This window comes from Nicotiana sylvestris, chromosome 12 (genome assembly GCF_000393655.2).
Source record: "Nicotiana sylvestris chromosome 12, ASM39365v2, whole genome shotgun sequence".
Taxonomy (NCBI): domain Eukaryota; kingdom Viridiplantae; phylum Streptophyta; class Magnoliopsida; order Solanales; family Solanaceae; genus Nicotiana; species Nicotiana sylvestris.
The window spans coordinates 26736167-26808255 of record NC_091068.1 but is presented as its reverse complement, the minus strand read 5'-3'; the positions used below and the strand labels follow the sequence as shown (position 1 = coordinate 26808255).

The 72089-nt window shown below is 38.4% G+C and overlaps 2 protein-coding genes across 2 annotated transcripts; both read right to left on the bottom strand.

The window, feature by feature from the left end:
* Positions 1-32723: 32723 nt before the first annotated feature.
* Positions 32724-33413, bottom strand: LOC138882822 (secreted RxLR effector protein 161-like). The gene has a single exon (XM_070163455.1). It carries the CDS (start codon positions 33411-33413, stop codon positions 32724-32726), a length of 690 nt encoding a protein of 229 aa, XP_070019556.1.
* Positions 33414-43698: 10285 nt separating this feature from the next.
* Positions 43699-44211, bottom strand: LOC138882821 (uncharacterized). The gene is made up of 2 exons (XM_070163454.1): positions 43966-44211; positions 43699-43851 (listed from the first exon to the last, which is right to left on the bottom strand). The coding sequence occupies exons 1-2, from the start codon at positions 44209-44211 to the stop codon at positions 43699-43701; spliced, it is 399 nt and encodes a 132-aa protein (XP_070019555.1).
* Between the last annotated feature and the right edge of the window lie 27878 nt (positions 44212-72089).

The following is a 72089-nucleotide window of genomic DNA, read 5'->3' as shown; positions in this document are numbered from 1 at the left end:
AGCCCTGGGTATGTTCTAAATATCTCAAAACTCGTTTCATTGCCATCCAATGAGATTGACCCGGATTGCTCGTGTATCGACTCAATTTACTTATAGCAAAAGCTATATCTGGTCGTGTACAATTCATGATGTACATTAAGAATCCCAACACACGAGCATAATCCAACTGTGATATGTTTTGGCCTTTGTTCTTTGCTAATGCAAGATTCACATCAATTGGAGTCTTTGCAACTTTAAACCCTAAGTACTTGAACTTTTCAAGCATAGTCTTAATATAATGAGATTGTGACAATGCCAAACCTTGAGAAGTCTTATGGATCTTAATCCTTAGAATTAAATCAGCAACTCCCAAGTCTTTCATATCAAACTTGCTAGTTAGCATACGCTTAGTAGTATTTATGTTGGCAATGTCATTACTCATTATGAGCATATCATCCACATATAAGCAAACAATGACTATGTGATTTGGAATATTTTTAATGTACACACATTTATCACATTCGTTTATCTTAAACCCATTAGACAATGTTGTTTGGTCAAATTTCGCATGCCATTATTTGGGTGCTTGTTTTAGTACGTAAAGGGACTTAATAAGCCTACAGACCTTCTTTTCTTTACCTGGAACCAAAAACCCTTCGGGTTGTTCCATGTAGATTTCTTCCTCCAATGCTCCATTTAAGAAAGTCGTCTTAACATCCATTTGATAAATTTCAAGACCATAAACTGCAGCTAACGCTACTAACGTTCGTATGGACGTAATTCTTGTAACTGGAGAGTATGTATCAAAATAGTCAAGACCATCTCGTTTTCTATACCCTTTGACCACTAGTCTTGCCTTATATTTTTTAATAGTGCCATCATCTTTTATTTTCCTCTTAAAGATCCATTTAGAACCCAACGGTTTATTTCCAGGAGGAAGATCAACCAATTCACATGTATGGTTGTTCAATATGGATTCTATTTCACTATTGACTGCCTTTTTCCATAACAATGATTCCGAAGAAGACATAGCTTCTTTAAATGTTTGAGACTCATTTTCCAATAAGAAAGTCACAAAATCTGGTCCAAATGAAGTAGACGTTCTTTGATGTTTACTACGTCTTGGATCCTCCTGGGTAAGTGTAATTTCTTTTGTTTCTTCTCGAGGTCGTTTAGATCCTTCACCAATCAACTCACATTCCTTTTTATATGGATATATATTTTTAAAGAACTCAGCATTATCTGATTCTATAACCGTATTATTATGAATGTCGGGATTTTCTGATTTATGAACCAGAAATCGATATGCTTTACTATTAGTCGCATATCCTATGAAAACACAATCAATGGTTTTTGGTCCTATTTTTACCCTTTTGGGTTTAGGAACTTGCACTTTTGCCAATACCCCCACACTTTAAAATAATTCAAGTTGGGCTTCCTTCCTTTCTATTTTTCATATGGAATGGATTGTGTTTTGCTATGAGGTACTCGATTTAGTATTCGGCTAGTAGTTAGAACGGCTTCCCCCCACAAGTTCTGTGGCAAACCAGAACTTATCAATAATGAGTTCATCATCTCCTTTATTGAATGATTCTTTCTTTCTACAATCTCATTGGATTGGGGCGTGTAAGGGGATGTTGTTTGATGAATAATTCCATATTCTAAACATATTTGTTCAAAAGGAGATTCATATTCATCACCCCTATCACTTCTTATTATTTTGATTTTCTTGTTAAGTTGCGTTTCAACTTCATTTTGTATTGTTTGAATGCGTCTATTGCTTCATCTTTACTATTAAGTAAGTAAACATAGCAATATCGAGTACTATCGTCATTAAAAGTTATGAAATACTTCTTTCCACCACGAGATGGTATTGACTTCACGTCACAAATATCTGTGTGAATTAAGTCTAAAGGATTTGAATTCCTTTCAACTTACTTATAAGAATGTTTGACATACTTAGATTCCACACATACTTGACATTTTGATTTGTCACATTCAAACTTAGGCAATACTTCCAAATTAATTATTTTCCGTAAGGTTTTATAATTAACATGACCTAAACGTATATATCATAATTCATTTGACTCAAGTAAGTAAGACAAAGCTGAAATTTTATTATTAGTTTCAACAACCATTACATTCAGCTTGAAAAGACCCTCAGTGAGGTAACCTTTTCCTACAAACATATCGTTCTTATTTATTACAACCTTATCGGATACTAATACACATTTAAAATCATTCTTAACAAGAAGTCCAGTAGAGACTAAATTCTTCCTAATCTTGGGAACATGAAGGACGTTGTTCAAAGTCACCACTTTGCCGGAAGTCATTTTGAGAAATATCTTCCCACATCCTTCAATCTTGGCCTTTGCAGCATTTCCCATAGAAATCGTCTCATCGGGTCCAACAGGAGCATAAGTAGAAAAAGCTTCTCTAACAGCACAAACATGGCGAGTGGCTCCAGAATTAATCCACCACTCTTTAGGATTGCCCACCAAGTTGCACTCAGAAAGCATGTCACACAAGTCATCAACATCATCATGCTTTTCAACCATGTTTGCTTGACCCTTCTTCTTGTCTTTCTTCGGAGCACGACACTCCGTAGATTTGTGTCCGGCTTTTTCACAGTTGTAGCAATTTCCACTGAACCGCTTCTTGCTTGGGTTGTATTTCGGTCCAGGAGCCTTCTTTCTCTTTTTGTTCTCTTCAACAATATTTGCTCCCATTATTGTTGAATTTCCACGGCCTCTCTTTTCAGCAGTTTTGTTGTCCCCTTCGATTCTCAACCAAACAATGAGATCTTCAAGGGACATCTCCTTGCATTTATGTTTCAAGTAGTTTTTGAAGTCCTTCCACAAATGAGGCAACTTCTCAATCATCACTACTACTTGGAATGCTTCATTGATGACAAGACCTTCAATGAAATTTTTGTTAGTAAAAATACTAAGATTACTACTTTCAACATCAGTATTAATTTGATTTATACCTTCAGCAAGGAGATCGTGAATAATCACTTGCAATTCCTGAACTTGGGTAATAATAGACTTGTTATCTACCATTTTCAGCAACGAACTTCTTCAATCTGACATCTTCCATTTTGTATTTCTTTTCAAGCGCAGTCCACATTTCTTTTGACGTTTCCACGCCACTGTAGACGTTATACAAAGCATCCTCCAGCCTGCTTAGAATATAATTCTTGCACAAAAAATCTGAATGCTTCCACGCCTCAATCACGAGAAAGCGTTCAGTTTCTGGAGTTTCATCGGACAGCACAAGAACATCTTCCTTGATGAACTTCTGGAGACTTAGAGTAGTCAAGTAGAAGAACATCTTTTGCTGCCAGCGCTTGAAATCAATCCCGAAATTTTTTTCGGGTTTCTCCGTCGGTGCCAATGTTGCCGGCGTCGTTTGGCTTGTTGAGGCATTGACAGTCACCATTGGAACAGCTTGGTTCATATAATCATTAGTCATTTCTGTAAAAAAATGACACAAACGTTAAAATCACGTAGATTTTAATAGAGTACAAAACCACAAAGGTTTTACTCTCCAGAAATAGTGAATACAAATACAGAAAATATATTAAATTCCTTAAGCTTGTTAGTAAACTGTATTTGTAAAATAATTCTGGAAATATAAATGAACACAAACAGAAATGAACAACGAAATAATAGAAAACCAATTCGAGCCAACTGAATTCACAGTGTTTTCTTAAGGAATTTAATCCCCTCCTAGTACCCAAGATTATGGATTATTTTCTCCCAGGATAGAACGAATTACACACTGGTGTAGTGGTACTTCAAACCCCAGTGTTTCAGCGAACACAAAGTTCGGTAGAAAAAATCACACTTACTATTGCTTCGTTTGATGCTAAAAGTATGCAAAAGAAGGATGAGAAAATCAGAAAATCGTATGGAAGTTCTGAGCAGAATAGTGTTGTATTTATAGCCAAAGTTGGGCTGAAATCTGAAGAGGTGCAACTCTTCAGAATGACTGTTTATGCAAAACGGCCACAACATATATGTCATTACATAAATGGCTATTTACTCAACAATAAAGAGGGCAAAATAAAGAGGAAAAATTGAAGAGGGTAATTAATTTTCTGTTACCAAAACAGAAAAATGGATTGGAGGATTTAATATTAATATTCTGTTATTAAAATAAATATTTAATAACATTTCTGTTAATATTTTACTATTAACAAATAAATTTGGTCCAAAAAATTAATCAATCAATCATTTGACCAAATCCGAAACCGAAGGTGAGCAAGCGACGACTGCGCGAGGCTTGCCTTCTTCTCAACTCCTTAAGAGCTAAAAGAAGAACAATTGTTTATATACCCATAAAAAACATCTTCCTCTTACAATATGGGACAATGTCCCTTTGCTAAGGGGGAAAACTTAAAATTTCACTCAAAAATTTCATTTCCCTCCATTTCCCATTCACCCTCTTTTAAGTATTTAATATAATTAAATACATAAAACCCAAGAGAGCTCACTAAGTGCCGATCACCATTCCTAGTTTAAGTGGTGACAGAAAATAAAAAAGTTGGTGTTAGGAAAAAAAAGAATATGCATATTCCTCGTATAACATTGGGACACCATTATCATTCGCACTTCCTCTATCTCATCCTTAATTATTTTTTTTTGAAAAAAATAATGCCACGTGTTCAGTCTAGTTTCCCTTTAGCACAAGTCCTGTCATCTTGGCATTTTGACTCGAAAATTTTGTTTATTTTTCTTTCTTAAGAACCATAACTTTTTATGCTCCATATATTTCAAATTTAGATTCACTCGGAGTTGCTCATATATTTTCTGCTAGGTAAAATGTTTAAATTTTGCCCCAGGCTAAGTATTTGAAATTGCTTTATAATACCTTTTCATTATATTTCTGATCCATTCAATATTTTTACTTTAGTAAATTGTCTGTATTTACTCTTATTATTAATAGAGCTTCAGCGTAAAATAAGTGGGCTTTTAATTGAATTTAGGTACGTTTTAAACTTATCACAGAGTATATTTTATTATTAACTTTTTAATTCCTCTAATTTTCTTTTTATTTATCTTTTCTCTAGAAACTTCTTGCAAATTCTTAAATCAGGGACCACGAAAAAAGAAAAAGAAAAAAAGAGGACACCTCAATCCAAAGAAAAGCTAGCATTTTTTACTTTAGACTCTTGTTGGGAAAAAGCAGATTTAAAAAAAAAAAAAAATCAACAAGACAACTCCATCAATATTGTCTAAGTTCAATGCCAACCTTAAAAAAACAAGTGAAAATTTTCAGAACAGATGGACTACTAATAAATATAACTTTATTATGGAATCCATCATCCTAGGTGTCAAATGGGCGAATTGGACTGATTTTGAACGGGTTATAATGACCCGAGTCAATAAATTATATGGGCTGAGATGAGCTAGTTCAAGATGGGCTTAAATTTGGACCATATCCCAAGCCAACTCTTATCAATTTAATTAATATGTTATTTTCTTATGAATTGTTTAATTATCAAATAAGACTCTTTCTTCTTTTGTGATGGTCATATATAACATTCAAACAAAAAAGAATTATTTTAAAGATATTTAGTAAAGTTACTCATGGATTAATTTGGGCTAAAAATTTGGGACAAAAAGTTCCATAAAATTTCAAAGAATATTAATCAATATCTCAAAATTTAGACAGCAGTCAACAGCTCATTCATTATAGCTATGCGTAACACAACTTTGTCATGCTAAACAATAATTAAGTATATATAGGGCAAAGAATCTAATCTAGGTAAAGATCGCATGATTTGTGATAAGTAATTAGACAATAATTAATATGGAAAGAATCTAATACTTATAATTTGGAATGAGATCTTAGAATTTTGTATCTTGAAAGGATAGATAGCACTTATACTAATATATTTATTTACCAGACAATGAATGTATTAGAAACTTTGGAAAATGTTCAAAAAAGGACAGCTCGGTGCACAATATTTTACGTTCACGCAGGATTTAGGGAAGAGTCGCACCCTAAATAGTATGATGCAGCGGCGAAGCTACAACCTATCAAGAGTAGTCAATTGACAACTCTTTGTTGAAAAATTATATTGTGTATATAAGTAAATATCGGGTTTTGGAGGTATATAATATATATTGAACACCCTTTATCAGAAATTTTTTTTCACTTCTTTCAATTTTGAACACCCTTGGTAAAATTTCTGGTTTCGCCACTGGTATGATGTAAACAACATACTTAATACAAGTACTTGTGGCTGCTTCCATGGCTCCACTTAGGTCACACAGAGACTAATTTAGAAAATGTTCTAAATTTAATAAAATAATTTCAAGACTTCCACAAAGTTAGGAAAAGTCTGGAAAAAGATTGCTACTTTGGCAAGGCCGTTATAAACCACTTGTTGAATTCACGTCTCTCTTTGGTTTTATTTTGAGATTTAGTCGAGAATGTAATTTATTGTGACCACTAGGCCAAAGAGGAATGGAAAAAAAGGATCTCTTTATAAAAGTACATTATACTTATAGGAGTAATTTTAGTGCATAGTTAGGACCACAAATCTAATGATTTAACACTTATGGTTCAAGAAGAACCATTTCCATCTTTTCGAATTCAATCATCTAATCCTGTGAAACTGTTTAGGTTTGAAATAACTTTTCAGAAGTTATATTGATCATTTCATACTTAAAGTACTTTAGGAGTATTAAAAGAAGGGAAAAGAAATAAAATAAAGAACTTCACTTTAATGTAGGAGTTCCAAAGAGTGGGGAAAGTATGATTTTTTTTTTATTTTTTTTATGATTCTAAGCGGAGGCGAACACAGAATTCGACAGTCATGGAACACGTTGTTGGGATTACATGAAGGAAGTTGGGCTGCTCATGTTAGCTTTTTTGTATTTAGGCCTAGCCCATTTTTTATTTATTTATGAGTAGCTTAGTTAAAGAGGCCCAATGTGTATATATATATATATATATATATAGGTAGAGAGACAAAATGTTATGGACTTTTTGGCATTTTATTCGATTACAAAAATATGAGATATCTTCTCTCTAGTTTTCTCTGTTTCTTCAAGCCCTGGATATAATTTTGTCAATTTCTCTTTCAATTTCGTATGTTAACATGGTATCAGAGCGGGAATTCAATGATTCTCGTCATTCTCTATCTAGCGATGTTACCCTCGTTTGATTTCGTTGAGTTTTTTGTCTTCGTCGGAGGTTTCTGATTTCGCCGAAAATTCATGATTTCTTCGATTTCCGTCGGAATTTTAGAGGTTTTGTGCGGTTTTCTTCTCCTCTGTTGCCCGAGTTTTGTTTTCGATGATAAAGCTTTGGTATTCACTCAGTTTCGTCATCTCAATCTCACCGGAGCTAAAGTCGATTTCTGCTGCATTTTTCTTATCAAGGCCTTTGCTTCTTCAGGTTTCGAAGAAGTCTGGTATATTCGTTCTCTATCTAACTTGTTGCATGCGTAGTTGTGTATGTTGTTGTACTGTTGATGGTTTAGACTCTTTCGTTTTTGATCAATTTACTTGCTACCATGGTTAATTCTGTTCCTGAAACATCTTCGTCATCTACGTATACTCCTGAGCCTTCTAGCCCGTTGTTTCTTCTTCCTTCTGATGTCCCTTGCATTTCCCTTGTTCCTGTGCCATTCTCGGGGACTGATTTTGGAAGATGGAGACATAGTATGATTGTGTCGTTATCTGTAAGAAATAAAATAGGGTTCATAGATGGGTCTTGTGCTAAATCTGCCGAGAATTCTCCTCGATATAGGCGGTGGGATAGGTGCAATAACATGGTTATATCATGGTTAACTAGCTCATTATCACCGGATATAACTGAGAGTGTGCAGTATTCTGAGACTTCTAAAAGTATCTGGTTGCAATTGAATAATAGATATGGGAGTGTTAATAGAACCAAAGTTTTTGAAATAAAGAGAGAACTTGCTTCTACTTTCCATTGGACTCTTGATATTGCTTCATATTTTAACAAACTTAAAAAACTATGGGATGAATTGGGGACTATATGCAGTAGTCATGCAAATTCTTGTGTTTGTGCTGCTAAGGTGGATCTCCAAAATAAGAAGGAAGAGGATAAAGTCGATCAATTTTTCATGGGTCTCAATGAGGTTTACATAGGGGTTAGAAGCAACATTTTGATGATGTAGCTAGTTTCATCCCTTGATACTGTCTATAACATCCTGTTGCAAGATGAAAAACAGAGACAGGTTATCCCCAACACTCAGTTCAACTTAGACTCAGCTTCTTTTAATGCAAATTTCAACAAGCCTTCTCCTCAATTTCCACCTCAAAAGCAATATACACGAAGAGTCAATTTTGATCAAAATAGCTAGAAGGTGAACTTTGATCAAATCAAGGTTTCTCCGCCTTGCACGTTTTATAAAAAACATGGTGACACAATTGAAAAATGTTACAAATTACATGGATTTCCTCCAAATTTCAAATTTACAAAGGGGCAGTCTAAAAGATTCGGTACGGCTGCAAGTGTTGAGGGTTAGTCTCCTGGGATATCTGAACCTCCTTCATCATATTCTTCACCTGGGCAAGACTCTTTGGTTCGTGGCCTAGCCAAGGAGCAGTACTCTCAGCTGATGAACCTGCTCCAATTGTCTACACTGGGTGAATCTAGTTCTTAGCCAATTCTCACGGGCTCTGCCAATTCTGCTGATAGTAATTCTTCTTCACTTATATGTTTGAATGGTAGTTCTACTGTGCGCATGTTAACTAGTGTAGCTGGAAGGGTTTGGATAGTGGATTCTGGGGCAACTGACCATATGACTTCTAACAAAAATCTTCTCTTTAACATTACACCTCTTCCTGTTCCCTATCTAGTTTCTTTGCCTAATGGTTACAAGGTTAAGGTTACCTGCACAGGTTCTTTAACTTTGTTGCCATCTTTTACCCTTCATCATGTCTCGTATATTCCTACTTTCCATTATAATTTGATTTCTGTGAGCAAATTGATTATCCAGTTCAATTGTAATGTACTATTCACTTCCTTTTCATGTATACTTCTACAAGCCCATTCTATGAAGAATCTTCTGGAGCTTGGTAGAATGGACAAAGGACTATACAAGCTCTACCTTAATCATTTTGCTCCTTCTGAACTTTGTAATTCCGTTGTCTCTAATACTGATAATTCTGTTTCGGCTTTTAATAATATGGTACAAAGTGTTGATTTTTCATTGTATACAAATCAGCCAGTTATGAATTCAAATTCTGTTGCTCCTTTATCATCTTGTACTGTTCAACAAACTCTGAATAAAAATGAAGTTTTTTGGCATCATAAATTAGGATATGTTCCTTTTGTTGCAAATGAAAAATATACCTTGTATTTCTAATGACCTATCAGCTAAACAATCTTTTACATGTCCTATTTGTCCATTGGCTAGACAACCTAGGTTACCTTTCCCAGATAGCTCTTCTCAGTCTACCTCTTTGTTCCAACTTATTCATGTTGATACTTGGGGACCTTACCACATTCAAACATACTCTGGAGCTAAGTACTTTATTACCATAGTTGATGACTATAACAGAGCAACATGGACACATTTGTTACTCTAAAAGCTATGCATTTTCTGTGCTTAAAGCATTTATAACCATGGTGAAAACTCAATTTCAACTTTCTGTCCAAAAGATTAGAAGTGATAATGCTTTAGAGCTTGGATCTGCTGCCTCATTCACCCAATTTTTTTCTGATAATGGGATAATCCATCAAACCACTTGTCCACTTACACCACAACAGAATGGTGTGGTTGAGAGAAAACATAGACACCTACTTAAAACTTCAAGAGCTCTGTTGTTTCAATTCAATCTTCCTATAAAATTTTAGGGAGATTTTGTGTTGACAACAACTTACCTTATTAATAGGTTTCCATCTTCAGTTTTATCCAAAAGAATCCCTTTTGAATTGTTATATGATCATCCTCCTTCTTATTCTCATTTAAGGCCTGTTGGTTGTCTATGTTATGCTACAGCCCCCAAGTGTCACAGGGATAAGTTTCATCCTAGAGCTTTTCCTTGCGTGTTTATTGGGTATCCTTTTGCCGAAAAGGGGTACAAGTTATACAATTTGCAAACTAAGTCTGTTTTATTTTCAAGAGATGTGTTTCATGAATCTGTGTTTCCTTATAAGATTCCCTCTTCTGCTCCTACTACTTCTTCTTCTCCTTCTCTTTCTTTGTTTTGTGATACTTCTCTCGCTGTTCCTATCCCTCCTTCTGCTACCTCGTCACGTTCTGATGACACTGTGCCTTCTTCTTCCTCAATTGATAATGTGTTACCCCTTCCTTCTGAGCTTAGGAAAAGCACCGGATCACATCAACTTCCTTCCCATCTGCAAGACTATGTTGTTAACCTTCCTCCTTCTATTTCTTGCTCTACCACTACCTCTATTTCTACTACACAACCTGTTCCAGTGGAGCCTTATTCATACACTCAGGCTGCTGCCATTCCTGTTTGGCAAGAGGCAATGAGACAAGAATTTGCGACTTTAGAGGCAAATCAAACTTGGATAATTGTTGAGCTTCATGTTGGTAAGAAGCTCATAGGTAGTAAGTGGGTGTATAAAATAAAATATAAAGTTTATGGTAGTGTAAAAAGATATAAGGCAAGATTAGTGGTTCGAGGTGACACTCAAGTAGAGGGGATTAATTTTAATGAAACATTTTCTCATGTGGTTAAAATGTATACTGTCAGATGTTTAGTTGCTATTGCAGTTAAAAACAATGGCATTTATTTCAATTAGATGTTAATAATGCCTTTTTATATGGGGATTTAGATTGATTCCTCCTCTTTTGGATCTGCTACTTTAGTCTACAAGCTGCAAAATTCTCTTTATAGATAAAGACAAGCCTCTCGATAGTGGTATGCAAAGCTGTCTCAAGCCCTTTGTTCCAGGGGATACTCTCACTCTTTAAATGACTATTCTTTGTTTGTTAAGAGAACTGAGTCTTCTTCTATTTTTCTAGCAGTTTATGTTGATGACATTATATTAACTGGGGATGATTTGTCTGAAATTTCTGCCCTTAAGAATTTTCTTGATGCTCAGTTTAAGATCAAAGACTTAGGTTTGCTTAACTAATTTTTGGGCATTGAAGTATTTGATCACAAGTTTGGAGTTTTGATTTGCTTCTTGAGTTTAATTGCCTTGAAGCTTCTGAAGTGGTCAGTCCTTTGGACACTGCTCACAAGCTGCATTCTGATGTTGGTGAGCTATTACCTAAGCCTGAATCTTATAGGAGTTTGGTTGGAAAGCTCAATTTTTTGACTCATACTCGTCCAAATTTATATTTTGTTGTCCAGCATTTGAGTTAGTTTTTAAAGACACCTCAGGTCCTACATATGGCTGTTGCTTTGCATGTTTTAAGATACTTAAAGGGGACTTCTAATTTTGGAGTGTTTCTCAGTAATTCTCCTGATTTCTCTCTGCTTGCTAGTTGTGATAGTGATTGGGATGCTTGTCATGAATCTAGATGCTCTGTCACTGGTTTTTACATTCATTTGGGTAGTAGTCTCCTTAGCTGAAAATCTAAAAAGCAGAATATAGTCTCTTTGTCTTCAGTTAAAGCAGAATATAGGGCTATGAGTAAAGTGGTGGCTGAACTAGCCTGGTTGTTCCGGTTATTATTTGATTTGGTTCTTTTTATTGATGCTCCAATTCCTGTTTTGTGCGACAGCCAGGCTGCTATTCACATAGCTAAGAATTCGGTATTTCATGAGCGCACTAAACACATCGAAGTCGATTGTCATTTTATTTGCACCAAATTAGCTGATGGCCTCATCTCTTTATCTCATGTTCCTACTTCTTCTCAAATGGTTGACATTTTTACTAAGCCTTTGACAGGTTTGCAACATCGCACTTTGATTGGCAAGTTGGGTGTGTGCCCCCCCTCCAACTTGAGGGGGGTGTTGGGATTACATGAAGGAAGCTGGGCTACTGATGTTAGCTTTTTTATATTTGGGCTTAGCCTAGTTTTTTTTATATTTATGAGTAGCTTAGTTAAAAAGGCTCAATGCATATATATAGGTAGAGAGACAGAATGTTCTGGACTTTTTGGCGTTTTGTTCGATTACAAAAATATGAGATATCTTCTCTCTAGTTTTCTCTATTTCTTCAAGCCCTAGATACAATTTTGTCAATTTCTCTTTCAATTTCGTATGTTAACACATGTTACATTCAATATAAATTTATCACTGTTCATTAAGATTGATAAGGGAGCTCTTGTTATTAACTATTTTTTGAAGAAATTAGCAAGTATATATGGAATATTTATCGAAGTTTGTGGGTGCCGGTGACCACTCTACCTATAATGTAGGTCCACCTCTGATTCTAAGCAGCTAGCTTTATCCATACATATCTTAAATATAACAAAATTTAGTATGCTAGACTATAAAGCCCGTCTGGTCATATTCGAAAATTATCATATAGAAAGAACTGATTACACTGAGACATTTGCTTCGACGGTCAAGATCGTGGTTGTGCGAGCTTTCTTAGTAATGGCAGTAACAAAGAATTGAAAATTGCATCAAATGGACGTCCATAATACTTTCTTGGGTGAAATTCAAAAATAGTCAGATTTACAATTGGTCGTTCAAAAATAGCCCTGTTTCAAAAATAATCGAAATTTAGCCACTTTTCATGTAAAGATAAATCTGAGCGAAAACACTATTCAAAACCCGAAAAATACGCCAGTATATTATGCTGGAGTTCCTGCATAAGTATTCTTGAACTCCAGCATATTATACTGGAGTTCCAAGATAAGTATGCTGGAACTCCAGCATAATATGATGGAGTTCCATCATAAGTACACTAGAACTCCAGCATAATATACTGGAGTTCCAGCAAATATGCCGGTCCAGCATAATATACTAGATTTTGGAGCACCGCTACACCAGTTTCCAGTATCACTACTAAAAATCCAGAAAAAAGCGACCAAAATTTGGCGACCAAAATTGGTCTATCAAGAAAAGCGACCAACGTTGGTCGCTAAATTTGAGAAAATAATTAAATAATTATTTTAAATATATTAGTGACCAAGATTGGTCGCTTTTTGGCCGCTAATTTGGTCAAAATATTGACCGGACTGGTTAGACTTGCTTGGTCAAAGAAATACTGAAATTAGCGACCAACTTTGGTCGCTAAAGTGAGACCCACTTATAAAATTTTAATAATAATATTATTATTTAAAAAAAATTATAAAGTATAAATAAATATAATTCAAAATTAGCGACCAAAGTTGGTCGCTCACGAAAGGGGAAGCAGATAGAGACCAACTTTGGTTGCTAATCTGGGACCCAGTTATAAAATTTTAATAATTATATTATTATTTAAAAAATTTATAAAATATAAATAAATATAATTCAAAGTTAGCGACCAAAGTTGGTCGCTTACTAAAGGGGAAGCAGATAGAGACCAACTTTGATCGCTAATCTGGGACCCAGTTCTAATGTTTAACAATTATATTATTAATTTAAATATTATATAAAATATAAATAAATATATTTAAATTTAGCGATCAACGTTGGTCGCTAATTTTATATTTAGCGACCAACTTTGGTCGCTAATTTGAATTTCTGGATAATTAGCGACCAAAGTTGGTCTCTTTTCAGGTCAACATTGGTCAAAATTAAAAATCACTTTTGTATTTACTATCTAAATAATATAAATGTAATTCGTTAACACTTTTATAATACAAGGGATGAATACACTAAAATATACTCTAACATGCTATATATGTAGTTAAAGTAGTACAACGAAGCGTATTATATATATATATATATATATATATATATATATATATATATATATATATATATATATATATATATATATATATGTAAATTGAATCATCGACTTATAACCTAGTGATGAATGAATGTAATTCATTAACTCTGTTACAGTACAAATAATGAATACAGTATCATGTACTATAACATGCTATATATTTAGTTAAAGTAGCACGAAGTGTGTGTGTTATATATATACACACACTAACATATACTATAACAAGTTATATAAACGTTATAGTATTACAGTGAAGTGTCTATACACACATACAAACACTTCACTGTAATACTATAACATTTATATAACTTGTTATAGTATATGTCTGTGTGTGTATATATATAACACACACACTTCGTGCTACTTTAATAGCATATATAGCATGTTATAGTACATGATACTGTATTCATTATCTGTATTGTAACAGAGTTAATGAATTACATTCATTCATCACTAGGTTATAAGTCGGTGAATCAATTATAACGTATTAATTGATATAAGTCGAGACGTTTTGTTTTTAATCAATACTATATATATATATATATATACACATACACACACACACACACATATATATATATATATATATATACCGACAGACTCTTTTTTGTCGCTTATAATAATTAGTAAGTGTATTAGTTGTAATTAACTTATAGATTGACATTACACTAAGTATTAGTGCATTAACTAATGTTATATCGAATATAGCTTTTATATATATATATATATATATATATATACATACACACACACACACACTATACTATACTATATAGGTACATAATTTTAAATTGTATTGATACACTTGAAAATTGATTCATCGACTTATAACTTACTCAGATGCATCATTGAATATTAAAAACAAAACGTCTCGAGTTATATCAATTAATCTGTTATAATTGATTCATCGACTTATAACCTATTATAATCTATTAAAAGTAATTACTTAGTTAATATAATTTTTGTTAAAGATTATGCTTATAGTTTTTAATTATTTATACTAATTGTAGTTAAATAAAATAAATATTTATAGCTAATAAGATTTTTTTATAGCTTATAATATTTAAAAACCAAAATAGAAAAAAAAGTTATTTTTTTTTAGAAATAGGGACCAACTTTGGTCGCTATTTTGGTCAAACAATCAAAACTTAATTATCTACCAAAATAGCGACCAACGTTGGTCGCTTTTTTGTAAATCCAGACTCAAAAACGGGTTTCCCCCTCCCATTCTCTTATTTTCTTCCCAAAATTTTCTCAAATTCTCTCTCAACACATTCCCCTCCCCTTCTCTATTTTCCTCACACAAATCAATCTCCCCCACCCCGCGCCACCATTATGTCCGCCTGAGCCACCGCCGGAGCCGTCGCTGCCGCCGCTGCCCCTGCCATGTTCTCTCCTTCTCCACCTAAAAAAACCTAGGTTTGAATTATAACCTTGAATCTTTGTTATTTCTAGTTTTTGTTTCAATTATTTCAATATTGTAGTTTAAGGATATGAATTAGTGTTTAAATTCTTTGAACATTATTTTTATTGAGGATTAAGGTTTATGTCTTGTTTTAGTTAGCTTTGTTAATTAATTTTATTAACTAATTAGTTTAATTAGTGTTGAATTTAGTTTAGTTAGATTTAAATTATACTTTGTATTGTCTTGATAGTTTAGTTAGAATCGAGGGTTTAGTTTATAAATTGATAAGAGCTTTGGAAATACAAAATTTTTTCACATATCTGTCCTTAACAGGCGAAGGCGTAACAGTATCTCCTTTTTCAAAGATAATTCAGATAATTGGATTACGGATCGCCAAAAAATATTGAACATACACACCTCTACTTCAAAGACATATTTACCACCAATCATACACTGTCAGAATGAAATCCTATCAATAGTGTCCACAAAAGTTTCTCCAATATAAATCTCTCATCCTTAGATAGACCTCTAACCACTCATGAAATCATTTCTGCAGTATACTCCTTCAAGCCATACAAGGCCCCGGGGCCGGATGGCATGCACCCAATATTCTATTAATGTCACTGGAATATTGTGGGTCCTTCTGTCATACGACTATGTAAAGAAGCTTTCTCCCTATCCAGAATCCCCAGGGAAATAAACCAAACTCTCCTCTGCCTCACTCCCAAATTTAAACATGCAAACAATCTCAATAATTTCAGACCAATAGGCCTTTGCAACATCACTTACAAAATAATCACCAAAATAATTGTCAATAGGATCAAGACTGTTCTTCTTAAACTAATCAGTCCTTGTCAAGCAAGTTTCTTAAAAGGTAGGAGGGCTTGTGATAATGGAATTATTATACAAGAAATGATCAACCAATTCAAAAAAAAAGACAGGAAGAAATGGTCAATTAATGATTAAAATAGACCTTGAAAAAGCTTTTGATTGGTTAGAATGGTCTTTTGTGTACAAGGCCCTCATTTTCTTTAAATTCCCACCAAAAATCACATCCCTGATCATGAACTACATAACCACTAGTCAAATAGCTGTCTTAGTCAATGGGGGGCAAACAAACTACTTTGAACCATCAAAAGGGATCAGACAAGGGGATCCACTATCCCCCTATCTGTTCATCCTTACCATGGAATTGCTATCGGTTTACATACATTACCAAGTCGATATTTCCCTATGGAACCCAATCAAAATTGAACCAAAAGGAACCCTACTATCACATATCTTTTACGCAGATGACTTAACATTCATGGCCCAAGCAAATAGGAAAATAATCAATTCTATTCATCCTTCTCTAACAATTTTTTGCTCCCTCTCAGGCCACAAAATCAATAACAATAAATCAAAAATTCTATTCTCCGGCAATTGCTCCACTACCCTAAAAGACTACACAATCATCCTTTTCAACCTTAAACAGACCACCCAGTTTGAAAAATATTTGGGCTTCCCAATTATCAATAATAGGCCCAAACCATTGGATTTTCAATCTGTAATTGATAACTTGAGAAATAAGCTCTCTAGCTGGAAAACAAACTTTCTGACACTTGCAGGACCAACAACCCTTGCAAAAGCATCCCTCAATGCTATCCCTAACCACAACATGCAATATATATCCCTCCCAAAGAAAACCCTTCACCAAATTGACAAAATCCAGCAGGATTTTATTTGGAGGACAACCGCTACTAAAAGAAAGATCCATTACGTTTCGTGGGATGTTGTAACCCTTCCAAAGGACCTAGGTGGCCTAGGGATACCAAAAGCATGGCATAAAAACCAAGACATCCTAGCAGGTCTGGCTTGGAGACTATTCACCAACCCATCCCCACTGTGGGCAGATACTCTAATCCAGAACAACTGTAACAGGACCAATATCAAGGCCACCTCCTTCATTTGGCAAAATGTCATGAAAGGGTGGGAAACCATCAGCAAGGGACTTGCTTGGGATATTGGAAATAGAAAATCCATAAACTTCTACTACGGTTGCTGGTCCCCAAACAAAACGAACATTCGCTCTATCATTCATGGTCCTCTAACCAAAAATGAGAGCAACCTGACTCTTGATCAAGTCTGGGTAAATCACCAGTGGGACTGGTTAAAAATATCATTTGAACTACCCACCAATATTACCTCAGACATCACTCTCAGCCCCCTCACACAAAACCCTCATGCAGTGGACACACCACTGTAGATGCCAAACACAAATGGCACCTTTACCACCCACTCAGTCTACAAATTACTGCACCAACACATCCCAAAAATAACTGACTATGATTGGACCGGGAAACTACACACCCTAAATAAAATTAAAATTTTCCTATGACAGTGTTTTAAAAATAGGCTGCCCATAAACTCCTACCTTCAGCAAATCGGAGTTACAATGGAGAATACTTGCGCAATTTGTAAGAGAGCAGAAGAAACCATAACTCACATCTTCCTAGAATGTTCCGTAGCCCAGATATTTTGGGAGATTGTAGGCATGAACACTAACAGCATCCCTCGCAACAAATACTGGTTTTTAGCTATTAAAAACCTCCAAATACCGGTTAACCATAGCTTCATAACCTGGGAGGATGTATTTCCTTTTTGCAATATGGCACCTCTGGCTAAATAGAAATAATAACTGCTTTCATAATTCTTCAAACACCATAAACTATCACATGGTTAATACACGAGCCATTGAATTTAAGTTATTAGCATCCAACACAAAGGCACAACACACAAAACTCCGGTACACATCAAGTGGTACCCACCACCATCTCACAAGTACAAACTAAATATTGATGCCTCCATGGATAAACATAACACGGGAGGCATTGGGGGTGTAATTAGAAACATTGGTGGAGACTGGATTATAGGCTTCTTCAACAGGATCAAAGCCCATAACTCCACACATGCAGAATTGCAAGCACTCCAGGAAGGTTTGAATTTGGCATATGAACAATGACTAGCATCACTGGAGATTGACACTGATTCAACAAATATACTTAAACTGCTTCAACACAATATATCCCCCGCCTATACTAACACTATCTTAGAATGTAGGTACTTGTTGAAGAAACTGGGGAATCTAGTGATCCGGCATAGTTTTCGCGAAGGCAACAAGGTGGCACACTTGTTGTGTAAATGGGGTTCCGAGCATCACCTAAGCTCTACAACTACTATTTTGCACTCACCTCCGGATGCAGCAAAGAAGGCAATCCAAGATGACAAAAATGAAGTTTTAACTACTAGACTAGTATCAAGCTCTATATGTAATATATTAGCAGTACTTGGGAACCTTAGTATTAACCCTGCTATTACTAACAGCGATGTAATGCCCCTCTAACCTTTTATGAATGAATCCCTATTTCCAAAAAAAAAGTTTATAAATTAAAGTTTTAGGATATGAATTGAACTTTTGTGGATATGAGTTGAACCTTTAGCATATAAATTGAAATTTTTGTGTATGAATTGAACTTTTAGGATATGAATTGAGCCTTTAGGATATGAATTGGACTTTTAGTTTATGTATTGGAATTTTAGTTTATAAATTGAAATTTTAGGATATGAATTGAACTTTTGTGGATATGAGTTGCACCTTTAGGATATGAATTGAACCTTTAGGATATGAATTGGACTTTTAGTTTATGTATTAGAATTTTAGTTTGTAAATTGAAATTTTAGGATATGAATTGAACTTTTGTAGTTATGAGTTGAACCTTTAGGATATGAATTGAAATTTTAGGATATGAATTGAACCTTTAGGATATGAATTGAACTTTTTGTGTATGAGTTGAAATTTTTAGATATGAATTGAAATTTTTGTGTATGAATTGAACTTTTAGGATATGAATTGAGCCTTTAGGATATGAATTGGACTTTTAGTTTTTGTATTGGAATTTTTGTTTATAAATTGAAATTTTAGGATATGAATTGAACTTTTGTGGATATGAGTTGAACCTTTAGGATATGAATTGAACCTTTAGGATATGAATTGGACTTTTAGTTTATGTATTGAAATTTTAGTTTATAAATTGAAATTTTAGGATATGAATTGAACTTTTGTAGTTATGAGTTGAACCTTTAGGATATGAATTGAAATTTTTGTATATGAATTGAACTTTTAGGATATGAATTGAACCTTTAGGATATGAATTGAACTTTTTGTATATGAGTTGAAATTTTTAGATATGAATTGAAATTTTTGTGTATGAATTGAACTTTCAGGATATGAATTGAAATTTTTGGATTATGTATTGGAATTTTAGTTTATTAATTGAAGTTTTAGGATATGAATTGAACTTTTGTGGATATGAGTTGAACATTTAGGATATGAATTGGACTTTTAGTTTATGTATTGAAATTTTAGTTTATAAATTGAAATTTTAGAATATGAATTGAACTTTTGTGGGTATGAGTTGAACCTTTAGGATATGAATTGAACCTTTAGGATATGAAGTGAAAATTTTGGATTATGTATTGGAATTTTAGTTTATAAATTGAAGTTTTAGGATATGAATTGAACTTTTGTGGATATGAGTTGAACCTTTAGGATATGAATTGAAATTTTTGTGTATGAATTGAACTTTTAGGATATGAATTGAGCCTTTAGGATATTCATTGGACTTTTAGTTTATGTATTGGAATTTTAGTTTATAAATTGAAATTTTAGGATATGAATTGATCTTTTGTGGATATGAGTTGAACCTTTAGGATATGAATTGAACCTTTAGGATATGAACTGGACTTTTAGTTTATGTATTAGAATTTTAGTTTATAAATTGAAATTTTAGGATATGAATTGAACTTTTATGGATATGAATTGGACTTTTGTGGATATGAATTGAAAATTAGGATTGCGGGAGGATTTTGTAGAAGGGGTTGATGACTTTATTAGACAATACTCATTGGCTTTTCTACACTTTGAACTAGACAAATAGAATCGGTTTTCGAATGGGCTTGTAATAAGAGTTAACTTAGTTTGGTTAACTTAATGTGGTAGTTCTATTGAACTTTAAACTTTGTTGGTTTTAATATTATTTTTGTGTTGTTGTTGTTGTTGTTGTTGTTGTTGTTGTGTTGTTGTTGGTATTGTTGTTGTTGTTGCTTGTAATAGGGATTTGGTATGACTGCCAGGTAGTGTAGCTGTCAAAACAGGCAGTTTCTGCCAAAATAATACCCAGAAAATCGACCAACTTTGGTCTCTTTTTGGTCGCTTTTCTATTAAAAAATAATTTTCTGGGCAATAGCGACCAAAGTTGGTCGCTTTTTACCCAGAATGCTCAAAAAGCGACCATCCTTGGTCGCTATTCCATTTAAAAAAATAATTTCTGGAAATATAGCGACCAACTTTGGTCGCTTATATTTTAAAAAAATTAAATTCTTGAAATTAGCGACCAAAGTTGGTCGCTTATTTTTAAAAAAAAATTAAAAAATTAATAAAAAAGCGACCAACCTTGGTCTCTATTTTTCAGATTTTAAAATATAATATTTGGATTAGAGACCAAAGTTGGTCGCTTTTTTATGATTAATAATAAATAAAAAAACGTATTTACATTTAGAGACCAACTTTGGTCGCCAAAATTATATTATTAAAATAATAAAGTGACCAAAGTTGGTCGCTATAGTCTTTACCCGGAATATTTGGTCCTTTTACCTTAGAGACCAAAGTTGGTCACTAATTAGCGACCAACTTTGGTCTCTAAAATAAAGGGACTAGCAATATTGCGACCAGACATGTTTGGTCGCTTTTTGGTCGCTTTTAGGCCTATAGTTAGTCGCTTTTTTACCGGATTTCTAGTAGTGTATAATATACTGGAGCCAGCAAAGTATACCGGTCCAGCATAATATGCTGGAGTTCATACACAGGTGCACCGAACTCCAGTATATTTTGCTGGACCGGTCTCTACTGCAGCAAAATAGTGGCTATTTTTTATTGACTTGGTAAACGCTGGCTATTTTTGAATGACCAGTCCGAAAACTGGCTATACCGTGCTATTTTTACTACTTTCTTGCACGGGGACCTTCAAAAAGAGGTATATAGGAAATTGCCTCTTAAATTTCAAGTTATAAGTCCAGGGAAAGTTTATTTACTTTGAAAATCAGTTTATGGGTTGAAATAGGCACCACGATGTTGGTTTGGCAAATTATCTTATGCCTTGCTTGACTAGGAGTTCAAACATTCCTATTCAAACTATTCCCTCTTTACTCTGAGCCAAGGCAAGGTTCGAATTAACGTTTTTGACACCGTATATTTCACTGTATACATAAGACATACAACAAAAATAATCCAGTATAATTTCACTAGTGGGGTTTGGGGAGGATAGTGTGTACGCAGACCTTATCCCTACCCTAGGATAGAGAGGCTATTTCCAAATAGACCCTCGGCATCCTTCTCTCCACGAACTCCCCACCTTACTCTTGGGGTGACTCGAACTCACAACCTCTTGGATGAAAGTGAAGGTTGCAGAGCAACCCCTCTTGTCAAAGCAACTTATATATGAATCGAAGCAAGTGAAAAATAGTTAAAATAATTATAAAGCAAAAGGACTTGCACCTCACAATGTATTTTCACCATCTAGTATAAAATACTTTACATTAGAAAAAAAATCAATTGCTTTAAACAACTAAAAGTAAAATACTTATGATTTTTTTAAAGAAAATATTTTTTGATAAGTTGCCATGTCATACTTAGGGATGGAGTTAGAATGTGACATATGGATTCGGACATAACTTTTGTTTAGATTGTGTATTTATATTAAAATTTAATAAATTTATATAAATATTTAATTACAAACCAGTAACAAAGACAAGAGGCTCTATGGTAATTTCAAACCTCATATATTTCGAATCTTGGTTCCGTCTCTAGTCATACCAACCAGAGAAAATGTTAGGCTATGTTATATTCAACTAGAGAAGGATATCCTATGTTCGAAAGGCGCGTCTAGCCTTTGACTATGGATTTTATCTGTATTCAGAATTTTCGATACGAAATATAGTTGTATTATGTAAAAATCTACTAAAATGATTAATTTGAAATTAATCATTCTCAAACTCTGTTTTCTCCTTTCCCTCTCACCAACATCACTATATTTTTCACTCCCACAACTTCTGCCAAAGCTCACATCCCTTTGAAGCATTCATAAAACTAGACCACACAACAATTTCCATGGGGCCCATGTTGTGGAAATCTTTAACTTGAAATTTATTTTTTCATGGCTCCTCTTGTGGATAGCTTTAATTCCATTTCAAAAGTCTAAATGAACAAACATGAGTGAAGAATTTTTTTCCTTTCTTTTAAAGTGCCATTCGGCACACGGCACAACTTATACCTATGGTTTACGTCTCTCTATCTCTGCTTATAAGTTATAATGAATAAATATATGCGGAATTGATTATTTGACTTTAGCATTCTATTCTACAAGTAAAATTTTTCGTAAGCGTGATAATATTTAAAGATATAAACAAATGAATAAACGACTTTACGAAGTTATTTTTTTAATATTTATATTCAAATATTCTTATTATATATAAAATTGAAGAAACAGTGTCACGAAGAATTTATGATAATTCGATATTTGATTGTCGTAGAGGAATCTAGTGAGCTTCGAAATGTTGGGTAATTTTCAATTTGTTGTATAGACCTTTATACAAGAATTTTAAAAAAATGTCAAAATAAGTCCCAACTTACCAACCTCTAGCCACTAATTATAGATTTGTTAAAACTAGCCAAGCACACATAAAAATTAAAAACCCAAATAAATAAAGTTTATTTCTCTCCAAAAATCACATGCAAAGATCTCCTTCCATATTTTTAAATGTGATTAGCAATATTAGATGCAAAATAGAAAAGAAATTTTACTGATGAGGTAGTAAATAAGGTGATGATAAAAAACAACATACAAAATTCTAAAATCTAAGCAAAAAAAGGCCTTTTTCAATGGGTATGGTTGAAATTCATTTAAAACATATAGATGAGTCAATATACAAAATTTGAGAAAGATTGGAGGTGATTTGAACTTGTTTGGTATCAAAATTCATAGTTAAAATCGATGTCAAAAAATTCTTCTGCGACACATGTATCACGCATACATCTCACACGTAGGTATACATATTTGATACAAATATGATACATATGTTATATACAATATGATCCACACATTATTTTTTTTCATGTTCATCTTCCACCTCAAATTTTCAATTCCAACCACTTCAAAATTCCACAAAATTATCCCAATATTGAGATTCAAGGTCCTTACGATATACCCAATCTATCCTAATAATGGCCACTCAAAAAAAACCAAAAATTTAACCTTTTTTGACTACAAATAGCTAATTGGCTAATATTGATACTATTTGGCTAATATTAGTGATATTTTATAAATTGGTCAATTTTTGTAATAAAATACTTATAAATGAACATAGCGGGTCATTCCCTTTTATAAACGTTCGATGATGCACTCTAGGTATTGTCAAATTGCATCACTTTACAAAAATGGGTATCTTACGAAAATGTCCAAAATAAGCCCAAAGTTACCAACTTCTAGCCATTAGTTACATACTTGTCAAAAATAGTCAAGCGCATACTAAAATTGAAAATTCGGATAAATAAGAATTCTCTCTCTCCAAGAATCACACGCAAGGATCTCCTTCCATTTTTAAGCGTAATCAACAATATTAGATGCAAGACGGAAAGAATTTTTCATGGATGAGGTAGCAAAGCTGAAACACAAAAAAAAAAATATTAAGATTCTAAAACCTAAGCAAAAAGTGACCTTTTTCAATGGGTATGGTTGAAATTCATTGAAACATCTAGATGAATCAAAATACGAAGTTTGAGAAAGATTGGAGGTGATTTGGACTAATTTTGAATCAAAATTCGTAGTTGAAATCAAGTTTAAAAATTTCACTATGACATATGAATCAATCATATATCTCTCATACATGTATACATGGATATACAGGAGATACATAAGAATACATATTTGATACACAAAAGATAAACTGAGATACACAGTAAGATACACTTATCATCTTCTTCTATTTTCATCTTGTGTACTTCGAATTTTGCTCATATTTCAATTCAAACCACCACAAATCTCCACAAAATTATCCAAAAATTGAGGTTCACACTCCGTAAGATATACCTAATTCATTCCAACAACACCCACTCGAAATAAAATTCAATTTCGAAAATTCAAAATTTTGAATTCAAGCTTAAACAAGCTTCAATAGTTGTCCATGGCGTTGCAAGTTTAATCTTTCTATCTGATCCAACAAACTGACGGTTGATAGTGATTTCAAATTGAATTAAGGTGTGCTATTATCTGAAACTCACCTGAGCTCACTATATGCTTTAAAACTGATATTAATTGAATTTTTTTGGATTAAAATGACATTTGGGCCTGATAAATATTTTATTTTTAGACTAGTTTTGATTGAAATTGTTTATGGCCAACAGTTTGAGTTGTTTTCCCTACAAAACTTTAGGTAAAAATACCACGGGCTAGCTAGTTTTCGGACTAGCCATTCAAAAATAGCCAGCGTTTGCAAAGTCATTGAAAAATAGCCACAATTTTGCTGCAACACAGAAAGTTCCAGCATAATATACTGGAGATCAGTGCACCTGTGTATGAACTTCCAGCATATTATGATGGAACTCCAACACGCGGAAAGTTCCAGTATAATATAGTGCTTTAATCTCCAGTATATTATGCTGGACCAGTATATTATACTGGAATTCCAGTATAATTATGCTGGAATTTCAGTATATTATACTGGAGTATTTTTCCGGATTTTGAACAGTGTTTTCGTTCAAATTTATCTTTACATGAAAAATGGCTAAATTTCGATTACTTTTGAAACTGTAGCTATTTTTGAATTTTCCCCAAAATTTAGTGTGTATCTTTAAATATATATATTAAAATATCTTAAAATGAGTTGGATAATATTTTAAGAAATTTTAAGCAGCTACTTTTATATATATCCATACATATCTTAAAATATAATAAAATTCAGAAAAGGGGCTATTAGCTTCTTCCAAGCAACCAAGTCGATGTCAAAGAACCCGGAAATCTTCCTCAAGAAGGGCCCAAAACCAGCGCCGCAAGCCCGCCATGATATGTTATGATCATTGGCCCATATATGTGAGACGACGAAAGTCATTTTCCAGTATTATTTTTGAGAACAAAATTTTGGTGTTAACAATGAGTATATATAAGACATTCTATATTTGAATTTCTTTTTTTATCATTCTAGATATAACATATATAAAATCAAGTGTTTTCCCTTAGATTTTTTCCTCCAATGCCTGTCGATGCATTTAGAGGGAAAGATTAGCGAAACGAAACAAAAAAGAGGGAAGGGGAGCATCACATCTTCTTCTCTTTGCGAGAGATATCGAATCATAGAAATATACGGATCGAGTTTCACGTTCATTCATTGGTAGATTCGATCTTATGAAGCTTTGGAAAATAAAAAAAAGAATCTTTTGACTTTACTTGTTGAACTATGTATGCTTGAGGTTAGTAATAGTATAATTTATTTTCAAGTTTGAAATTCGTAAACTTTAAGATCAAAACTTCACACAGGAAATTAACAAACACTACAAAAAATCAAAATTATTATGGCGTCACAAGATTAACTTCATCAGATTTAGGAAGTGGTGCACCGTCACTAGTTGAACCAAGAAGATCTCTTCGGATGAAAGTAATAATGATGATCGTCCAAGTGTAAATTAGTGATTTTAGGATCAACTGTGACTTTTTGGATGTTACTTGAAATACTCTTTGAATCATTAATATTTTGATGATATAATTTTGTTATACTTGTATTTTATATGATGAATAGTTTGCTTATTTAATCTTCTATATTGTTTTAACATATTGGGGCTTAAAGTAGTCACTTGATTTGAAAAATTACGCGGTACAAATCATCATATATAAAAAGTACTGATTTGCAATTTTTTATACAAATACGATGGATCATAAGCAACACAGAAGGCTGTATTAACCACATTATAATATGTCGGGGTTTTTAAATGTCATTATGGCGGTTTCAAAAACTACCCTAATATTATTTTGGTAGGAATTGTGGCGCTTTAAAAGCATCCCTAGTACGTACATATTTTTCAATGGGATGAAGTAAAAGGCATGAAATATTAATATATCCATGGTAAGGTGGCTTTTACCCGTGCCAAGATCCAAAGTCACTTCAGCTGCCCGTTAAGCTTTAGTTGGTGCCCAAGTTTCAGGTCCATGAGGCTCATATTCATTCTCAATATGTCTGAAGGTTATCAAAGAAAGAAACTTTTATTAAATTACTCTTATTTTTAGCTTAAAAAAGAAAACATAACTTAGTTCCACAAACAAGCATCATAGGATATATATTGGAATTCATAAAAACATAAAGGAACTTTCGGATAAACAATGAGATGGCAGATAGATAAACAACACTAAAGTGCTTTACTGAGTGGGATATAGATTTTTTATCAGATAATTCAATTGGGCTCCATTGACTTTAATTTAAATACATTGAAATTAGCTACAGAAGGTGAACAAAGGAGCCAGAAGGTCTACATCTCTACAATAAGAACTTCATTCACTTATATGCGTCCCAAAACAGAAGCTTGTCAAGTTCAATAGAAATTGCCTAAAATCAAAGAATTAGGCAAGAAAAAAAACTCTACACCAGATGAATACATCACCTAATGACATTAACCTAAAAATGCATATCATCGTACATAAGAGACCATTGAAAGCAAAATATGGCTTTCTATTACCAAGAATGCACAGCTTAGCTTTTCTATATTAGCATAGATGTTGCACTTATATTTTTATACTTATAATGCTACACAACACAAGATGCAAGCATTCTTGTAATATTATCTCTACGAAAAATAAGGAAATTAGGAGAGCACATTACTTAAACTAAAGTACCAAGATTGTCCGCCAAAGAGCTTTCAAGAAAAAGTTAATACATTTGAAACGAAGTCTGGTACTATGGGTAAATGGAAGTCTGGTTTGTCTGGTGATCATTGGGCAGATTAGGCAAAAGAAGGGCTGTCTGGGAGCAAACGTGACTGGTATTATGGAAATTCCACTCATCTTTACAAAAGGTACATATCCTAGTCTCTGTTGTGCCACAAGTGATCAACAACATTTCCATGACACATAACAGAAGACATTCAAATGAAATTAACAGCATAAGAGTTAGCCTTATTGATTGAATGGAGCATATATATATTGTTGGATGGACATGATGATTTATTTACAAATGTAGATGAATGAGGAAGATGACTCCTAACTCTACTTTTAGCATCAACAAATGTAGGAAGACATGAACTAAAGTACTTGAAAAGATCAAAGTTGAAAGCATAGTGAAATTTGACTTAGACTCATGACTGAGACATATTGAGCAGAGGAAGTATATGTCACTTCTTGCCTTACCAATTTCTAGAGGCCTCTTTATTGAAGGGACCTGCATTAAATAGAGATAGATATCTATTGAAGTTAACCATACAATTGAGATGCAAAGTTAATGAGCTAATTTAGATAAGATTAATTTTGAAGCTAGGCACATATAATACTCTAAACAAAGTTAGACTGGAATTAAAGAATGTATCTCCTCTTTCTATCACTTTACTCTGTATCCATTAGGTAAGGTAACTAAAAATAGGTAAGATAAAGTTTTGATGTTGGTTAAAATTTTTTTTCTATAAGTCAGTTGGTTTTGAGGCTCCAATATCTAGTATCTAGAAGTCAGTAATAGATTTAGAACATTTACACATAGTTATTTCTGCAATCTCTTTATAAGGGGAGCAAGCTAGAATACATGCAAAGTTTGCAGCTCCACATGCAATATTGTTTGGATTCTCCCCTGTATTTCTAGCTTGGAAAGTCTCCAGCAAATTCAACAATTTTTCATATTGTTCATTTGTTAGACCTGGCACACCTTACTTTGAATTCTTGTTCTCTGATCCTTCAATTCTTTCACCAAATGACTCTTCACAACCTCCATGAACATTTGCAGTAGACCCTGCATTTCTGCCTTTAGTAAACTTGAAGTCTTATGAAAATTCAATTATTCTATAGCATGTTTCTTTTGCGTGCCCCGACTTCTTACAATAGTCACGGAAAAGTCTTGACTTGTTGAGTGCGTGGTTTCCTCTGAATGAGTTATTCCATGTGCCCCATCTATGTGGAGTATAGTTAGTTCTGAATATATTTTGTCCAGGTCCATTAGCATTGACTGATGCAGGCTCTATGGCCAATTGGTTGTTTGGCCTGGCTTCTCTTTGCTTTGAATTAGAATGGAGAAGGCTTGTGCAATGCTAGGCAATGGGTTCATCATTAAGATGATACCCCTCACAACTGTACAAACTTCATTAAGTCCCATTAGAAACTGAACTGCGATCCTGTTCAGCTTTATGCATGTTTACTTTGGCTCCACAAGTGCATTGACAACTACATTGAAGTGTTTAATTCCTCCCAAAATCTCTTTATTTTTGTGTAATATCATGTGATGTCCAAAGCACCTTGTCTAAGGTCATTTATTTTCTTTTGAAGCTGATAAAAGTTTTACCCCATTGATTTGATCGTATCAGTCCTCCAACTCTTGCCATAACTCTTTGGTATCATTGACGTACTGTAGACTGTCTGCTAAATCCTTTGAGAGTGAATTAAGAATTCAAGACGTCATCATGTCGTCACATCGAGCCCACAGGTCGAAGGTCACATCATTAGAGCCCAGCTTCTTACATTTTTCGGTGATGAATCCAACTTTATTCTTCGCTGAAAGAGCTCTAAGAACGCCTCTCCTCTAGGATCTATAACCAACTCCGTCGAGGGCTACCAGTACTTACATTGTTCCAGCACTCTCAGACGGTTGCATGTACAGCGGATTAGTTGTGCTCCGGCTAGGGTTAGTTGTATCTGAGGTATCCTTATCTCCGACCATGATTCAATTCAAATAAGTAGAGAATATTAATCAATTATGAAGAAAATGAGAGAAAAACACCTGATTAATTTGTGAATCTCGGAACCCTAAATCCTCGATTCCGAGATTTGAGTTTGAGCAAAGAGAAACAATAACAATGAGATGAAGGAGACGAGGTAGACGAACTCACAACTGAAATGCGAGCTCTGATACCATGTTGAATTCGTGTGTTCTCATGGTGAAGGCATCTGCCATTGACATGTGTGAGCTGGTGAGAGAGGAAATGGAATGTACATTCTAGAAGATAACTGAAGACTTGTGAAATGATTTATGTGTATTCAACTAACTCAATGTGTAAGATTATATACACGAGCGGGACCACATATCTAACTACCAAGTGTAAGTACAAAATTGCCCCGAATTGACACTAATTATAAAGGGAATAAATACAAATACAATATAAGTCTCAATATGGTATATATGTACCCTATTCAACTTTTTTGTTTGTTTATTTCTGTATATTTTGACTTTTCTTAATGAAAATTCAGATGCGCTTTGTACTGTTTGATGGATGGTAAACCGCAAACTAATAATTTGGATTATGTTCTAATTACTACATTTTATAATCATCACGTGATCATGCTCAAGTTAAGTCGTAAGCATGAAAATGAAATGGAAGAAAAGTACTGAAAAAGGTGAAAGTGAGAGCAGTAAAAGTATGGGCTAAACCTAAAATCAATACTCCATATAGACTTGAAATCAGAAGTAAAATAGCTAGGGGGTTAGAGGTAGAGATCATGAAAAGTAATAAAAAAGAAAAAGTAGGTTAACATGCAGATACGATGAGATAACAAAAAAATAAATAAAAAAAAATCACTGCTTTTTAAACTCACGCTATGGCCCTCTCTGCAGAAACAAAAAATAAGAAAAAGCCATATTTGACTGACTTAATAAAACTATAGAGTATACATCAGCTGACGGTCAACGGCGGCTTGTAAACCGCTACTTGTCGGCTTGTCGGTTCTTTTGCTATATAGTTTCTGTTGCTTTTTCTCTTTACATTTCCCAAATTCCCAATGCTTTTGTACTCTCTCAATTGCACACTAAAAAAGTATAAACTTTTGCCTCTATTACCTACTCTTTAAAGAAAGTTTCTCAATGGCAAACAAGTATTATAACGGATCAGTAACTAATTTTCATCTTTAACCAGATATCTCAAGTTCAAACGAAATTGCATTTATTAGGGAGGACTTTACCCTATAATGTTGAACTTCTCGGTGTGAAATCGCATTTAGTCAGGCTCTAATATACAGGTACCGAACACCATATGAAAAACTAAAAAAAATACATTTTTCAATTCAAAAAAATCACATAAATGACATGCATTATTATTTGACGAAAATATTTTTCATGTCTTGTAAAAAGAATATTCTGTCGAAGTGTGTTTGTTTAATTATAATTTTTTTTCAAGAAGTTTAAGTTCTTTTAAAATACCTTTTTTCTTGAAGAAGTGAAATTAGGGTGTTTTCCGAAGAAATTTATTTTTTCACTCAATAAATATTCCGAAAACTTTTAGGAAAAAAGATCCAAAAAGCTATTTCCGAATGGAGTGTGTTTCAGAAAATGATACTTTTCCAAATAAATCATTTGAAAATAATATACTTGTTTTACACCAAATAAAGATAATAGGATAAACTTGCATGCGTTATTTAATCGTGTAAATTATATACAATTATTTTTTACGTTTTTCTATATAACTGGTTCAAATTAACATGTCAGAATATTTTTTTCATAAGCAAAAAAAAAAAAAGACCATTTTTTTCTTCTTTCTGATGTAGTATATTAAAAAAAATGCTAACCTTGTATTTCACTCTCCGTGTTACTCTACTACTAGCATATGTCTTCACTTTCATGCCATAACGCTTAAAAATGACTTCGCAAATATGGTATAAAAAGAAAAAATATTGCTCTTAATTACAAAAGGTAAAGATATATTGTTTGTTTTGTGCACAAACACTGGATCGGAATGCTTGTTCGTTTTTTTACACTAATTATTAACCTAATAAATCATCTTCAATTTATCTCAGCTTGGGATTACGCTTTATCAAAGCATAGCCATCTACAATGCCAATAACAAAAATAACTACCTCTCAACCCAAATAAGTTGGGTTGACTATATCATAGACGGATTCATCAAGATTTGCACTTTATTTATAGGTTCTAAATTCTATAACCACGACTTTAAATAATAACTAAGTTCTAAATTTAATGTTTGTATATATTTAATGAGCTTTATAATATAAATGTAGGGTATATGACGTAACTCTGCCCCTCAATATATGAATCTCTACGGACAATGTTTCTTCATTTAAGCTCAATCAATATCATCAAAACATAACAATCTGCTTTGATTAATTTCTTTTTCAATATCCCTTTTAGCATAGTAATAATAATTAGTAAAAAAATTGTCTTTCATGCCTCAAAAGCGTTAGTGTACCTCAGCTCAAGTCTGAGTTTCAGGTTGCAGTATGAGGTAACACTTGTCCTATCTCCATTCCCATGCCATCTTCATTTCTCTCTCACTTCTAATTCTGGTGCAATTTCTGCGGCAATTTTTTCTGTTGGGAATGTGACTTTTGCCCCCTTTGACAAGTGGGCCCCACCTTCCTGAATTTGTAAGTCTTATTAGCCGATTTAGCTTGCGTTTGATAATTATTTGAGAAAGTATTATCAGTACATAACCTTTTCTATTTGCAGAGGATAGTTTTGTTAATTAAATATATAAAGGGATCTAGTATATTATTTATTATCTCAATACAAGCTAACTTGTAAAAATTAGGCATTATATGTTAGCATGAACTTATTTTACACCAAGATCTTGAACATGATAATCTTACATATAATCGTTATAGAAAACATACATGAAGCGAAATCCATTATCTTGAAGCGGGAGCATTAATCGGTAAATTGGTTTCTTGCCCCTTGCCCTAGCTTTCGTTACCACCGACTTTAGTGATGGAAGAGGGAATAAAAAAAATACGGTAACTCTAATGGGTGGGGAGATGACCAATTTATAGAGGTTCTTATTTAATCTGGTACGTCCATCAAGTAACTAATCGGACGGATGAGATTTGCTCATTAATTAAATATTAATTATGGGCCTTAACCTATTGGGCCACATACACGTAGGAAAAATAACTTACATTCTCCCACTTGTCCCAATAATCACATAATATTAATATTTAATATAGGAACATTAGTTGCGCATAAACAAATCTCTTCTATAATGCCCATCATAAATACCATAATACGATAAACTACTAAATGTGAGTTATGGTGGTTATATATAATTTGTCTACATACTCCCTTCCATATACTACAACATTAGCAACTCATTGTATCAGGTCCATAAGCTATAAAATATTATGGTCCACAATAATGTCTCATTGAAACTTATCCTGTAATATCTCAAAACAATAATGTGTACACCATTATGAGAAATAAGAAATCATTAATGTATATCAGAAACATATAAATGAGCTCAGAGTGTCAAAACATCATAAATACATCAGTCATAAATACAACCAAGACCCATTCTATGTACATGTTCTTTAAATATCTTTCGCTGTAAATCTTTCGTTAATGGATCAATTATCATGAGATCAGTTCTAATATGCTCAAGTGACACTCTTTGTTTCTGAACTTCCTCTTTGACGGTAAAGTACTTTAATTCCATATGTTTGGCACCTTTGGAGAACTTATCGTTCTTGGAGAAGAATACTACTGCAGAATTATCACAATAAATTTTCAGCGACTTGGTAATGGTGTCGACAACCCCAAGTCCTGAAATAAAGTTTCGCAGCCATAATGCATGAATTGTGGCCTCAAAACATGCCACAAATTCTGCTTCCATCATGGATGTAGCAATGACAGACTGTTTGGCACTCTTCCACGATATTGCTCCTTCAGCTAATTGGAACAAATAACCAAACATGGATTTTCTAGTATCAATACATCCAGCGAAATCTAAATCTGAGTATCCAACAACTTTCAAATGCTTGGATCTCCTATATATGAGCATGTAATCCTTCGTTCCTTTCAGGTACCTCAAAACTTTCTTTGCAGCTTTCCAGTGATCAATTCTTGGGTTACTCTGATATCTTCCTAACATTCCAACCGCAAAACTAATATCCAGTCTTGTGCAAGTCTGAGCATACATCAGACTACCAACAATTGAAGAGTAAGGAATTGATTCCATTTCCTTTCGTTCTACATCATTCTTAGGGCATTGCATAAGATTAAATTTGTCCCCTTTTTGAATTGGAATAATTCATGCTGAACAATTGTTCATATTAAATCTCTCTAGAATTCTTTCGATATAGCCTTTCTGAGACAATCCCAATAATCCTTGTGATCTATCACAGAAATTTCTATTCCTATCACATAGGATGCCTCACTCATATCTTTAATTTCAAAATTCTTAGAGAGAAAATCTTTAGTCTCACGCAATATGCCTAAATCATTAGCAGCAAGTAGAATATCATCAACATATAGGACTAAAAATATAAACTTGCTCCCCACTGATCTTTTGGTATATACACCGATCAATGGTATTTTTCACAAATCCAAAAGATGTTATGGCATCATTAAACTTTATATACCATTGTCGTGAAGCTTGTTTAAGTCCATATATTGACTTCTTCAGTTTACACACCATTTGACCTTTTCGTTTAGTTTCGAAACCCTCTGGTTGGTCCATATACACTTCTTCCTCGAGATCTCCATTAAGAAAGGCAGTTTTCACATCCATTTGGTGTAACTCTAAATCATAATGAACCACCAAAGCCATAATAATTCTTAACGAGTCTTTCTTTGAGACCGGTGAAAAGGTCTCTTTATAATCAATGCCTCCTTTATGAGTATAACTCTTGGCAACAAGTCTGGCTTTGTATCTCTCAATATTGCCATTTGAATCGCGTTTGGTCTTAAAGACCCATCTACACCCGATTCTTTTAGAACTTTCTGGCAATTCAACAAGATCCCAGACTTTATTATATTCCATGGATTTTAACTCTTCCTTCATGGTATCAATCCATTTGTCAGACTCATTACTTTCTATGGCTTGTGAAAATGAAACTGGATCCTTATTAAGACCAATGCCAAAATCCGACTCTTGCAAATAAACCACGTAATCATCCGAAATAGCCGATTTTCTAACTCTTTGAGATTTTCTTAATGGCATTTCTTGTGGTTCATTTGTGTCAGATATTTGTGAGTTAGTTTCTTCATGAAGTGTTTCATCCAAATATTGCTCGGTGTTGTCAAAGTGTTCTTCAACAACTGGAATAATATTTGGTATTTGTGTGGAAGTAGGCACATTTCTGGGTAATAGAATATTTACCCTAACCTATTTAATTTCCACACTTTGCTTTTCAACACTCCCACTAACTTCACCATTCTCAATGAATCTTGCATTACCGGTTTCAACAATTCTTGAACTATGGTTTGGACAGTAAAACACATACCCTTTAGATTTCTCTAGGTAACCAATAAAGTGACCACTTACTGTTCGAGAATCTAATTTCTTATCTTGTGGATTATAAACTCTAGCTTCCGCTGGGCAACCCCAAACATGCAGGTGCCTTAACTAGGTTTCCTTCCTATCCACAGTTCAAAAGGGGTCTTTGGAACTGTCTTACTAGGAACCATGTTTAATAAATATACATCGGTTTTAAGAGCATACATACACAATGATTTGGGTAATGAGGAATTACTTATCATGCTCCTAACCATATCCATAAGTGTTTGATTACGCCTTTCTGCAACACCATTTTGTTGAGGTGTTCCTGGCATAGTATATTGTGCACATATCCACGTTCCTCGAGGAACTTTGCAAATGAACCTGGACATTGTCCTGATTCATTATACTTTCCATAATATTCACTACCTCTATCTGACCTAATGATTTTCACTTTTCTATCTAATTGCCTTTCAACCTCATTGACAAATACCTTGAGAGCATCTGTTGTTTGAGATTTTTCTTTCAGCAAATAGATGTATCCATAATGTGAAAAATCATCTATAAAAGTGATAAAATATTTTTCTCCACCAAAAGATGGAACATCAAAGGGTCCACAAATATCGGTGTGTATAATTTCAAGAAACTGGGTGCTTCTTGTGGCACCTTTCTTACTATGCTTGGTTTGCTTTCCCTTAATGCAATCCAAACATATAGTAAGATCAGTAAAATTCAGATTCGTAAGAATCTCATTCTTTACTAATCTTTCTAACCTTTCTTTGGATATATGACCCAAACGTTTATGCCACAAGTAAGCAAAACTTTCATCTAGTGAACTAAGTTTAATTCCAACATTATGTTGAACAGTAAAAAGGGATTCAGAAAAACTAATATCGAGTTTCAATTTATATAAACCATCAACGAGAAAGCCAAAACCATAAAAAATAACATTCTTATATAAATTGAAACATCCATTTCCAAACTTTAAATCAAATCCAGAAACATCAAGTCTTGAAAGAGAAATCAAATTCCTAGAAACTGAAGGTACATAAAGAGTCTGTAATAGATCAAGGTGATGTCCAGTCTCCATGATCAAACGATAAGTCCTTATGCCTTTAATTGGAGCCTTCATACGATTTCCCATGAACAAGAAATCCTTATTTGGATTTGTAGTTTGGATCGTAAGGAATCCCTTTCTTTTTGAACCAAGCTTTACGTTTCAGGCAATCTTTCTGATAGTGTCCTTCCTTGTTATAGAAACGACACGTATCTGCCTTATGTTCCTTGTTAGCATCCTGTCGAGCTTTAGCAGGTGCTTTCTTCTTCTTGAACTTGTTGGCCTTCACTTTAAGTCCTTTACCAGCTCCTTGACCCATGAGGTTAATTGAATGATTCCCTTGTTTCTTAAGTCTTGACTCCTCCTGGGTAAGCATACTGGACAATTCACTAACATTCCACTTATCCTTAATAGTGTTATAGTTAATTTGAAAAGGTCCATACTCAGGAGGCAACGAGTTCAGAATAAACTGAACCAAGAAGGAATCATCCACTTTCATCCCCAAGGTCTGAAGTCTTGCTGCAATGTTAGTCATCTCGATGATATGATTTTGCATACTACGCGACCCATCAAACTTCATGGTAGTGAGTTCAGCCATTAGTGTACCAGCAAGAGACTTATCTGCAGAACGAAAACGTTCTTCCACAAACTTCAGGTATTCCCTGGTAGTTTCTATTTATGGAATAGTACTCTTAATGTTGTTGGCAATATTCATTGGCATAAACATAAGGCTTAGCCTGTTAAAGCGTTCCCATGCTTTATAGAAAGACTTCTCATCCGCACTGCTCGAATCAGTAATAGCAGCGGGCTTATCATTCAGCAGAGCCAAGTCAAGATCCATCACACCTAAGTGGAACTGGACTTGTTCACGCCATTCAGAGAAGTTCAATCCATTGAACACAGTAACAGACGAAGCAAGGGAATGAAAAGGAATAACTGCAAAATAGATAATACATGCTCACAAATCAATATGGATTCAACAAAACAGTTAAAGCATATCGTAATTCTCCTTTGGGTAGATACTACGACACACTATCATAATTTAAATGCCATTTAGTCTTTAATAGGTAATTAAATATTTTTAACCAAATATATATGCCATCTTTGGACAAACAATATATATTTCACTAAGAATATTAATTTACCTCATCATATTCACTACTCGTAGAATAATTGATTCACCTTTGGGTAAATCCTTAAGTTCTAGCAATAGTGAAAATTAATTTATCCACTAATTTTTAATTATAGGCATTTCATTAATTTCATGGATAAATTATAATTTTATGTATGCAAACTTTTCATGAACATACTAGTTTGGCCACTTTGGTGACTAACAAACTATATAAACATAAATGCACACATAAAATAATTATCAAAAGATTTTATGTATGTGAATACTTTAAACAATATAGTTTGATCACTTTGGTGACTAACAAACAATATGTAGCTTTAAGCATATACATTACTCACTGTCAATGAGTTTTTCCAATTAAAGGACAATCGAAACAGGATTATTATTAAAAATTCAGAATCGCTAATTGGGAGATTTATGGTGTCTCAAGTCACCGGTTTAATCCCGAATCGAGGAAAAGTATGACTCTGTTTAACAGTCCGCGAACCAGAAATCCGAGTAAGGAATTCTGTTAACCCAGGAGAAGGTGTTAGGCATTCCCGAGTTCCGTGGTTTTAGCACGGTCGCTCAGCTGTTATATCTGGCTTAATTATCTAATTCTAAATAATTATGAACCTATGTGCAAACTTAACTTTTTAACCGCTTTTATTTAATTAATTGAAGAAGAATGCAACGTTATTAAAACACGCCTCGAACCACGTCACATAAATGCACCCGTAACTTTCGGCATATTTCAACATTGTTGAGATTTGGATTTGGGTCACATAAATGCGCACCCGAATTTAGGAAGGTAATATTATTAAAACAACGCGCCCAAAGCAACTGCGCGTTTGCAACTTTGCGAGGGCCATGGAAATTTGCTAAATGGAGCACCTCGAATTCTAAGGATCAAAATGAAGTTGGTTAAAGTGAGGGCCATGCAATTGAGAGCTTCAAAACCTTTGGGCCAAATTACTGAAGCCCAAGACTTATGGAACTGCAGCCCATTCAAGTCCGAGACATGGCAAGGTCCAAATCCCTTATGTTTAAATTAAGGAATCAACAATTCCCATGGTCCAAACTAATTGCTATGCCACGACTGAATTCTAACTAGCAATGTAAAGAAACTTCGTACGTGTGCCTTACTTTTCACAAATGTTTTCAACCTTATTCAAAAAAAAAATCTATTTCCCAGAATGATGCTTCTTGCGATCATTGCACATTTCAATGACCATCCAGATCAAACGTCAGCCCAAACAAAAGAATGAAATCTCAGATCATACATGGAAGGAAGAATGTGAAGCAACAAGTAAACAATTTGGTAAATAGAGTCCCATTAAATCTATGCCTATTTCAAAAGAGTAAGCAATTGTCGAAATCCTAAGCTTAGTTCACCTGGGACTGTGCTGAGTGCATAATGCCTTTATTTTGGCATGGGAGTGAAACAAACGCCCTTTGAAACTAATGGAGCCATAACAGATGCATCAGGGATGCTGATTTTGGAACATGAACAGAACTTACCCTAGATGAAGCTAAATGCTAGCCAGTATGCATACTAGTTTAAGATACGCAACAGACTAATGCAATCAGATGCTAAGATATGCAGCCACGAACTAGGTGATTTACATTTTAAACAGCATTCCCAATTTCCTAGCTGCCAATGCAAGCCTTTCGTTTTAGTAGGTTATGCACACAGTGGACAGAAGAATGAAGTGCAATAGCCCCAGTCACAATTTGAAATCTGGAAGGAACAAGTGATGCATAGCTGCTATACAGCTTCTACACAGAAACTGGTCTGCTGAATCCAGCTGCGACCGGAGTTTTGCACGTCAAACATCATAAGAATACAAACAGGGGTCTTCTGAACTCTCAGACAAAAGGCAGCTCAGGATTTGCGATAAGAAACTCTCAATTCAAGGGAACCAATTTAGTTCATACATTTTCAGAATAGCAACTTGAATTTGAGTCGCTGCTGCCACCATCGACTAAAATGCATTCAATAACAGTCCCCAAAACATTCTATCACAAGTAAAATCATATCCCCAACAAGCAGTTTATGTTCGAACTCACATTTCAGCTACAATGCATCAGAAAAATCGACACAACTTGAACAGACTTTACCCTAAAATCTCAGCTAGTCGCAAATCAATAAGAAGCTAAATTGAACTTACTAATTTAAGAATGAACTAAGCACACAAGTTACTTGGTGCTTAAACTATGGCCAGACCAACAAAATGATCGAACAAGCAAGTTCCAACCCTTAAAACCTCATGACTCTGTTTTAGTGCTCAAATTTTAAAAAAAAAACGAGTGAGACGATGTTACACAACCACAGCCATTACATCATTGTGTGCAATCACTCGTCCGATGTAGAATAACCAAGAATACAAAAAACCTGAACCAAGGCCAAAGGAACTCAGCATTCAAAATCAAACAACGAGCACTGACTTTCAAGTAGTCTTAAACAAAATCATAACAAACATGAACACATGAAACAGAACCATGAGTAATGGAAAGACGGAGAAGAGATGAACCTGAAATTGAAAATCTCCTTTATAACAATTACAGACTCAACAATACACCTCTCGACTCCATATCTTAGCGAGATTCAGCAGCAAATCAACAAGACAACAGTAGAAAACCGAACTCAAACTTCAATTTTATCTCCTTGGAACTCAAATCCGGATTCAAAAAAAAAATTGTATGCGTCTTTCTCTGAAACTTTGAAAGTATTCTTCAAAGGAGAAAACAAACCGAAAACCATCAGTTTTAGAGCCTTTTCCACCTTTTTTCAGAAAATTCTTTTTTTTTGAGTCCCCTTTCACAAAATCGGATAAAGCTTCTTTTGAAGACCAATCCTTGATGAATGTGAGGCTCGGATTGAGTGAAATCAATCCAACGCCTCACACTCATCCAACATCTCGTCTCCAGAGCCTTCCAATCGTGCGATAAAACTCGAATTTGAGCGAGTGAGAGGAGATGGGAATCTTTGGTGTCAGAAACCGTTAGAAATGGTGATGAGGAAAGAGGGGAACACGTGAGGCGAGATTTGGGATTCACTCTCCCGAATCTGGACTGAATTTGGGGCCTGGTTCGAGCGATTTTGGAGAAGAAGAACAGTAGGCATCGGTTTGGGACTTTTAGGGCTCGTCCGCTTATTTCATTTAGGTTTAACCCATTATTTGGGGAGCGGGTCGGGTGGCAGACGGGTTGGCCGGGCGGGTTTGGCGTAATTGGGCTGGGGTGGAGGATTTCAATTTGGGCTTGGACAAGAAAATTGGGGATGGGTCCAATTGGTATTGCTCTTCCTTTTATTTTCACCTATTTTCAATTTTTCCAAAAGTTCTCTTTGTTTTTTTTTTCAAGATTAAATAAAAATCTAAATTAATTCCTAGAACTTAATTCGCCTAACAAACACTAATTAAACCCAAATGATAATTGTCACAATTAAAAAAAACAAATTAAAGGGAAAGCTACTTAAAATCAAAATTTTAAAATTAAAAATGTAAATTAAACTATTTTTGTGTAATTTTCCTTTTATAAACAACCTAATTGATTAATTAGCCCTAAAATATTAAATTAAATCCTAAATGCAAACGCACACATATTTTTGTATTTTTCGCTAATTAAAATGCACAGACAAAACAAAAAAATGCAAACAATTAACAGAAATGCTACAAAAATCTACGAAATTTGCAAATAATGATAGAAATTATTTCGTTTTGAATTTGTGGGAGTAATTCATATAGGGCAAAAATCATGTGCTCACAGCTGCCCCTCTTTGCCCGGAAACACGAAGAGTTTTCGTGCAAAGATAAAGTGAGCGGATACGAGCGAGTTTTACCCGTCTGAACACTCCGTGGGAAGCATTTTTGAAAGAGTTGACCGCACCCTACTTCTGAGGTTGCCTACATATCTTCGGCTAAAAATGAATCAGGTCAGTGTAGTTCAGGAATGTCTGGTAGCTGGGACTACCATGAAGCTGGGATTTCACTACTGCTGCTGCTGCTGCTACTGCTTGTTGAACCTCCTTATTACACCATGTGAAAATAAAACAAGAAGCTAGACTAGACTATGATCTATGGATTACAATAATCCTATCTATATCTTCAAACTTGATCTTGTGCTTCTTGTTGCCTTGTTGTTCTCCATTCTTTCAGAGACGTCCGTTTGTTGCCACCTTGAATTGTGAACGGAGATGCTTTCCCCTACTTCAGGTGGGCGCTTGACTGCTGCACTTGATATGTATTCCCTGCTCTCCAGGTGGGCTCCTGACTACTGACTTAAAATGTATTCCCTGCTCTTCAGGCGGGCTCCTGACTTCAACAAAGCAAAGAATCTGAAAGCTAAACTTAAATGGTACTCCCTTGTTCTCCAGGCGGGTTCCTGACTGCTGCATTTGAAAGTATTCCCTTCTCTTCAGGCGGGCTCCTGACTTTAATTTGAAATGTATTCCCTGCTCTTCAGGCGGGCTCCTGACTTCTAACTTGAAATGTATTCCCTGCTCTCCAGAATCCTGACTTCAACATAGACAAAACAAAGAGTTTGAGAGCTAAAACTTAAATTGTACTCCCTTGTTCTCCAGGCGGGCTCCTGACTGCTACGCTTGAAAGTATTCCCTGCTCTCCAGGCGGGCTCCTGACTTCAACTTGAAATGTATTCCCTGCTCTCCAGGCGGGCTCCTGACTTCAACATAGACAAAACAAAGAATTTTTTTCTGCCCCAGTTTGGTGGCTGGACATAAATGTGAGTGTAAAACTAAATCATATTACCAAGTATTACTAAGAATTTGAAAGCTAGGTCCCATTATCCAGGGGGTCCTGACAACTCTTAATTAAACGACAGTTTTAAATCTAAGTTATATCTTCTAAAGGTGTGACTTCTGCTAGATCTTGTTATTTAAGAGGGTCTTTAAACCACTCCCCATTATCCAGGAGGGTCTTGAAAATCAAAAGTCGAGTTTTATCTTAAGCGTGACAGTTTTATGGATGAATTGTACTACCTTACAACAAAATTTTATGCTAGATGTTGCTATCTAATCGAAATTTTACAACTAAGTCCCATTATTCAGGAGGGTCCTGGAAACTCCTAATTGAATCCTATCTCGAACATGCAAACTTCTAAGCCAACTTATATTCTTTTGGGATGCATTTATGCTAGATTATGCTATTTCTGATCTTTAAACTAGGTCCCATTTTCCAGGAGGGTCCTGAAAATCAAAACAAACCTGTTTGGTGACTGCCTTTCTCCACGGAGAGTTTCTCCGAATCCAACGAATTTTCTGCCCTTGTTTCAATCAAAGAAAATTTTGTCAGTTTAAAGTTGTGGTTAGCTGATGGCATTCTTGCTGAAGATCTTTCTGCTGGAATGTTTGTTCTGACTGGCTTCTCCGAACTGGCCCTGAACCGCTTTGACTTTCTGACTGACTTTCAAACCCCATGACTTTGACGAGCCGAGTGTTGTATACCCCCGCTGTTGTCTTACCTCTGACCCCTTTATCTGAACTTTTGTGTCTCCCATAATATTAGCAAACCATTCTACCGATGAAGCTTCTGGTGATTCCTTGTATTCCCCTCTTTCGCCGTGTTATCCTTAGTATGCTTTGACCACTCCGTGCTTTGCAATTTTGGAAGTTGGTAATGAGCTTTGAAACCCTTTTCACTCGATTTGAACAAGACTGACATTGAAACATCTTTAGATAAATACCCAAAAGAAAATGAAATGCAATGACTTTGCGGGTTAAGGATAAGAAGAATCCAAAACCAGATGACTACTACCAAAGGAGAAAGAAAAGAAACTTATCTGGGTGGAACAACTGGTACCAATGATCATGACATGCATTTCGGATTAGTTGGCCCAATCTGTCCAACCAATCAACTTTCAGTTGCCATACTTTGTTGCCCTAGAATTCCCATGACTTGACTACTTTACCCAAACCTCGGCCTTGTTCATCCTGCGGTGCCTTGAAACAGTTTTCCCACCAACAGACCTTTCTCACTTGTTGACTTTTCAACTCACTGTCGCCTCAAGGTGCCCGTGAGGGTTTTCACCAATAAGACTCTCTCATTTTTATTTCTCTCAACCTCCATTGCCTTACGGTGCATGTGAAGGTTTTCACCAATAAGACTTTCTCATTTTTATTTTTCTGCTTGAACCAGAGTGTTGCCCCTGACATGAATTACCTTTGCCTGCTTGACCTGGCATTTCTCAATGATTGATCAGAAGGTCTTTCTTTGGACCGTAATATGGGCTTTTGGACAGGGTTAAGAGGAAAGGATATCAAAGGCTCGAAACAATTCAAATGGGTTCAAAATTACAAATTTCGGAATCAGATTTCTGACAACAACCACAGCTTCTACCCTAGTTTCTTGTTTGGGGACTTTTGGATTTTATTTGATAGGACCGAACCGTGAGGCTGCCTACGTATCCTTAAAAGGAATCAGGTCGAACGTAGTTCATGTCATAGAAATTACTTTGTTGTTGTGATCTTTCTTTTCTTCCTTTCTTTTCTTTCTCTCTCTCTTTTTCTTCTGTTATTCTTCTTTTCTTCTTTTTCTTTTTCTCTCTTTTTCTCTTTTTGCTTTTCTCTTTTCTTTCTTTTCTTTCTTTCTTCTCTCTTTTCATTTTTCTTCTCCTTTTCCTTTCTTGTTCGTTCTTTCTTTTCTTTTCACTTACTTACTCTCCGTACTTGCATTTCTGAATTGTGTCGTTGATCCCGAAAGAGGGGTATGAAAGAAAATAAATAAGTCTCAAAGGGGTGACAAGGGATAAAGTGTCTAGATAGCATAACAAAACTCCTTCGTCATTTCAATCTTTAAAATATGCCAAATACAAACAAGTACAATCAAACAAAGAAATCATACATAGTATCTTTTGACTGCGTCGGAATTGATAGCCATTTCTACATATTTTCCTTCTATATCTGTCAAATACAACGCGCCGTTGGACAACCCTCTAGATACAATAAATGTCCCCTGCCAGTTTGGGGCGAACTTTCCTTTTGCTTCAGCCTGATGAGGCAAAATACGTTTCAACACTAACTGACCCACTTCGAACTTCCGTGGACGTACCTTCTTGTTATATGCCCTCGCCATTCTCTATTGGTACAATTGGCTGTGACATACTGCTGCCAATCTCTTTTCATCAATCAGACTTAATTGCTCCAAACGGGTTTTGACCCATTCAACGTCATCAATTTCTGCCTCAGCGACAATCCGAAGGGATGTGATTTCAATTTCTGTGGGTATTACTGCCTCCGTTCCATACACCAATAAATAAGGAGTGGCCCCTACTGAAGTACGGACAGTAGTGCGATAACCCATCAATGCTAACAACAACGTTTCATGCCACTGCCTAGAACCTTCCACCATTTTTTGAAGTATCTTCTTTATATTCTTGTTGGCTGCCTCGACTGCTCCATTCGCCTTAGGGTGATACGGGGTGGAATTGCGATGTATAATCTTAAATTGCTGACATGTCTCTGTCATCAGATGACTGTTGAGGTTAGCACCATTGTCCGTGATGATCACCTTAGGAATCCCAAACCGATAGATGATATTTGAATGCACAAAGTCGACCACTGCTTTCTTGGTCACAGATTTGAACATTTTCACTTCAACCCACTTAGTGAAATAGTCAATGGCTACCAGGATAAACCTGTGTCCGTTCGATGCTGCCGGCTCGATTGGCCCAATGACATCCATGCCCCAAGCAACAAAAGGCCATGGTGCAGACATTGTATGTAATTCAGATGGTGGAGAATGAATCAAATCTCCGTGCACTTGGCACTGATGACATTTACGTACAAAACTAATGCAATCCCGCTCCATAGTGAGCCAGTAATAACCTGCTCGAAGAATCTTCTTTGCCAGAACCTACCCACTCATATGCGGTCCACAAACTTCGGAATGTACCTCGGTCATGATAGCTGTGGCCTGTCTGGCATCTATGCATCTTAGCAATCCAAGATCTGGAGTTCTTTTGTATAATACCCCTCCACTAAAGAAAAATCCACTTGCCAATCGTCGAATTGTTCTTTTCTGATCACTAGTGGCCTGTACCGGATGTACCCCCATCTTAATGTATTCTTTTATATCATGGAACCATGGCTCCCCATCCAGTTCTTCCTCCACCATATTACAGTAAGCATGCTGATCACGGACCTGAATCTGCAAAGGGTCCACATAAGCCCTATCTGGATGATGTAACATTGATGCCAGAGTGGCCAAAGCATCGGCGACTTCATTATGGATCCTCGGGATATTCCTAAATTCTATCGACTGAAACTGCTGGCAAAGATCATGCAAACATTGTCTGTACGGTATGAGTTTCAAATCCCGTGTTTCCCATTCTCCCTGAATCTGGTGCACCAGGAGGTCCGAGTCACCCAAGACCAAGACTTCCTGGACACCCATATCCATAGCTAACCTCAAACCCAGAATACATGCCTCCTACTCAGCCATGTTGTTGGTACAGTAAAAACGAAGCTGAGCCGTAACAGGGTAGTGCTGCCCTGTTTCAGAAATAAGTACTGCTCCTATCCCTACGCCTTTCATGTTTGTGGCTCCGTCAAAGAAAAGCTTCCATCCAGGCTTCTCACCTTGTTCCAACTTATCAATGTGCATCACCTCTTCATCAGGGAAATAAGTTTTCAAAGGTTCATAATCTTCATCAACCGGGTTCTCGACCAAATGGTCTGCCAAGGCCTGTGCTTTCATTGCAGTTCGAGTCACGTAGACAATGTCAAACACTGTGAGCAGGATCTGCCACTTTGCAAGCCTCCCTGTGGGCATGGGCTTCAGAAAGATATACTTCAATGGATCCAAGCGAGATTTGAGGTAAGTAGTATAAGATGACAAATAATGTTTCAACTTCTGCACCACCCAAGTTAGGGCGCAACATGTCCTCTCAAGCTGGGTGTACTTAACCTCATACGGTGTGAATTTCTTGTTGAGATAATATATGGCCTGCTCCTTCCTTCCAGTGATATCATGTTGACCCAGTACACAGCCGAATGAATTGTCCAATACCGTCAAATATAGAATCAAAGGTCACCCTGGTTCTGGCGGGACCAACACGGGTGGATTTGACAAATATCCCTTTATCTTATCAAACACCTCCTGACATTCATCCGTCCACTTGACCGTAGCATCTTTCTTTAACAGTTTGAAGATAGGCTCACAAGTTGTCGTGAGCTGAGCGATGAACCTGCTGATATAATTCAATCTCCCCAACAAACTCATCACCTCGGTCTTGTTACTTGGAGGTGGCAATTCTTGGATGGCCTTGACTTTCGATGGATCCAGTTTGATACCCCGGTGGCTGACTACGAACCCCAACAACTTTCCAGACGGCACCCCAAAAGCACACTTTGCAGGGTTAAGCTTGAGATTGTACCTGCGAAGCCTTCGGTCAGACTGCTTTCTAGACTTCACGATCACATCATCCACGTACACCTCGATTTCCTGGTGTATCATATCATGGAATATTGTTGTCATTTCCCTCATGTAGGTTGCCCCAGCATTTTTCAAACCGAATGGCATGACCCGATAGCAGTACGTTCCTCACGGCGTGATGAATGCCATCTTTTCTGCATCTTCCTCATCCATCAAGATCTGATGATAACCCGCGTAACAATCCACAAAAGAACCAATCTCATGTTTGGCACAATTGTCAATCAATATATGGATGTTTGGCAGGGAAAAATTATCCTTCAGACTTGCTTTATTGAGATAATCAACGCACACCCTGATCTTGCCATCCTTCTTTGGCACAGGTACAACATTGGCTAACCAGGTGGGATACCGCGTGACTCAAATAACTTTCGCATCGAACTGCTTGGTGACCTCTTCTTTGATCTTTACACTCATATCCGTTTTGAACTTTCTCAGCTTCTGTTTGACAGGAGGGAATTCCGGGTCAGTGGGCAATTTGTGAAGCACTAAATCAGTGCTCAGTCCCGGCATGTCGTCATAGGACCATGCAAAAACGTCTTTGTATTCGAACAGTGCTTTAATTATCTCCTCCCTGAGTTGAGGTTCCAGATGGACACTTATTTTAGTTTCACGGACATTTTCTTGGTCCCTTAGATTAACTGTTTCTGTGTCATTCAAATTAGGTTTGGGCTTTTCCTCGAAATGACTTAATTCCTTACTAATTTCTTCATAGGCCTCATCATCCTCAAATTCCAACTCGTCATCACACTCAATTTCTTGTATTATTATTTTAGAGTTAGATTGGCTTTTAAAACTGGGTCGAAGATTCCTCACGTATGTCATGTCGTTGATATCAACATAAAAAGAACTGTACAAAAGAAGAAAACAAAACAAAAATAAAATTAGAAGAAATGAAGGAAAAGGAACAATTGCATTTCATTGAATATAAAGATAATAGGATTTTAACACATCCAACTAGACGAAACATAATATCTGAATTACAGACCCTGGAATAATTCAGACAACTAAAAGAAAATAAAACCCACTACCAAGACTCCCTCCGGATAGGAAGAGGAGTAGCTTCCCAGTTGTTGACTTTTGCACGTGGTCCCACAAATTGTACATCTGCCTTGCTGGACCCTTCCCCAGCCTGAACCATATTGACCTCGGCAAATAACCTTTCGAACCCCTTCTCCAAATCTCCATCGGCTCCAATCAGTGGTCCCGGGACCCTTGACAATAGTTGTTTTCTGGTACCCGACCTGACGAATGACCTAGACAGACGCGGAACTGGCTTTGGCAATGCCCATGCTTTCTTTTTCATTTTCCTAACTCTTCTCATGTCTGCGACGGTAGGGCTGAACCCCAGACCAAAAGTATCTAGATTCCTTGGAAGGGAGACTGGCTGCACAATACCTTGCAGAGATGTACCCAAACCCTTGCCCGATACGAAACCGTTTTTCAACATTTCGACAGCTACCATGACTGATGTCGCAGCCATCTTTGGAGTTGGCACGCACTTTCCTTCCGGAATTTTCTCTACCGATACTGTGTCAGAAACCTGATAAACCCATGGTCCCTTGCCATCGTCGACCTCTATGAACGGAACAATGGCACCATTGGGCACACACAAATTATCTTCGCCATGTACAACAATTTTCTGTCGATCCCATTCAAACTTGACCATTTGATGCAGAGTAGACGGGACTGCTTTGGCAGCATGGATCCAGGGTCGTCCCAACAACAGATTGTACTAAACAGCCACATCGAGCACCTGGAATTCCATAGTAAATTCTACTGGCCCTATTGTGAGCTCAAGCACTATGTCCCCGACTGAATCCTTCCCTCCACCGTCGAATCCCCGAACACAAATACTGTTCTTGTGAATTCTTTCATCCTCCACTTGCATCTTGTTAAATGTTGCGAGAGGACAGATGTTCGCGCTAGACTCGTTGTCAACCAGTACCCGAGTAATCATGGAGTCTTCGCATTTCACCGTCAGATAGAGGTCTCTATTGTGCTCGGTGCCCTCTACAGGCAACTCATCATCGGAAAAGGTGACTCGGTTTACCTCAAATATCTTGTTAGCTATCTTTTCCAAGTAGTTTACTGAGATTTTGTCAGGAACGTGGGCTTCGTTCAAGATCTTCATCAAAGATCAACGGTGCTCGTCGGAATGGATCAGTAATGACAAGAGCGAGATCTGAGCCGGTGTTTTCCTCAACTTCTCCAAAATGGAATAATCCTGTACTTTCATCTTTTTCAAAAATTCCTCTGCTTCTTCCTTGGACACAGCTTTCTTCACCGACACTGGATTGTCTTTGGAAGTTTTATCTTTTCTCAACTCTTCGGGGGAAAAGCATCTCCCCGATCGAGTCAAACCCTGAGTCTCACATACTTCTTCTCTAACCTCTTTCCCCTGGTAAGTTACTGTCACTCGTTCATAATTCCACGGGACCGCCTTGCTGCTGATCACTGGAAACTGAGTTACTGGTTTTATAATAACAGGCTCCGTGCGAGCACCCTTCACGACCACAACAGGTTTATTTATAACCCTTGATACCACCACTTTAGCTTTCTCTGGTTTCACTGTGACAACGCTTGACGACCCTTTCCCGGTTACCACAGCTGGCTTATTGTCTACCCCTTTTAATTGGACCACTGATTCCCCACTGGTTACCTTTTCCTTTGAATTGGTTTCACTGGAGCGGATCATCATCACCATCTACGAGGGTTTCTTAGCCTCCCCTCCCTTGTGTATCAACTCAATCATATGGGTCTCATGGTGAGTTGGTAGCGGATTCTGGTTGATGTTTGGTGTTTCTGGGGCCTGAACCTTGATCCGATGAGTATCAATAAGCTTTTGTACAGCTGTTTTTAGTTTCCAGCATTTTTCTGTGTCATGGCCCAGGGCCCCTGAACAATACTCACAACTCACCGAGCGATTAAGATTTTTGGGAAGGGGATTCGGCATTTTGGCCTCAATTGGATTCAACATACCCAACTATCTCAATCTGTGGAATAGGCTGGTATATGATTCTCCCAATGGAGTGAAAGTCTTCTACTTCTGCAACCTTTCATTCTTAAAGGATTGATTGGGTCAAAAACCTGTTCCAGGAGGGTTTTTGTAGGCTTTTGGGGGTGGATGAGTATTTTGTGGAGCTTGGTAGGGACTCTACGGAGCTGGCGCACGCCATTGCGCATGAGCGAGAGGTTGGGTATAGGTTTGTGTGTGATAGACAGAAAAATGGGGATCTGGCGGTGGGTAGTAGTATTGTGGTGGGCTATATGGAGTGTGGGGGTATGTTTGGGGATAGGGTCGAGGCTAGTTGTAGAATGGTGGAAGGTTCCTGGATCCACCCCAAGCTGCCGACTCGATCGTTGCAACATCCTCTTTCTTCTTCTTTCCGAGTACACCCCCAGTACCATTTTGAATGGCCTGGGTGGTTGCTTTGATTGCTGAGTAACTCATGATCTTATTGGACTTGAGTCCCTCCTCAAACATGCCTCCCATTTTCACAACTTCATTAAAGGACTTGCCCACTGCTGACACCAAATGACCAAAATAAGTGGGCTACAAAGCCTGCAAGAAATAATCAACCATATCACTTTCTTTCATCGGGGGGTCAACCCTCGCTGCTTGCTCTCTCCAACGAAACCCATATTCACCGGGCTTCTTCTCAATCTTCGTCAATGACAGACGATCTGGGATGATTTCGAGATTATACTGAAAATGACAGGCAAAGGCTTGGGCCAAATCGTCCCATGTGTACCACCTGCTATGATCTTGTCTGGTGTACCATTCTAGCGCTGACCCACTCAAACTTTGGCTGAAATATGCCATCAGCAATTCATCTATTCCACCTGCTCCTCTCATCTTGCTACAGAACCCTCTTAAGTGGGCTACCGGGTCGCCATGCCCATCGTACAGATCAAAGTTGGGCATTTTGAACCCCGTTGGCAACTGAACATCTGGGAACAGACTTAAATCCTTATAGGCCACACTTACTTGGCCTCCCAGACCCTCATATATCGGAACGATTGCTCTAAGCTTTTGACCTTTCTGATCATCTCTTCATGCTCAGGATTTCTGGGCGGATTCTCGGTCTCTGCCGGGATATCAAGATGAGGAGTGTAAGGATATGGTTCTGGAACTTTGAAGGTGGGTTAAGGGGGATAGTACTGGTTATCGTGAGTTTGGAACAGGGGTTCACTGGAAGATCGGTGTAATGTAGCAGGTGGAGGTGCCACAAAAATAGGTGTAATTGGCGGGGGAGAGTACGAGACTTGTTTGGGTGGTGGAGCTTGAGAAGTATGGGAAGTGGTGCCTTGCGTTATTGGTAGAGGGGAAAGCTGGAGATGAGTTCACAGTGGGAGGTTCCTACGGTTGGGCTGATGGTGGGATATAAGTAGGATTGGCGGGATAAACCGGTGGCGGATGCCCCTTCACCCAAGCTTGGTACATTTTAGCCATCTGCTGTTTCAGCTTATATATTTCCTCCCTCATTGCATTAACATCCATTTCTTCCACCTCTTTCGATGGGTCAATAATACTTGTTTCTGGTTTCTGGTCGACCATATTCAGCCTGTCTTTCGACCGGGTATTGTAGGAGTGAGTTGCCAGAATGCCAGTTAACTAACCACCTGCCTGAACTTAATACATCAAATAAACAACCTTGTTAGCAATTAGGCTTTAACAGATTGGTAACCGCATATTGGGCATGAATGCACCTAAACAGTTAACCGTCTCTCTATTATGTATTTGATCGGTTGCATGCATCATCCCGGCCTTTTCTTTATTTTAGTTGCAAACATCCCCTCTTCTTTTCTTTCCTTTCCCTTCCTTTCATTCTGGCCTCTGTTCTCTCCTTGTTTTTACTCTCTCTTATTTTCTCTTTTTCTTTCTTGTTTTTCCGCTCTTTCCTTTTGTTTACTCTCTTGTTTTTCCTTTTATTTCTTTCCTTTTTTTCTCTTTCTTTTTCTTTCTTTTATTTCTTTTGGTTATGGTCAAATCCTATGGAGATTGCCTACGTATCATGACCTCGCATGAATCAGACCGAGCGTAGTTCTGGGAGATAAGTGTAAAAGTAAATAAAACATTTTTTTAGGATTTTCAGTTTTTATAAAAACAGATACTTCGATTACAAAGACTCCATACTAACAAATTCCAAAAGACTAACAGACTTTGATGCAAAGACAAAATACAGGCTCCAAAAATAAGCTATCATACTCCAAAGAAATACAGACTCAAAAACAGAAAGAAAATACAAACCCAACATGACTTACAGACTCTGACAGAAAATGAAATACAGACTCAAATGGAAAATCACGAGTACATCAATGCTCCTGGTTCTCGCGGGACATCATTCGGTCTCGCCACGGGCCTATGTGCAAAATCCCTTTGAAGTCGGTCCAAGTCGTTCATTATTTGTTTAACAAAGGTCATCACTGCTGCAAAGAATGTAGTGTGAGTCATATCCTCACAGATATGGCACTTCATAACGATGTAGTCAGCGATGTTTCTAATTCTCTCTCTTATGACACCCTTTTCTTGTAACAAACGCCCAATCTGTTGGGCCCTGACTTCCAAAGTTTGGTCAGCTGCATAATTTTGTTCCTGAAGCTGTTGCAAGTCTATTTCTAACTGCGCCAATGCCGTATAACAGTGTTCCCTTTCAACATTGAAGTTTTTTACCTGCTTGATCATTTTGTTTTCCGTGGCGATGACCCTTTTCTTCAACCCTACAATCTCATCATCGTACCTTTCTCTCAACTGCTTAACCAGGTGTACCCATTCATCTGCATTTTTAGCCAATTGTTTTTGAGCCTGGGCTAGTTCATTTTTTGCTTTGTTCAAATCGAAACTATAGTCACTCACTTTCTGCCTCAGGTTAGCTATGAGTTTTTCATCTCTGTTGCTTCGGGCTGGATTTTCTGCCGTTACTTTCATTTTCTGAATTTGAGCTCAAAGGACCTCATTTTCTTCGGCTAGCCTTTTCTTTTCTCCTTCATCTGCTGCAACTTGCAAGCTACTCTCGAATTGAAGTTCTCTGATTTGCTTTTCCAATTTTCCTATCGTGGCTCTGTACTCGTTTTCCTTGGCCAACCAAACCCACTGTTCTTGTGACGCCTCAACAAATTCCTAAAGGTGGGGTCTTTTGGCCGACCTTCCAAACTCAATTTCTCTTCTGTACCAAGCAAGGTATCCTGGTGAAACCTCACCCTTAGATTGATCACGTACACATGTATTGGCTATTAAGTATTGACATTCGCTCCAGATTTGATGGACTGCTACTTCATGAAATTGATCGTTAGGTCCGATCTCAACTACCTGAGCACTAAGATCTTCATCTCTCGGAACTATCTAGCATCTCCCGAGCTGCCTCAAAACCCGATATGGGGCATAAGGCTGGATACTCCTGAGTCCCATCAAGAGGAAATGAGGCCCGGTGGCTGGCATGTATATGACCTCATCCACAGGCAGCCATCCAAATGTCCACTCTATTTGGTTTGCAGTGATGGAGCGGAGGCGCGTTACCCACTCTGTGACCCCTTCTGGCAAGCTGATACTGTCAACCCTTGTGTAAAATTCTTCTTTGCATGTTTTTTCTGTCGACTCATAACTCATAAATTGAGGCCGATGGCACAAATGTTCGATCATCCACATCTGCAACAACATGTTGCACCCCTCGAAAAAGTCTCCTCCGGCTTTGCAGGTTGTGAGAGCACGGAAGATCTCGGCTACTATCATGGGCGCGAGGGTGCTGTTGGCCTGAGTAAGCAAAGTGCTAACAACCCCAGATACTCGTATGTCAATATTCCCGTCTTTTCTAGGAAACACCACGAGTCCCAAAAAGGCCATCAAAAAAGCAAAATACCTATGTTCTTCCCACTTAAGACGGTTTCCTTTGCTGCAGATTTTATTTTCCGGCTTGTTGAACCCCCCTACATGACCATATTTGTTGTATATAAACTGCAAAGTACAAAAACCAGCTTCCAAGTCTGGGTTGTGGACCCCCTGCTTATTTTCAAAGAGTCTAGGAATCTGTGCACGGCTACGGCCCTTGGAGCAATCAAGTACTGGTGTCTCAAAGGAATTTTAGGACTCCCAATATATCCGGCTATTTCTTCCAATGTCAGGGTAAGTTCAAAATCCGAGAAGTGAAATACGTTGTGGGCCGAGTCCCAAAATGTAACCAACGCCTTTACGATGTCTCCCCTGGGATTAATCTTCAGCAACCCAGTGAGGCCTCCCAGATATTGATTGACCGTGTCTTGTCCCGATTTACCCAGATCATCCCACCACATATGTAATTCCAAAGGGACCTTGCTCAGGACTGTTATTGGCAAATTCTGACTCGTGCTCGTTTTACACATTTGTTAGGGTGGTTAAGCAAAAATAATCACGATTCAATTGACCCAAAAATAAAATGGACACACTTTTTCTCTTTTTTTTCTTTTCATTTGAAAATATAATCCGGTTTTGTAAATACGGCCTCCCAGCACCTCGGGGCGAAGATTTTAAGGCTGTGTTGGCTAACCAGTAAAAACTAAAAAAATGACCACAAGTGGATGTTCTTGCAAAACAGCCTTCCGGCGCCCTTTTTAAGGACATTCGGCTATTTCTGACAAGAATGACATCGCCCTAACTATTTTCAGATAAAAGTAAAATTTTGTTCTTTTGGGTTACTTTTGCAAAAAGGAAGTTGGATCCGATGGGGGTTGCCTACGTATCTCACACCCTGTGAGAATCAAACTAGCGTAGTTCGGGCAGATAAAACAAACTATTTTTGAAATCAAGACTTTTTTTTAATTGGCAAATAAAATAAACTATTTTTGAAAACAAACTCTTTTTTTTTGGCGAATAAAACAGCTATTTTTTTCATTTTCTCAAAAATTCGGCAGAGTTTCGACACTATTTGGACATTGATTTTTTCAAAATAGGTGATTAACTCTCTTTAACCCTTCTACTGCTATTTCTCTATCCTCAACTTTTCAAATATTCAAAAGCCGGTCATCATGCAAGTCCGAAGCAAATAAGTGCACAAGTAGCAAGTAAGATGTATCAGGATGGTCATTTTTCATTTTTGGTGCACCTGTCCTAGACAGACCCAATCCCTGTGTTGAGCCTCCAAAGTCAAATGCACATGATGCAACCAAACGTTTCTACTAGGGTTCCGGCATGAAGCTGAGTTATTCTAGGTTCAAAACCTGGGTACTTGTTCTAGACTGTGTACCCGAGCGGACAACTCGAGCCGAGGAGGGGGCTACGTACCGGGAACCAAAAGGCCATCCGGCTTAGTAACTTGTCCGAGCCTCTTTCTTATTTCAGGGTATAACACTAACAGAATAGAGAGTCTCGACCAGCGAGCACATCCCCGAAGATGAGAAAAGAAGGGTTTCGTAGCAGTTTATATACAGTTCAGATAATATCAAAGCGGTAAAAAGCAGCACTTAGCACATTAGGCCCAAACATATGAACAAAGTCAGATAATAAATAAAGACAAATACAACAATTATTCTAAGCTCGAATTCTGAACCATGAATAAGAAGTTCTGGGTTCTGTCCCCAGCAGAGTCGCCAGAGCTGTCACACCTCCTTTTTTCCTACACCCCGTAGAAGGGTATAAAAGAGTTTTTTCAATTAAAGGACTGTCACACCTCCTTTTTACGCGCCCGAGGGGCGCAGGGGGAGTTTTTCCCAATTAAAGGACAATCAAAACGGGATTGGTTTAATTATTTCAGAGTCGCCACTTGGGAGATTTGGGGTGTCCCAAGTCACCAATTTTAATCCCGAATCGAGGGAATGAATGACTCTATATTACAGTCTGCGTACTAGAAATCCGGATAAGGAATTCTGTTAACCCGGGAGAAGGTGTTAGGCATTCCCGAGTCCCGTGGTTCTAGCACGGTCGCTCAATTGTTATACTTGGCTTGATTATCTGATTTTATACAAACGTGCACTTTTATCTTTTAACCGCTTTTATCATTCACTGTTATTTTATAGGACTTGCAACGTCGTGAAAACATGTCTCGAACCCCGTTACATCAATGCACCCGTGGTTATTGACATATCTCGACTCGGTTGAGATTTGGATTTGGGTCACATAAATGTGCACCCGAATTAAGAAAAATAAATTATTAAGACGCGCCTAAAGAGACTATCGTGTTATTATTTTGGGAAGGCCGCGAAATTCGCTAAACGGCCCTCCTGAAGTCTAAGTAATTTTAAACAAATATTTACTGAGGGCCCCGCAATTTGTATTTTTATTCGGCGAGGCTCATCTCATCCTTATTTTAAAATGAATTTGCAACGTCATGGACACGCATCTCGAACCACGTCACAATCAATGTACCCGTGATTAGAAACACATTTCGATTCCGTTGAGATTTGGATTTGGGTCACATCAATGTGCACCCGAGTTTACGAAGGTAAGATTTATTAAGGCGCGTCCTAAGAGTCTAACGTATTGTTATTTTTAGGGAGGTTGTGAGATTGGCTAAACAACCCGTCCTGGAAACTAAATGCTTCACTAATATGCATTTAACAAGGGCCCCGTATCTGCGTTTTGTTTATTTTTATCGAGGCTCATCTCGTTGTTATTTTTAAGGGACATCCTATAGCAACTATGTTTCTCGTCGTGTTTGTCTCTATCAATTGAAAGCAGTAAATAGCCTTAGTCGATTATAAAACCGTATTTAAAGTGTTACTACAGAATAATAAAACGTGACTGCATTTATGGCCAACTAGTCGCAAATTATGGGCCCAAACCCAGCTCATGCGAGATGGCCCGACTTGGGCCTTGTTTTTTCCGATACAGGCCTAGCTGATTTTCGATTTGGGCTCGGCCTTCCTGGGGTGGAGGCCTAGAACTGATTCTTTGTTCTTTATCAATTTATATGTGACAAACTAGCAAAAGGGGAAAGAACTATACTAGTAGTGGATAGTTTACATGCCTGGCCTACATTAAAGAGTATGTTACCCAATTTAAACCTAAGTCTGGGATACAACCTACTGCATTAGGAATATTCATCTAACAGCCTACATATACAACTAACATTCAATCCCCATACATTGATATTTACTAGGCGTGCAAGTTGCCTTCAGTATTCAAACAAAATGTAAACTATCATGCATTACATGATATTCAATACAACAGCCTATGCTTAAAGTAAACAATCTTCAATTCTTCTCTTTTTGCATTCATACTCAACTTCAAGTTACATTGACAGTATTAGTCGTGTACCTGGATGTTCGCACAATAAGAAGAGGAAGAGAAAGAGTATCAGCAGCAAGTAATCAACAGCAACAACAGATAGCAACAACACAACAACACAACCAGCAGCAACTATGTAGCCCACAGGTGCTTGAGCATCAGACAGACAAATCCCAGAAAAAGAGCAATGAACCAACCGAAAACCCAAGATACCAAATGTAACAGCAACAGAAGACCCAATAACCACAAAACTCAGCAACTACCCAGTACAGTTCCAACAATCAAGAAGGCTAAAACTCAATCCACAGCTCACAGAAAACTCAGTATAGTAACAATCACAGCAGAAAACACACAGCCTTCTCTTAACGGAACAGTGATGACCCTAGTTAGAATAACTGACTTGGCCAGAACAGCTCAACCAACTTAGTTCCTTGTGCAGTTTTGGGCAATGTTTTAGTCAAAGTATTCTGAAAATTTTCACTTTGTTTTTCTCTTTTCTCCAGACTAAAATCTCTACCCCTGTTTAAGTTATCAAATGGCTTATTTATAAGCCACATGACCAAGGGCAGCTAAGCTGCCTCCCTCCTACTTGCAGACTGCCCATACCCCTTAACTCCCCATGCCTAAAGGCATCTTTCTTGGAATCCTTAATCAGCCCCCATGCCCTGTCTATATTACTCTAATCAAGGGTTATGGGTTTAGTTAAGTATTCAATTAATTCCCATACTCTTAGGTCTGGTCCCCCATTAGCATTAATTTAATCCTATTTTAATTACCACTTGACACATTCTGAAATTATCCCCTAATCAGACCCTGTCTTATGCCAAGATTACCCTTACACCTTGCATATTACTGTATTACCCTAACTCTTAATAGTTAGTATATAGACCTCTCTAATTTCAGCCAATACCTGACTACTAGCTAATTAAACTCAAACTGTTTTCAGGCTGATTTGTTAGATTTCTGAAGCTAATTGCCAATTCTCTGCCTAAGTTCAGGCAATGATTCAAACTTTAAGCAAACAGGGTGTCAATTAAAGGGTACAAGTTGGTCATGCCGATACAAGTAACACCAACAAGAAACAGGCATAGTAATCAATACTGAAATGTAGACTCATTTAGATGACTACACAAGCTATAACATCTTTCAAGTGAATTCAGTTGACGACGCTTATTTAGATGACTATACAAGCTATAATACACAGCAAGCAACCAATAAAACCAACAACCAACTCATTATTAACTTAAAACGTACACATATGGACAGACGAGTCGCGGAACAAACAAACCAGAACACGAACGACAGATAGATTTTAGGAGGGCAAAAGAAAAAGGAAAAATACCTCAGAAAAATGAAACTAAGATCGATTCAAGTTCGAACTCGGGCCAGGTGATTTTGGGGTCTAATGGACTTTAACCGAAGCGTTCTCAACTGAGAACACTTCGGTAAAAGTCTGCTAGGCCCTGATCCTGCCACTGATTCGGACAAACCCATAGATCTGAATCCTAGGGCTCTTGAGGTTCGATTTGGGAACCGTTCAATCCCTGTCAGATTCGAACGGAACCAAAGCCACTCCGGGGGTGAGGGAGGTCAGGAGGGGTTGTGGCGTGAGTTTGGGGTCAATCGGTGTAGATCTAGTTTTTGCTCGAATCTTCGTTTGAAGATTCGAGAAGATTCGGAGTGATTCGAGGTGAACGGTTGACAGATTCATGTTCGGGGTGGTTGGGTGCATCGGGGATGTTATTTTGGTGGTCATCGGAACCATGGTTACCGGGCTCACGGGGGAAACCTAGGCTGCTAAGGGTTTGAGAGGAAAAGGGTCCTGGGAAAGATGGTGAACAATGGCTGAAGGGGGGGTACGGCTTGGGGCGTGGGGGTAAGGGTCAAGTTTATATATGGGGAGGCTGATTGGATCTGAGCCGTTAGATCAGATGATCTCAACAGCTTGGATCTGAGGGTGGAAAATGAGACGGGGTCGTTTGATAGTTAAACGGGGTCGTTTGGTTTAAGTGAGGGGTTGGGTCACGGGTGCGTGTGTGGACCGTTGGATCAAGAGGCTCAGACGTCTCAGATCATTTCGCTTGAAACGGCGTCGTTGAGGTGAGTTGAACGGCCTGATCTGGACCGTTCCTTTGAATCATATCAACGGCTTCAAATGGGGATGCCGATACGACGTCGTTTGAGTCCTTGCTTGGGCAGGCTGGATTTGGACTGGGTCTGAGTGCCGTTTTTGGGCCTCTTTTGTTTCAATTTCTGGGCCCAAATCGATTTTAATCCTTCACTCTTTTGCTTTCTTCTTTTTTTTTTCCATTTTTCTTTTACAATAAAAATAATAGATAATAAGACAACGAAATTAAAACTAAACAACAATGTAACATTTTAACACAATTATCACAAAAATATTTAAGTAAGTTAACTAAAAGCCTAAAACGAACGATGCACACATATATATATTTTTTTGAATTTTCTTTTACCGACACATAGTTTTTGTATTTTTGTTTGATAGTGACTGGATGCAAAATGGGCAGACACACAAATGACCAACAACACATGTTACGGAAAGATCGAAAAATTGTGCAGCGAAGCCATTTGTCACTATTTTTTATTTTCTTTTGGAGCGATCGTCCGTGAAGCAAAAATCACGTGCTTACAGCTGCCCCTCTTTGCACGAAGACACGAAGGGTTTTCGCGCAAAGATAAAGCGGGCGATTTTTGCCCGTCCGAATACTCCGTGTGAAGCATTTTTTGAAAAATATTTGACCGAACCTTTGCTTCAGAGGTTTCCTACATATCCTGGGCTGAACAGGAATCAGGTCAATGTAGTTCGGGAAATTTTGGTAGCTGGGACTACCGTGTGACTGTGTTTCTTGCTGCTGTTGTGCGCTATTGCATGCTGCTGTAGGATGCTATTGCTCAACCGATCCCCCTGTTACATTACTCTAAAAGGAAAAACAAGAAGCTAAGCTAGACTGAGGCTCATGAGATCTTATCCATCTTCAACTTGTTCTTGTTGCCTTGCTTTCTTGCCGGCTAACGCTTTCCTCCGATGCCTTTATTTTGTGAGCTTGGAGATGATGCTGGTCCTTCACCCTTTTCTGAATGTCAGTTCTCATCACTTTGCTTGATTTGCTGGGAACATGGCCTTCTTCCTTAAATCTTTCAATGGTTTCTTCAGCGGTATGGCTTTTCATCAGAATTGTTATACTGGGCATGCTACAACGTTCCCAAACTGCTTATTTTGAGACGCGTTCCTTTTTTTCTTTTGGATTGCGCGCGTGCCTCTGCAGTTGTCTGCTTCTTGGTGCTGGGGATTTTATTGTCTACTGGTGGGCGACCTAGAACTTAAATGTATTCCCGCATTATACTGGTGGGCGACCTAGAACTTAAAAGTATTCCCGCATTATACTGGTGGGCGACCTAGAACTTAAATGTATTCCTGCATTATACTGGTGGGCGACCTAGAACTTAAATGTATTCCCGCATTATACTGGTGGGCGACCTAGAACTTAAATGTATTCCCGCATTATACTGGTGGGCGACCTAGAACTTAAATGTATTCCCGCATTATACTGGCGGGCGACCTAGAACTTAAAAGTATTCCCGCATTATACTGGTGGGCGACCTAGAACTTAAATGTATTCCCGCATTATACTGGTGGGTGACCTAGAACTTAAATGTATTCCCGCATTATACTGGTGGGCGACCTAGAACTTAAATGTATTCCCGCATTATACTGGTGGGCGACCTAGAACTTAAATGTATTCCCGCATTATACTGGTGGGCGACCTAGAACTTAAATGTATTCCCGCATTATACTGGTGGGTGACCTAGAACTTAAAATGTATTCCCGCATTATACTGGTGGGTGACCTAGAACTTAAAATGTATTCCCGCATTATGTTGGTGGGCGACCTAGAACTTAAAAGTATTCCCGCATTATACTGGTGAGCGACCTAGAACTTAAATGTATTCCCGTATTATACTGGTGGGTGACCTAGAACTTAAATGTATTCCCGCATTATACTGGTGGGCGACCTAGAACTTAAAAGTATTCCCGCATTATACTGGTGGGCGACCTAGAACTTAAATGTATTCCCGCATTATACTGGTGGGCGACCTAGAACTTAAATGTATTCCCGCATTATACTGGTGGGTGACCTAGAACTTAAAATGTATTCCCGCATTATACTGGTGGGTGACCTAGAACTTAAAATGTATTCCCGCATTATACTGGTGGGCGACCTAGAACTTAAAAATATTCCCGCATTATACTGGTGGGCGACCTAGAACTTAAATGTATTCCCGCATTATACTGGTGGGTGACCTAGAACTTAAATGTATTCCCGCATTATACTGGTGGGCGACCTAGAACTTAAAAGTATTCCCGCATTATACTGGTGGGCGACCTAGAACTTAAATGTATTCCCGCATTATACTGGTGGGTGACCTAGAACTTAAATGTATTCCCGCATTATACTGGTGGGCGACCTAGAACTTAAATGTATTCCCGCATTATACTGGTGGGCGACCTAGAACTTAAATGTATTCCCGCATTATACTGGTGGGCGACCTAGAACTTAAATGTATTCCTGCATTATACTGGTGGGTGACCTAGAACTTAAATGTATTCCCACATTATACTGGTGGGTGACCTAGAACTTAAATGTATTCCCGCATTATACTGGTGGGCGACCTAGAACTTAAAAGTATTCCCGCATTATGCTGGTGGGCGACCTAGAACTTAAATGTATTCCCGCATTATACTGGTGGGTGACCTAGAACTTAAAATGTATTCCCGCATTATACTGGTGGGCGACCTAGAACTTAAATGTATTATACTTGCTTCCCCGTTCTTCCGAGAAAATTTTCGACAATTGGCGGAAAATTTTCTGCCCCAGTTTTTGGTGACTTCCATGGCATTGCATCTTGCTGCCCTCATCAATCCTCTGTTCCCCTGCAACAGACAAAAGGATTTAATTAGTTTTTATCGTGGTGGTAGAGGGTGCCTTTCTGGCGAGCAATTTTTCTCTCTTCCTCTTTTCTTGCTCTTTGTCCCCATAATTGGTTGGCGGGCAAAGTTGCCTGTTGGGGGTCTCTAGCCTGCTGGGGATTGGTTTTCAATTTATCCCCTTTTCTGCTTTCTTTTTAAACACATGATGTGGGAGTCTGCTTCTAACTCCCGAAACCACTCCCTTTTGGAGCCTACTTCTTCCAAAATTTCCGGGCACAATCACTGCATTGCCCGGGACCGGCCCTTAAGACTGTTTGTACTATCCTGCATTGGATGAATTCCCCTTCGGTTTCTGGTAGTAAGCTTTGAAAAATCCTTTCAAGACACATTTTAGGGAAAGAAATAAAAGATGCGGTATGGAGAAAATCTTTCTGAACCAATATCTTTGTGGGAGGAGACAATCAAAAGAACTTATCTGGAGGACATGACTGGTCCCCGTGATCATGACGTGCACCATAGATTCCCGACCCAGTCTATTTGTATCAATCGATTTGCCGGATGGTCTGACTTGCTGGGGATGATAAATGACTGTCCATGCTGTTGCAAATGTGGTAGCTTTTGTTGATTCGTCTTGTCGCCTCATAGTGCCCTTCGAGGGGTTTTCACTAATGAGACTCTCTCTTTTCTCTCATCTCCCGGCGCCTTATGGTGCCTGCGAAGGTTTTCACCAATAAGACTCTCTCATTTCATATCCCTCATCTTACATCGCCTCTCGGTGCCTGCGAAGGTTTTCACCGATGAGACTCTCTCATTTTATTTCTTTCGATGAATCGGGGCGTTGTAGATACGACCCTCTCTTCTGGAGATTCCTTTGACTATCAATTCATTCTCAGTCTCACGATCCTCTTCTTTGCTGGGGATCAGTGTATTATTCTCGGTCTTATTCGCCGGACTTGGCATCTCTCGAACATTGATCGGGAGGTCTTTTGGATGTTGATGTTGGTTTTGGTGTGGGTTTGAAGAAAGGCTATAAAAATGAAAACAAATTTGAAGGGTGATGTGCTACAACTTTTGGAATCAAATCTTTGTTGGAACTTAAAACATAACCTCTGCCCCAGTTTTCTTGCTTGGGGAATTTATCTTTTATGCTTATGTTGAGCTATGTGCGTTACGCACATTGTGCCTATTATGCACACTATGTACATTATGCATCCTATATTTGCTATGATGCATACTATGACCGAGCCGTGAGGCGCCTACGTATCCTCTTTGAGGAATCAGGTCAAACGTAGTTCCCACGGTTTTATATTCCTTGATTTTTCTTTTCTTTCTTTTCATTTTCTTTTCCTTTTCTTTTTCTTTTTCTTTTCTTTTCCTTTAGTGATTCCAAAAGAGGGGTATTGAAAGAATTTTCTTAAGGCTCAAAGGGGGAAGCAAGGGTTAAAAGTGTTTGGATAGAAGAAAGAATTGCCTCCGTCATCTCATTATTCAACAAATGCCAAATACAAACAAATAAACCAAAAATTGCCGTAATTAAAGAAATTACGCATAATATCTCTTGACTGCATCTGAATTGATAGCCATGTCGACACATCTACCCTCGACATCTGTCAAACACAAAGCACCGTTGGACAATACTCTGGTCACGATATAAGGCCCTTGCCAATTTGGGGCGAATTTGCCTTTCGCCTCGACCTGATGTGGGAGGATCTTCTTCAATACCTGCTGCCCTACTTCAAACTTCCTGGGGCGCACCTTTTTATTATACGCTCTTGCCATTCTCTTCTGGTACAGCTGACCATGGCACACTGCTGCCAATCTTTTCTCATCTATCAGGCTCAACTGTTCCAAGCGAGCTTTGATCCATTCATCATCATCAATTCCGGCTTCAGCGACAATTCGGAGGGACGGAATTTCGACCTCCGCTGGTATCACGGCCTCAGTTCCATACACCAACAAATAAGGAGTTGTGCCTATGGAAGTCCGGACGGTAGTGCGGTAACCCAACAAAGCAAAGGGTAATTTCTCGTGCCATTGTCTGGACCCTTCCACCATTTTTCGCAGTATCTTCTTGATATTCTTATTGGCTGCTTCGACTGCTCCATTTGCCTTAGGACGATATGGGGTGGAATTGCGGTGTGTAATCTTGAATTGTTGGCATACCTCTCTCATCAAGCTGCTATTAAGATTCGCACCGTTATCCGTGATGATCACTTTTGGGATCCCAAATCTGCAGATGATATGGGAGTGAACAAAGTCCACCACTGCCTTCTTGGTTACTGATTTGAAGGTTTTAGCCTCAACCCATTTGGTGAAGTAATCAATGGTCACTAGAATGAACCTATGACCGTTGGACGCTGCTGGCTCGATGGGCCCAATGACATCCATGCCCCATGCTACAAACGGCCAGGGTGCTGACATCGTATGTAACTCTGTTGGCGGAGAATGAATCAAATCTCCATGTATCTGGCACTGATGGCATTTCCTTACGAAAGTGATACAGTCGTGTTCCATGGTTAGCCAATAACACCCTGTTCGAAGGATCTTTCTTGCCAATACATATCCGCTCATGTGCGGCCCACAAACTCCGGCATGTACTTCCGCCATAACCGTCGTTGCCTGCCCGGCATCTATGCATCTCAACAATCCCAAATCCGGGGTTCTTTTGTACAATACTCCTCCACTGAGGAAGAAACCATTCGACAAACGCCGAAGGGCTCTTTTTTGGTCTCCAGAGGCATGTTCTGGATATATCCCCATCCTGAGGTATTCCTTGATATCATGAAACCAGGGTTCGCCATCTGCTTCTTCTTCTATGGCATTGCAGTAGGCGTGCTGATCACGGACCTGGATGTGTAGAGGATCAACATACATTTTGTCAGGGTGGTGCAGCATTGATGCTAAGGTGGCTAAGGCATCCGCAACCTCATTGTGAACTCTCGGGATGTGTTTGAACTTTACCGATCGAAATTGCTTGCTCAGATCATGCAAGCATTGTCGGTATGGTATGAGCTTTAGATCTCGTGTTTCCCATTCACCCTGAATTTGATGTACCAAGAGGTCCGAGTCTCCCAAGACCAAGACGTCTTGGACACCCATGTCAGCAGCCAAGCGCAGACCCAGAATGCAAGCCTCATATTCGGCCATATTGTTGGTGCAATAGAAGCGTAGTTGAGCCGTAACAGGATAATGCCGTCCTGTTTCAGAAATGAGTACTGCTCCTATTCCAACCCCTTTTGCGTTTGCAGCTCCATCGAAGAAAAGCTTCCAACCCGGTTCCTCAGGTAATTCCAACTCATTCGTATGCATCACCTCTTCGTCAGGAAAATACGTTCTTAAGGGCTCGTATTTTTCATCAACGGGATTCTCGGCCAAATGGTCTGCCAGCGCATGGGCTTTCATGGCCGTCCTCGTCACATAGATGATATCAAACTTTGTGAGTAGAATTTGCCATTTTGCCAACCTTCCCGTGGGCATAGGTTTCTGAAAGATATACTTCAATGGGTCCAAGCGGGATATGAGATAAGTAGTATATGAAGACAGGTAGTGCTTCAACTTCTGAGCTACCCAAGTTAGGGCGCAGCACGTTTTCTCGAGTTGAGTGTACTTGACCTCATGCACTGTGAATTTCTTGCTAAGATAGTAGATGGCCTGCTCCTTCCTCCCTGTGTCATCATGTTGCCCCAGTACACAACCAAATGAATTTTCCAAGACCGTCAGGTAAAGGATTAGGGGTTTCCCGGGCTTAGGCGGGACCAATACGGGTGGATTAGACAGATACCCTTTGATTTGGTCGAAGGCCTCCTGACACTCTGCTGTCCAACCTACTGCAGCGTCCTTTCTCAGCAGCCGAAATATGGGCTCACAAGTTGCTGTGAGTTGAGCGATGAACCTGCTGATATAATTGAGTCTACCCAGCAAACTCATTACCTCTGTTTTGTTCCTTGGCGGTGGCAAATCTCGGATGGATTCAATTTTGGACGGGTCTAACTCAATCCCCCGTCGACTGACGATGAATCCTAGCAACTTTCCTGATGGAACCCCGAATGCGCATTTGGCCGGGTTAAGCTTGATATCATACCTCCGGAGTCTTTGGAAAAATCTCCTTAGGTCTGCCACATGGTCCTCCTGACGCCAAGATTTGATGATCACATCATCGACGTACACCTCTATTTCTTTGTGTATCATGTCATGAAACACAGCAGTCATTGCTCGCATGTACGTTGCCCCGGCGTTCTTTAACCCGAACGGCATTACCCGATAGCAGTAGGTTCCCCATGGCGTAATAAACGCTGTCTTCTCAGCATCCTCTTCGTCCATTAGGATCTGATGATAACCCGCATAGCAATCCACAAAGGATCCGATCTCGCGCCCAGCGCAATTATCGATCAGGATATGAATGTTGGGTAACGGGAAATTGTCCTTGGGACTTGCTTTGTTGAGGTTGCGGTAGTCGACGCACACCCTGATTTTTCCATCCTTCTTTGGGACTGGTACCACATTGGCCAGCCACTCGGGATATCGAGTGACCCGAATGACCTTCGATTGCAACTGCTTGATCACTTCTTCTTTGATTTTTACACTCATTTCTGTTTTAAATTTCCTTAGTTTTTGCTTGACCGGAGGGTATGCCGGGTCAGTGGGTAGTTTGTGAACCACTAAATTGGTGCTCAATCCAGGCATATCATCATATGACCATGCAAAAACATCTTTGAATTCCCTGAGAGTTTCGATCAATTCTGCTTTGACATTCGGCTCAATGTGGATGCTAATTTTGGTCTCTTGGATGTTAATCAGCGTCTCCTAGGTTCACAGCCTCAGTGTCATTTAGGTTAGGCTTGGGTTTCTCTTCAAATTGGCACAGTTCTCGGTTTATTTCTTCGAAGGCTTCCCCTTCGTCACATTCGGATTCATTATCACAAACGACCTCTTGCATCATTGAGTCAGATTCAGATTGATTTATTAGACTAGGTCGAAGATCCGCTGTGCATGCCATGTCATTAGGACCAGTAAAAAGAGAACTGTTCAGAAAGAAAAAGAACAAAACAAGAAATTAAAACGGGACAAAAGAAAAGAACTTTATTAAATTTGCAGGATAAAAAGGGTTCACACTTTTACAAAACGAAAGTAAAATTGGGATTACACCCTTGAATAATCCGATCAAACAAACAAACAAACAAAACATTAATCAAAGCCTACTACCAAGACTCCCCTCGGACAGGAAGAGGAGTAACCGTCCAATTGTTGGTCTTGGCCTCAGGCCCCACAAATTGTATCTCTGCTCTGCTGGAACCTTCTCCAGCTTCCACCATACTGACATCCGCGAACAGCCTCTCAAAACTCTGATTCAGGTCTTCATTTATACCGATCAAAGGTCCTCGAATCTTTGGGATCGCTGACCCCTTGGCACTTGCTTTAACAAAAGACCTTGAGAGGCGTGGCACTGGTTTAGGCAGAAACCAGACCCTCTTCTTCATTTTTCGCGCTTGCTTCCTGTCTGCTGCGGTTGGTTTGAACCCCAACCCGAAAGTTTCCAGATTCTTAGGAAGGGAGACAGGTTGGACTATCCCTTGAAGTTCAACTCCCAGGCCTTTTCCCGGCACAAACCCATTACCCAGCATTTCTGATACCATCATGACTGTTGCGGCAGCCACCCTAGGGTGCGGGATGATTTCTCCTTCAGAAATTTTGTTGGCCGACCCTGTATCGAGAATCTGGTAGACCCAGGGACCCTTGTCATCAGTGGTCTCTATGAAAGGCACAATGGTTCCGCCCATGGTGCATGTTGTATCCTCGCCGTGCAACACGACCTCTTGTCTTTCCCACTCGAACTTCACTGTCTGATGTAGGGTGGAAGGCACCGCTTTAGCTGCATGAATCCAAGGTCGTCCTAACAGCAAGTTGTAAGATACCGTGGCGTCCAACACCTGGAATTCCATGGTAAATAGGACCGGACCAATGGTTAATTCAAGTACAACATCCCCCACAGTGGCGGTTCCGTTTCCGTCAAACCCCCGGACACAGATGCTATTCTCCCGGATTCTTCCACGGTCAATCTTTAACTGGTCCAGGGTGGATAATGGACAAATATTGGCGCTTGAGCCGTTATCCACCAATACTCGAGTTACCACCGAGTCTTCACATTTGACAGCTAGGTATAGAGCTTTGTTATGCTCCGTACCTTCCACCGGCAGGTCATCATCTGAGAATGTTACCCTGTTCACCTCGAAAATCTTGCTGGCGATGGTTTCCAGGTGGTTTACAGAAATCTCACTGGGTACATGGGCCTCGTTCAATATCTTTAACAGGGCCCGACGATGTTCCTCGGAATGGAGGAGTAATGACAATAGTGAGATCTGGGCAGGTGTTTTTCTCAGCTGCTCAACCACAGAATAGTCTTGTACTTTCATCTTCCTCAGGAAGTCTTCAGCCTCTTCTTCTGACACTGGCTTCTTGGTTGCCACTGGGTTGGTTTTTCTTAACTCCACCGGAGCAAAACATCGACCTGATCGAGTCAGCCCTTGCGCTTCACAACTGACTTCTTCCACCTGTTTTCCTTGGTACGTCACCACTGCTTTTTCATATTTCCAGGGCACAGCCCTGCTGTCAAGCATTGGCAGTTGGACCACCGGCTTTATGGTCACCCGTTCTCCACATACCCCTTTCAACATGACTGCCGGTGTGGGCAGGATCCCTGGTATTACCAACTTGCTTGGCTCGGGTTTGCTTGCTATGACGGACGGGCTCTTCCCCCATATTACTACCGGCTTGACGCCTTCTCCCTGCGACTGTACATTTGTTCCTCCACTGGTTAAGACTTCTTTTGGGGCAGCTTGGATCATCATCACTGTTTGTGAGGGTTTTCTTAATTCTCCTCCCTCACACACCAACTCAATCATGTGAGCTTCGTGGTGCGCTGGCAGTGGGTTTTGGTTGATGTTAGGGGCCTCCGGTGTCTGGACCTCGATCTTATTGGTGTCAATAAGATCCTGTATGGCATGCCTTAACTTCCAACACTTCTCGGTATCGTGCCCGAGCATCCCTGAACAGTATTCACAACTGATTGAACGATCCAAATTCTGAGGCGGGGGATTTGGTTCCCGAGTATGGACAGGACTAACCAAACCCAATTGCCGCAGCTTGTGGAACACAGCGGTGTAGGTTTCTCCCAGTTCGGTGAAGGTTCTTTGCTTCCGCAACCTGTCATTCCTGGCATCTGGATTTCCCCGGAAACCTGCCCCTGAAGGATTTCTATATGCCCTTGGTGGAGGGTAGGTGTTTTGTGGTGGTGCATATATGTTCTGGGGAGCCGGTGCGCGCCATTGTGGGCGAACCGGAGGCTGAGTGTATACCTGGGCTTGGTGTACGGAACAATGTGGTTCTCGAGGTGGATAGAAATTTTGTGGTGGGTTGTATGGGTAGTTTGACCTGTGAGGCCTGGGTTGGTTGTAGTGCGGCCTGCCAGCCCTGGACCAACTGCCTGCCTCGATCGTGGCAACCTCTTCTTTCTTTCTTCTTAGCGCACCTCCCGTGCCGCTTTGAATAGCCTGGGTTGTGGCCTTAAGTGCCGAATAGTTTAAGATCTTGTCCGACCTCAAACCTTCTTCTATCATGACCCCTATTTTGACCACCTCGTTGAAAGATTTTCCAACCGTTGTCACCAAGTGACCAAAGTAGGTTGGATCCAATGTCTGCAAAAAGTAGTCTACCATCTCTCCCTCTCTCATGGGAGGATCGACCCTAGCTGCTTGTTCTCTCCAGCGGAACCCGAACTCGCGAAAACTTTCCCCGGGTTTCTTCCCAGTTCTCAATAACGTGAGACGGTCAGGGACTATCTCCAGATTGTATTGGAAATGACCTGCAAAAGCCTGCGCCAGGTCATCCCACGTGTACCACCTGCTGAAATCCTGCCTGGTATACCATTCCAGTGCAGATCCGCTCAGACTTTGGCCGAAATAAGCTATCAAAAGCTCATCCTTGCCTCCTGCCCCTCTCATTTTGCTACAGAATCCCCGCAAATGTGCCATGGGATCACCGTGCCCTTCATATAAATCAAACTTGGGCATCTTGAACCCAGCCGGGAGTTGGACATCTGGGAAAGGGCACAGATCTTTGTATGCCACGCTGACTTGATTGCCCAGCCCGTGTAAGTTCCTGAAGGATTGCTCCAGGCTTTTGAACTTTCTCAACACTTCATCCTGTTCAGGGGCCTTAACCGGCTTCTCAACCTCTGCCGGAACTTCCAAATGGGGATTGTAAGCCTGTGGTTCGGGTGCATGGAATGTAGGCTCAGGGGGATAGTATTGTGTATCGTGAGCCTGAAACAATGGCTCACTGGTCGTTCGCTGCAAAGGGGCTGATGCAGGTCCCACAAAAATGGGAATATTGGGTGTTGGGAGAGGTTGATGGGGTGGTGGAGCTTGGGAATCATGAGGGCTTCTTTCTTGATGATAGAGGGGATTTGGGCGGCTTGTGGAAGGGCCAGAGTGAGGGTACTCCGGCATGTGTCCCAGTGTCTCAGGGCTCTTTTGTGTTTTGGCCAGGGCTAGCTGCATTGCATGCATCTCTAGTCCCATCCTTTCAATCTTTTCCATTGCCTCTTTTAGCAACTGGCTCATCGGCCTTTCTTCCTCATTACTATTCTCTGAAGTAGTCATGCTTGTTGCTACCGGTCCTTTGGATCTGGTTTGGTATGAATGTGTTGCCAGAATTCTTTAACAACTAACTGTCTGGTATCAGACAACAACAAACTTTGTTAGTGTTAGAGCTTAACAGATTTGATCGTAACACATAGAGGATGCAATGCACCTAGGCAGTTAACCGTTTCTACATGCTTTGCTTCAAACCACATGCGTCATCCCGGCTTGTTCATTCGTCTCTTTTAAAGTATTTTGCGAAACTCTGCGTTTTATTTTATTTACATTTTCTTTTCTTTATTTATTAAAAGCGGTCGAATCTTATGGGGATTGCCTACGTATCACGTCCCCGCGTGAATCAGACCAGGCGTAGTTCTGCCTTAAAGTAAAGAAACACACAATTCTTGTGAAATCATTAAATTCATTCTCAAAATTTTGCTATTACAAATTACTTCAAGCAAGGAATAGCAATAGTACAGACTCCACAGTTCTTAACCCGTTTTGAAGAAAGGAAAACAACATATGGAAAAGCGACAAAGCCAAATAAACAGGACTCAACCAAAGATTAATTTTCCAACTTATGGACCCGCGAGGCATCATTCGGCCTTTCCGCGGCCCTTGGTGTGAGGTCCCTCTGCAGGTTTTTCAGCTCATTCATGATTCGGTGGACGCAACCCATGATGGAAACAAGGAGGGTCTTTCGAGGCTTTTGCTCGCATGCCAGGCATCTCATGTAGATGTAATGCCCAATCTCGTCGATCTTTCCCCGAATGTTGTCCCTTTCCGCGAACAACTGCCTTATCTGTCGGTTCTTCAATCCTAGTGTTTGTGCATTGCTGGCAAGCTGGTCCTGGAACATCTCCATCTGCCTTTCCATTCTGGTCATTGCCTCGTAACATCGCCTTCTGTCGGCTTGGGCATCTCGTGTTTGCTTGAAGATCCTCTCTTGAAGAGAGGCATTCGTTTCCCTTAATGTCCCGATGCTCAGTTCATAATCCCTTATGACTCGTTGCAGGCGCTGCCTCCGAGCTATCGTACCCTTTGCCCACTTGGTCCGCAATCTTGCTGTGCTGGCCTTGGCTCTTTCCAAATTTTCCTGGCATTCCGCAACCTGATCCTTTAACCCTGCTATCAATCTTTTATCTGCCCGGCTTCTCAGCTGGCTATTGGCCTCCTTTTTCATTCTCCGGATCTGAGCTTTGAGGATTTCGCCTTCTCTGATTAATCTGTTCTTTTCTCCCTTGTGGGCGGCAGACTGTAATTGGCACTCAAACCTCATATCCTGAACTTGTTGCTTCAGTTTGCCTGCTTCGGCAAGGTATTCCCGCTCTTTGGCCAGCCAGCCCCATTGCTCTTGTGAAGATTTGGCAAATTCTTGCAGGTGAGGTCTTTTGGTCGGTCTTCCAGATGATGTCTCCCCTTTGTACCAGGCCTGATACCCGGGCGAAACTTCCCCCTTTGTCCGATTCATTACACAAGTATTTGCTTCTAAGTATTGACATTGGCTCCAAATTTGACGCACCCTTGCTTCGGGAAACTGGCCGTCGGGACTGATCTCGATCACCTGGGTGCTTAGATCCTCATCCTTCGGCACTATCTGATACCTTCCCAGTTGCCTTAAAACCCGATGCGGCGCGTATGGTTGAATGCTCTTGAGTCCCATTAAGAGAAAATGGGGTCTGGCTGCTGGCATGTATATGACTTCGTCGATCGGTAACCATCCTAGCGCCCACTGTATTTGACTGGAGTTGAGGGTACGGAAATATGAGGTCCATGCTACGACTCCTTCTGGTAGGTATGTCTTATTAACTCTGGTATAGAATTCCTCTATGCAGGTTTTTCCAGCGGATCCATGGCTCAGAAACTGGGCTCGGTGACATAAGTGCTCGGTCATCCACATTTGCAACAACAAATTGCAACCCTCGAAAAAGCTTCCTCCGGCTTTGCAAGATGTGAGAGCCCGGAACATATCAGACACTATCATAGGCGCCAACGTACTATAATTCTGTGTG

Coding starts and splice junctions, on each gene's coding strand:
- LOC138882822 (XM_070163455.1), bottom strand. CDS start 33,413: ATGGAATCAATTCCTTACTCTTCAATTGTTGGTAGTCTGATGTATGCT.
- LOC138882821 (XM_070163454.1), bottom strand. CDS start 44,211: ATGGTGGAAGGTTCTAGGCAGTGGCATGAAACGTTGTTGTTAGCATTG. Junction 43,852..43,965: donor ATGAAAAGAGATTGGCAGCA/GTATGTCACAGC, acceptor TTGCCTCATCAG/GCTGAAGCAAAAGGAAAGTT.